This window comes from Panthera uncia, chromosome B1, assembly GCF_023721935.1.
Source record: "Panthera uncia isolate 11264 chromosome B1, Puncia_PCG_1.0, whole genome shotgun sequence".
NCBI lineage: Eukaryota > Metazoa > Chordata > Mammalia > Carnivora > Felidae > Panthera > Panthera uncia.
The window spans coordinates 161,424,806-161,496,894 of record NC_064811.1 but is presented as its reverse complement, the minus strand read 5'-3'; the positions used below and the strand labels follow the sequence as shown (position 1 = coordinate 161,496,894).

Genomic DNA, 72,089 nt, shown 5'->3' with positions numbered 1-72,089 from the left:
CTTATATGAGTGAAATCATACACTATTTGTAACTGGTTTATCTCCCTAAGTATAGTCTTCAAGTTTCATCCATGTTATAGCATGTGTCAGAATTTCTTTGCCTTTAAAAAATAATTAATTTGAATTTAAGTACAGTTGACATTGGCACAAAAACAGACATTCAGATCAATGGAACAGAATAGAGAACCCAGAAATGGACCCACAAACGTATGGCTAACTAATCTTTGACAAAGCAGGAAATGGAATACAGTCTCTTCAGCAAATGGTGCTGGGAAAACTGGACAGCAACATGCAGAAAAATGAACCTGGACCACTTTCTGACACCATACACAAAAGTAAACTCAAAATGGATGAAAGACCTCAATGTAATATAGGAAACCATCAAAATCCTTGAGGAGGAAGCAGGCAACAACCTCTTTGACCTTGGCCGCAGCAACTTCTTACTCAACACGTCTCTGGAGGCAGGGGAAACAAAAGCAAAAATGAACTACTGGGACCTCACCAAAGTAAAAAGCTTCTGCACAGCAAAGGAAACAATCAGCAAAACTAAAAAGCAGCCAACAGAATGGGAGAAGATATTTGCAAACAATATATCAGATGAAGGGTTAGTATCCAAAATCTATAAAGAACTTATCAAACTCCCCACCCAAAAAACAAAGAATCCAGTGAAGAAATGGGCAAAAGACATGAATAGACACTTCTCCAAAGAAGACATCCAGATGGCCAACTGACACATGAAAAAATGCTCAATATCACTCATCATCCGGGAAATACAAATCAAAACCACAATGAGGTACTGCCTCACACCTGTGAGAATGGCTAACATGAACAACTCAGGCAACAGCTGATGTTGGTGAGGATGCAAAGAAAGAGGATCTCTTTGGCACTGCTGTTGGGAATGCAAACTTGTGCAGCCACTCTAGAAAACAGTATGGAGATTCCTCAAAAAATTAAAAATAGAACTACCCTACAACCCAGCAATTGCACTACTAGCTATTTATCCAAGGGATACAGGTATGCTGTTTCAAAGGGGCACATGCACCCCAATGTTTATAACAGCACTATCAACAATAGCCAAAGTATGGAAAGAGCTCAGATGCCCATCTATGGATGAATGGATAAAGAAGACATGGTATATATATACAATGGAGTATTACTCGGCAATCAAAAAGAATGAAATCTTGCCGTTTGCAACTACGTGGATGGAACTGGAGGGTATTATGCTAAGTGAAATTAGTCAGTCAGAGAAAGACAAATATCATATGACTTCACTTATATGAAGACTTTAAGATATGAAACATGAGGGAAGGGAAACAAAAATAATATAAAAACAGGGAGGGGGACAAAACATATGAGACTCTTAAATATGGAGAACAAACAGAAGGTTACTGGAGGGGTTGTGGGAGGGGGGATGGGCTCAATGGGTAAGGGGCATTAAGGAATCTACTCCTGAAATCATTGTTGCAATATATGCTAACTAACTTGGATGTAAATTAAAAAAATAAATTAAATTTTAAAAAATGAAGTAGAGTTGACATAAGAATTTATTTGTGGGGCGCCTGGGTGGCTCAGTTGTCTGGGCATCTGACTTCAGCTCAGGTCATAATCTCCCAGTTGATGAGTTTGAGCCCCGCGTCGAGCTCTGTGCTGACAGCTCAGAGCCTGCAGCCTGCTTTGGATTCTGTGTCTCCCTCTCTCTCTGCCCCTCCCCTGCTCATGCTCTGCTCTCTCTTTTTCTCTCTCAGAAATAAATAAAGATTAAAAAAAATTTAAAAAAGAATTTATCTGCTTTTTGAGGCTGAATAATATTCCATTGTATGTATTTACAACATTTTGTTTACCCACTCATCCATCAGTGGACATTTGAGTTGCTTCTTCTTTTTGGCTGTCATGAATAATGCTGTTATGAACAGGAGCATACAAGAATCTCTGAGTTTCAGTTCTTTGGAGTTTATACCCAGAAGTAGAATTGTTGGGTTATATGGTAGTTCTATGTTTAATTTTTTAAAGAACTGCCATGCTGTTTTTCCACAGTGGCTGCACCATTTCCATCCCTACCATCAGTGTGCAAAGCCTCCATTTTTTCCACATCCTCACTCATCTTTGTGGTTTTGATTTGCATTTCCCTAATCTTTGTGATGTTGAGTATCTTTTCATGTGCTTTTTGACCCTTTATATTTCTTCTTCTTCCCCTTCTTCTTCCCCTCCCTCCTCTCTTCTTCTTCTTCTTTTTCTCCTTCTTCTTCTTCTCTTCCTCCTCCTTCCTCTTCTTTCTCCTCCTCCTCATTTGCATATCTTCTTTGGAGAAATGTGTATTCAAGTCCTTTGCCTCTTTAAACATCTGGTTATTTAGTTTTTATTATTGCATTTGAGTTGTGGAATTTTTTATATATTCTGGATATTAACCTCTTATTAGATATAAACACAAGACTTACAAGAACTGCAAAGCAGGAAGATGGGAGGAAAATGCTCCCAGCCAGGAGCAGGGAAACCCTGATCCTGACTTCTTTACATTTCTTTTATACATGAACATACCTCAGACATATGCAAAAGAAATGAGATAAGCATGTGAATTAGAGGGAAGTCACAGCATTTGTTCAGAAGAACAAGGGAAGCAAGGATTGAAAATTCATAAAGGGTCATGAAGACAGTAAAACATTAAAGAACTCTTTGTTAACTGAGATTTTTGACTTTTAGGATTGAACTGGAATTTTCTTGGTTATGATTTCATTATCAATATCTTTGTGCGTGTGTGTGTGTGTGTGTGTGTTCACACAAGTGCACATGCATGGGAGTGTCTTTGTGTATCTGAACTATTAGATCAGTGACTTTTAGGGATGGAATGGAGCTCATAGGTTATTTAACTCAACTCTTTTTTTTTTTTTTTAATCTCAAGAGGTAGAGTGGCTTGCTCATGATCACACAGCTAACAGGTTCCACATCTCCTGACTCTTAAACGATTTCCCTGACCCCAGTGCAATTCAGTCGCTCTTGTGAGAAGGGAATAGAAAAAGATAGTAACTCACCTGAGGTGGCCCATCTTTTCCCCTCAAAACCCCCAGACTAGCCTTACAAAGCAGAAAGCCTCTCTCACGGACAGTAATCAGAAGGAGGGAGACATGTAATGCAAGTGAAATGGAAATGAGGCTAGAGAGATGAAGCTGCACATACTCTCTTATTTGGGGAAGGTCAGGACTATTAGGGTCAAGCTTTATTTTAATGGCAACAGGGCATATAGGTATGGGCTTGAACTTTGGATTTTTTGAGAAAAGCTGAAAATCCAGCTTTTTATATAAAATCTCCTAGTTTTAAAGTGTGGCAACTAAATGAAGAAAAAAGAATAGTGTCCTCGTGTTAGCCAAACAAGACCCATGTGCTGGGCCTGGAGTTTGTAGCAGGGACATGAGTTTGCAGCTTTGGCTGAACAAACTGGTGCTTGATTCCTTCTGTTGGTTGAGGTCATACCAGAGGAGGCTAAGTCCTGGTGGAGGGAAGTGTGAGAAGTGGGAAGGGAAGGAGTGGACTCAGAAGCATGGAGGTACCACCTGAGGGCCTAGGGAGCATCTACTTGGGATGTCTTCACCTAGCCCCATCCTTCCACAGGGCCCAGGGTATGCCTCTTGTGTGTAGTGAGGGGATAGGCCAACAAGAACAGGGGAACAACGTCTGAGCACCTCTTTTTGCCCATCCCCCCTTTTGACTTAAACTGTCATTTGGACCCTTCAGCAGTATCCAGACATTGTGAACCAGAAATGCTATTGCACCCCATTTACACACACGCACACACACACACACACACACACACACATTCTATTTCCAGTTGGTATTTGGAAATGTCTAAAAGGTCATTTTTGCTTGTTGCAATGACCATTGTCATTTAGGCCTGGGGACTAGGGATGTTAAGTATCCTGCAATGTGTGGAACAGGCCAATGTAGAATTATCAAAATACCCATTAGGCCACCTATGAAAAATCAGAACCCTCTTGAGGGCATTAGTTTGGAGCATATGCTAAGCAGGCTTCTTGAGGGGCAGTCACACACCACACCTGTCACACCCAGGAGAAGAAAGAGTAAAGTTGATTGTTGGCACTCTTTTCTCCTGAGGGTTGACTTTTTGCCCATGAAGAGGACCTTACCTGTGAGCAGAGATGGTGGTAGTGCTTTCCTCAGAGGGCTGTTTAGAAGGTTGCCTGAGTTAATGTTCATAATGTGTATTCTTTTTTTAATATGATTTCCCTTTTTATACTGCATTCTTCTGGCCTGGCTGGATCTCCTTTTGTTGCCCAAAGCTGAGACTACCTTTGAGCTCAGAGGCACATCTAATTGTACAACAGGCCAGGCTGCCATACCCCAATAGTGGTCACTCTGTTTGGAGTGTGATAATATACACCACTGGATGTATTGCTGCTCTTGGCTAGTTTTCCCAAACCTAAGATTGTCCATGAACTAAAGAAGTAATGATACTTTTATTTTTACCATTATTTTATTGACAGAAAGTCTTAATGCAAAGGAAGAATTCATATTAGGTTAAACATAAATGGTAGTCACCATGGTGTTCATGAAATGATTTCACTTTAATATATAATAGTAGGTGTTCTGAGAAAGAATTATGACACAGCCAAAAGGTTCAAGCCAGCGGAAAAATGTTACTTTGTGGAAATTGTAGTGTTCTAATGTAGCTGGTTAGAGACCATCTTTAAGGGGCCCAAGGTCATAGGTAAGAGACTTCATAACCTTGCTGTGTGTTATTGTCATAGGCTATACTACTAAATTTACCACTGGGTGGGTGGAGCAATCAGACTGTCATCATCTGGATCCAGAGATTAGTCTTAACACTAATGATGAGATAGCCAAATAGTATTCTCCTCCCATGGTACAATATGAATTACACAGTATAATCTCTGATGTCTTCTGCCAAAACTATTTAGCCAGAATTATAACATAACTTCCAATTTATAGGAAATATAGGAAACAGAGGAATACATTAAATGACACCAGAGGCAAGCAACCAGACGAACCCCCAAAATGAGACTTTCTTGGAGGAAACTGATCTGGTCCTTTCAACAAGTCAGTGACAAGAAAGAAATTAAAATAGATTTAAGAGGCATAACACTATGGGTTGAATGCTACTTTAGACAAGCCAGCTACAAATTTAGGCTGTTTTTCAGCTAGTTATAAATTTGAGTGTGGAATTATTAATTTTTCAAAGTATAATAATATTTTAGAAATGTTTTAATGTAAGAAAATGTTTCTTTAAGGCACACACTGAAAATTACACACACAAGAGCACACACACACAGCTGGAAATACTGGAAGAGGCTGAGGAAGAGTACAAGTTTGCTCTCATTTTAGGTGCTGGTTTAATTAATGAATGAGACACCTGGGTGGCTCAGTCCGTTAAGCTTCTGACTTCAGCTCATGTCATGATCTCATGGTCTGTGAGTTCAAGCCCTGTGTCAGGCTCTGTGCTGATAGCTCAGAGCCTGGAGCCTGCTTCAGATTCGGTGTCTTCCTCTCTCTCTGCCCCTTCCCCACTTGTGCTCTCTCTCTCTCTCTCTCAAAAATAAATAAACATTAAAAAAAATTAATCAACAGATATTAATTAGACCTTGACCATGTACTCAGCTCTATTAGAGAGACTGTTGGGGTTGTAACAAACGATGTGCTATGATATAACTAAGGAAATAAAATTCACTTGATAAGATACAAAGGGACAATTACATTCTATACTCTCTAGCAGAGCCTGAAAACACCGCAGGCTGTCAGAGACAGGGAGCTTAGTTGGGCCACGTGTTCTTTGAAGGCTTCATGAAGTGGGGTGTGAGCAGAGATGTGAAGGATAAGGACAATTTAGGACAGCTCTCTGTGGGTCTGTGCAGGTGTGTGTCCCACACGCTTGCACTTGTGATGGACAGTTGTACGGGTCTCACAACATCCACTTGTTGGAAGTAGTGAAGGGGGACAACTATCTACCTCCATTTTCACCTCAGTCTGTACTTTCTAACTGATTAAATTCTAACACGTCTCTTAACTCAGGCAAAAGACCTAGCTGCAGGCACAGCATCCGTGATGGAGACTGAAACCCTTGTCCCTCAAACAATAATGGTGACTGCTCTGTGGCCAGCAAGACCCCATGTGACTGACTCCAAGACACTGGTCCACTTGACCTTTACTGGCTACCTGCGTGTACCCATGACGTTCGCCCCACATTTTCCTTATACAAATCTGAAAGTATTTTCAGCACTTTGCAGTCTTTGAGACATCAGTCTGCTGTCTTTCTGGTGTTGGCTTCACGGAAATACATTCCTTTCCGGTTTCGCCACTAGTCTCTCTGCCTTTGGATATTGTCAGCAGTGAGTGACTGACGCTGGTCTGTTTGGGCCCCCCAGAGCCACATGCTCTTGCACCCCTGCTCCCCGGTTGCAAGAGCTGGAAGGTTTTACTCCCATAGATTTTTCTTGTTATACATTTGAAATTAAAATTTCTTTGCTTTGAAGTTATCCTTTGTCATTACTATCTTTGGGTTATTGAGGTGTCTAAATATTTATGCTTTTCCATATTTGAAAAGCTGTGTGTACACATATAAACGTTTGACCTTTGCTGTATTTGTGTCTGGTCAGAAAGAGGCTTGCTGTGGAAAGTGTTTCATGCAGTATTTATCAAACTTTAAAACTGAATTTGAATTTAAATGCATTTTTCTAAGATTAGTATTGTCATTTATCTAGCAAACTAATGAGTTAGATACAGTTAAGTAATGAGTTAAAGTCAACAGTGTTCTCAATAAAGGAAAGAACTGTGATTTGCCCTTTGAATCCACAATCCAGTCAGGGATTTAAAGGAGAGAAGCCTTGATTTTCATCACAATGTATCCCTGCAAATCCTGTTCTAAAGCAGTGTAAAAAGATTACATTTTCCCAAAGAAACAAAGTTCTAATTAGAAGTTGTGTGCTTTAAAAATTGTGAAAATCTCCAAAGTATAGAATTTTAGAGCAGGAGAGAACTATGAGTCTTAACCTTTAATTAATTGACCAGGAAACTAAAACCCCCGAGGGGGCAAGTGACCCACCTAAGGCCCCACAGCCCACAGAGCGAGGTAATAAGTGGTCTAGAGCCCTTTGGGTCCTAGTGTCTCATTTTCCACCTCACCATGTTGTTTCCCTTTTAAAAAACCCAGTAAAATGTACAGAGAAATAATAGATATGTAGACCAAGCAAGGAACCCAATGTTCTACAATGTGTGTGCATAGCACATAAAAATATAATTCTATGGTATAAAATTTGGTATATGTTCAAAAATAAACTGCCCGTGTTAAATATTACTTACACACTTAAAATATATATAAATGTGATTTCTGTTTTGGAATTTATAACTACTTTTGAGGGTGATTAGAATGGCACGAATCTCTGTAATAAAGCATTCCGGGCTATTTGAAAATATTCTATTATTTCGGTTCCCTATGGCCTGTGTTTGTTCTAAAATGAAAGTAGATCTGGGTACTTTTTAGGCCTAGGAAAGGGAGCCTTACAAGACAGCCAGAGTAATTAAAGAAACCATATCCAGGAGGAGAGATCAAGGGCACAAGGGAGGAAGAGATTAGGTCTGAAAAGGACAAGGGCTATTTGGGTATGAAGAGGATGGAGATCTGACTGGAAGCAGGAAAAACAGTTTGGAAACCAGTGCAAATGTCCAGGAGATTATAAACAGCGAGGTGTGAAGAACCCCACTGGAGTGGATATCCTGCCAAATCTAACAACATATGTGGATCACTGACTTCAAGATGTGCTTCACTTTTTTTTTTGGTCAATAATTAGCAATTTTATTCCTAAGAGAATCATCTCTCCAGTCCCTATTGTGTCCAGCATCCACCAGCCTGTAAAGTCAAGATTAATCAGAGTCCTTAAAAGAGATCCACACTCTTCTCATGGCATAGTGTCACCTGTGGTGATTTTTCAGTGTCCTAGTCTCCATATACAATTGGACATATATATTAAGGATTGAGATTTAGAAAAGATCAGTATAAAATGGCTGGCTGGGGGCGTCTGGATGGCTCAGTCAGTTAAGCATCTGACTTCAGCTCAGGTCATGATCTCACAGTTCATGAGTTTGAGCCCCACATTGGGCTCTGTGCTGACAGCTCAGAGCCCAGAGCCTGTGTCTCCCTCTCTCTCTGCTCCTGCCCTGCTCATGCTCTGTCTCTCTGTCTCTCTGTCTCTCTCTCTCAAAAATAAACATTAAAAAAAAAAAAGCTGGTTGATATGTTTCATTTCGTGTGTGTGTGTGTGTGTGTGTGTCCTCCAAATCCTACTGATATATCAAAATAAATGTAAAATGAATACATCCATGACTGCACTGGAAAGTTGCCTGAGGCATCTTCACAGACCAGATTGGTGGAGAATAGCTGAAATATGCAGCACAGATCAGGTTTATGATAAAACCTAACAGAGCAGTGGAATTTTGGTCCCATGAAAGAAAGATGGGACCACCAAAGAAATTATTTGCTTTCTAACAATTCTAAGATTATACACAGGGGAGACTTCAGGTATAATTGTTGAGTAATCAAGTAAAGGACCAAGCACAGCTGCAGCAGTACTCTACTTTTCATAGTGGCTTTCACAGTCTGTCCCATCTGGTGGGCATTCTGACACATGAGAAACCAGAGTGAGCACTGGAGTCAGTGAAATAGTTTAGTTTAGAAATAGTTTAGCCCAAGATTATTTATGGCTGCCATGAAGAAAGGGGTTCCTTGAATGTATTAGATGAGCTACTCACATACTCTAGAAAAATGCTTTCTTGGACATAGACAGTAAAGGAAAGCAACTGGAGCCTGGTATTCTGTCTTTAGAAATGATTTCCACTGTTAGGTAAACAAACTGTCAAAAATCAACAAACATGGGAATAAAACTACCACAAAAAGCATAAAAAGTATCAGTAGAAGAAGTAACCCCTGAGGAAAAATTGTTAATACAGACAACAGAAGACTTTGAAGTAACTGTAATTAGTATCCCTCCAAGTTATTATAGAAGATATGACATCCAAAAATAAGAATTAGAGTTCTTGGAAATCAAATATTCATCTATTAGCAAATATCCATCCATGATTCATCCATTAACAAACAAAACCTCACCTTGGTAGGTGGGCTGCATAGCAGAGAAGACAATGACTATCAAATTAGTTAGGGGTATCATCAAGCTGACAATGTAAACAATTAAACAAGTAAAAAGTAATGAGAGAAGAGTTAATAAATTAATAAACATGGAAGACAGATCCTGGAATACCAAAATCCTTCTATTAGAAATTTCAAAAAGAGAGGAGAGAGAGAATAGAGGATAGGAAATAATAAAAGAGGTTAGAGAAGAAAATTTTCATGAGTTTAATAAAGACATTAGTCATCAAGTGCCAAGATAAAAACAGAGAGGGAGAAAGAGAGAGAATGAGAGAGAGAGAGAGAGAAAGAGAGAGAGAGAGACAGAGACAGAGACAGAGCCCTGTATTTAGATACATACAGCATTCAGGTGACATTTTTTCTTTTTTATTTCAGGTGACATTTCTAAAGTCCAAAGATAGTAAGAAAAGTCCAAGAGTTTCATCAAGGTAAAAATAGGAATCTATAGGAACAAAGGAATAAGAATCAACTTTCATAAGCCATACAGAAAGACAGATACCATATGTTTTCACTCTTATGTGGATCCTGAGAAACTTAACAGAAACCCATGGGGGAGAGGGGAAGGAAAAAAAAAAAAAAAGAGGTTAGAGTGGGAGAGAGCCAAAGCATAAGAGACTCTTAAAAACTGAGAACAAACTGAGGGTTGATGGGGGGGGGGTTGGGAGGGAGGGAAGGGTAGGTGATGGGCATTGAAGAGGGCATCTTTTGGCATGAGCGCTGGGTGTTATATGGAAACCAATTTGACAATAAATTTCATATATTAAAAAAAAAAAGAATCAACTTTCACCATACTTCTCATCTAGAACATGGGATATTGTAGAATAATATCTTCACAATTCTGAGGATGAAAGATTTTGAACTCAAAATTCCATGCTCAACCTATGAGAGCAGAATACATTACAATTTCAGAAGTGCAAGGATTCAGAAAGGTAACCACTCTCAAAAGTTTCTGAAAGAATTGCTTGGAGATGTATTCCTCTGAGATAATGAAATAAATCAGGTAAAGAGGAAAACAGGAGAAAAAAAGTGGCAAACCAAGAAATGAGTAAACCAATTACTTGTTTATAATGTGGTTGTAGACAAAATGTATTGTCAATAAATTATTCAGAGGAAAGAGACACATAACATAAAAAATTAATAACCTGGAATTAGAATTTTGGGTGATTTAACAAAACATAAAAGGTGATAAAAGAAGAGGGGAAGGGAAAGTGCTAAAAGAACTGTTTCATTTCAAGAGTGGTGGCTATGGGCATTAAATCCCAACACCAATTAAAGAAATTTGAATATGTTTATTAATAAATTAATAGAAATGGATGCATAACTTTCAATCCAGTAAAGAGGAAGAAACAGACAAATACAGTCAGAGCTGAAAAGGAACAACAAAAAAAAAAAAGGACAAGAAAACATTACACAGAAAACACAAAACAAAATGGCATGAATAAGACTAACCATCTGGGTGGTAACAATACATGTGAAAAGGTTAAACCCCAAGTCTCAGCTGTAAACTGTTTATGAGAAACATGCCCCAAACCAAATAGTCCAGAATGGATTAAGATTTAAATATTGGAAAAAAGAACAATTACTTCAAGTTAAAATCAGAATTTGGCAGCAACAATTTTGGAGGGCAAAAAGCATCTGAACAGACTCTTCCTGATGAATCTTCGAGAGGGAGTTGGCAAGTTGGGTGACGAGTGCTCCCAGAGGGGCAGGGAGACACATGGAAACAAAGGAGGGCATCTTGGCAATGATTTTTTTTTTAATTCAACACCAAAAGCAAAGGCAACAAAAGCAAAAATAAGCGAGTGGGATTGCATCAAACTAAACTTCTCCACAGCAAAGAAAACCATGAGCAAAATGGAAAGACAGCCTACGAAATAGGAGAAGATATTTGGAAACCATGTATCTGATAAGAGGTTAGTATGAAAACTAACAAACTATACAAAAATTTCATATAACTCAACAGTAAAAAACCAAATGACCCAATTTAAAAATGGGTAAAGGATCTGAATAGACATGCTTCCAAAGAAGACATACAGATGGCCAGCAGGTACATTAAAAGGTGCTCAACATCAGGGAAATGCAAATCAAAACCACAGTGAGATATCACCTCACAGCTGTGTGAATGCCTGCCATAAGAAAGATGTGAAATAACAAATGTTGGCAAGGATGTAGAGAAAAGGAAACCTCTTTTCACTGTTGGTGGGAATTTAAGTTGGTACAGCCACTATAAAAAAAGTTACGGAGGTTTTTCAAGAAATGAAAAATAGAACTCCATGTGATCCATCTACTTCTGGGTGTATGCAAAGGAAACGAAATCATTTTCTCAAAGAAATATCTGCACTCTCATGTTCATTGCAGCATTATCCACAATAGCCAATGTATGAAAACAACCTGTGTCTGTTGATGGATGAGTGGATCAAGAAAATGTGATTACACACACACACACACACACACACACACACAGAGGAATATAATTCAGCCTTAAATTCTGTCATTTGCAACAACATAGATGAACACAGAGGGCATTGTGCTAAGAAGAGAAACATCAGACAGAGAAAGACAAATACTGCATGGTTTCACTTACATGTGGACACTTAGAAAAGTGGTTGTTAGGGACTGATGGGGAGGGAAAATAGGGAGAGATTGGCAACAGGGTATAAACTTCAGTTATAAAATAAATAAGGTCTGGAGATCTTATGTAAAACATGGTGACTAGTTGATAACACTACATTGTATAATTAAAATTTGCTGAGAGTAGAACTTAAATGTTCTGAAGAAGAAGGAGGAGGAGGAGGAAGAAGAGGAGGAGGAGGAGGAGGGAGAGGAGGGAGGAGGGGGCAGAGGGAGGAGGAGGAGGAAGAGAAAGAAAGGAAGAAAAGAAGCAGAATGGAAAGCCTTGAGAGTACTGTTGAAATGGATTAGACTGGCTGTGAGGACATAAAAACCCATTATCAGAGAATGTTCAGTACTTCTATTTTCTAGGAAAAGATAATGCATTTTAATGACTGCACTCTTGGCAACAGATAACAGTGTTTCTATTGTAAGTTATTTTGATATGGCCCTTAGAGCCAGTCACAACTTACAGTAGGTTCTAGTTTCACCATCAGAAAAACTATACAGTGTTATGAATAAGTCACGAATACCACCTGCCTTAAAGGTTACCACATTCAAGAGACTGTTTTTAACAAATACCACATTTGTTGGGGGGAAGGGGAGGGGCTTTAGTTAACAGGCATCTTGGAATCTTCTCGATAACAAGCGATCTGTGCCAGACCTGTTGGACCAGTGTGATTCCCCAGAGGGTTGTTGAGATTTGCTCATACACATTGCGACAAAGGCATGACACACGGCACCAGTTTGCAAACTCAGGCAAAACCACCAAGGACACCAGTAGATTCAGGAGACCCAGGTCTGTGCACACAAACAGCTTGACTCAGAGACTGCCTTGAATTCTTGGTGTGCATCCTTGGTCCTGCTTCCTGGGGGCATTAGTCCTGCAGCCCTAGCATGTCCTGGCTGTGATGTCAGACCTGGACCATATGACTCCATGAACGTCTGGGGAAGCCAAGGCACGGACCTGAGGGGGTTCTGCTTTACTTAAACCCAACTCCCTCCAGTGGCAATCATGAATTTACTGTGGGCAAACCCACATTTACCAGTGTTCAGTTTCCCTGAGGACGGCGCTGACCCTTCCAAAAAGCTCATGCATTTGGGTACTGTATGTACATGCTAGCTGGATGTCAGTTCTAAGGTGTGATTTTGTCTTTATGGTATTTTAGATTGCTCTGGAGATGTGTTCCTAGTGGGAGCTATGTAGCCACATCTTCAAAGCAGGAGTGAAAATCAGAACAGAGCCTGTAACTGACACTATCAGAAAGAGCCACAGAAAGATTCGGTCCAGAACTTGGGCTACGAATTTCCAGTCTTGTACTACCTGCAAAAGAGAAAAAGATGCCTTCCATTCAATATGCAGGGCAACTGTTCTGAATTCATTTCAAGGGATTGAAAAACAGTAATATTTGGATTTACAGCACTTCCTTTTTCAAATTCACCTAACACATCCCCTGCAACGTAGGCTCAGATTGTCCCCCGTGACTTCTGTAATAACAGTGCCCAAAGGAAACAGCCTGTGAACATTTTCATCAACATAGAAGACGTAAAATAGAAACAACTGAATCATTTATGCATTTGTAGAACAATATTGATCCAAATGGGAAAGGGCTGATTTTTCCACAAATAAAAAGTCAGTATCTCTTACTAGGATCTTCCTGACCTCATATATGAAATGAATCATAAGCTTATAAATTAAGAATTTTCATGGCCAAATATTATAAGCCTTCTTTTCTTCCACTCCACATGTGGGTATGGCTGCTATTATCTCTGGAATGCCAGAAAACTGCGTGGAGGAGAAGTGACCATGAGATGACAGGAATCTGCAGGGGAGAGGGAAGATCTAGTCCCTTTGGAGGAAGGGAAGTTGGGGGAGAGTGGGGAATAAGCCTATAAGAGCAAGGTCAAAGCAGCAACAAGTTGAGAGGCCAAGGAGGTCTGAAGGACAGGTGCCAGTTTTCCTCTTTTGAAGGAAAAGAAATGTCACAATTCTACTGTATGGGGTTTTTTGAAGATGGACTAGAACAGGACTTATAGAGAGGGGACATAGGTACTGATGTAGAACCAGAATGCATTCTGCACACATAGAGGTTTAGGAATAAAACCTTGGGGAAAAACACAAAAAAGATGTGTTTAAAGTGTCAATCTTAAGTGGTGGGATTATTAATTATTTTAAATCTGTTTATATTTTTTGTATTTTCCAAATTCCATACCCTGATCATGTGTTACTTTTATCATTTTTAAAAAAGCTAGTTGAGTCTTTGAATTCAAATTTTTAAAAGATGTAGAGAAACAACAATGAACAACCCTTAAGAATAGCTAAAGAGGCACCTGGGTGGCTAGTCGGTTAAGCCTCCAACTCTTGATTTTGGCTCAGGTCATGATCTCATGGTTGTGAGACTGAGCCTTACATCCGGCTCTACTCTGAGCATGGAGCCTACTTAAGCTTCTCTCTCTCCTTCTACCCCTCCCCTGTTTGTGCTCGCTTGCAAGCATGTGCTCTCTCTCTCTAAAAAAAAAAAAAAAAAAAGAATAGCTGAAATGTTAGTTCTATAGCAATGGGTGAAAAACACAACAAATAGTAAGAGAATATGCTAGGTAGTATCTAGATAAAGTATAGACACATGTTTCCTTAAAAAATGTCTTCCATAATTTTGTTTATGGGATCAGGCTCTTAGCACTAATTTGCACTTATTTTAGAGTAAAATAATTGAACCCTACAAATTGTCTTAAAATTTGTTTTAAGCATCAGTAAGATCTGAATCCAGAACTGTTTTGAGTAGGAAATCCACACTCATGCCACACTTTTTTTTTAATGTTAGCCAAATAACCACACCCTTTTCCCTCACCAAAATATGTTGGAACACTGTATATTTACATTAATCCCGAAGTCTAATTCTGTTCTTTTATTTCCAAATACTATGGCTAGAAATAACCACCATTGAACTAAAAATGAGAGGTAAATTACCAGAGACCAGGATAACCAATTTAAAATGTAAAATTAAATTATTTTAAATAGGGGCGCCTGGGTGGCTCTGTCAGCTGAATGTCCGACTTCGGCTCAGGTCATGATCTCACAGTTCATGAGTTCAGGCCCCAAGTTGGGCTCCTTGATATCAGCACAAAGCCCGCTTCAGATCCTTTGTCCCCCTCTCTCTACCCCTCCCCTGCTCACTCTCTCTCTCTCAAAAATAAACATAAAACATTATTTTAAATAGAGTCAAGTCTAATTACAAGGAATGGTGCTTAATCTATACTTGCTTCTTTTTTGCCCATTCTGTTTCTGTGAACTGCTTCCTAAAGACCCATACTAAAATTTTTATTCATGTCAGGGCTTGTTTTACATTTTACACGTGAAATGCAGATAGTTAATAATGTCACATTTTAAAAATGACAGTTTTTTATTGTAAATAGATGTGAGAATATTGGTTCTTGCACATTTCAATGGCAGCAGTGTAATGAATACCAGCGTACTCACCTGGTTGATAAAATGCTCTTTCTTCACATGCCTTGAAATGTATCTAATGGAATTAGCAGCCTTTTCCAAGAAAGCAACAAGAACTTTTTCTCCATCACTAATCTGTCTTTGTTTCCTTTTTTCTAGAACTTTACCTTTCACCACTGGTTGGCTCTCATCTTTGTCTGGGAAAGAGTAGCGATCCATGTGGTCCTTCATACAAAGCAATTTAGGAAGTTTTTGTAGAAAGAGTCTCTTAACCCAGGGGGCCATGGGATGGTAAGTCGAAGAAGATCTGTGGTGAACATTAATCACGAAAACAGTAACAATAATCGACAGGGTAACGAAAATCATTATGAACAGCAGGTACTCCCCAATGAGAGGAATGACTTTTGAGGAAGATGGGATTATTTCCTCAATTACTAGAAGAAAAACTGTCAGGGAAACCAGAACAGAGGTTGATAGCGAAAGCTTTTCTCCTTCATCAGAAGGCAAATAGAACACGAGCACTGTCAGAAAAGACAGCCCCAGGCAGGGGATTATCAGGAAGAGGGTGTAGAACAGGGGTAGGCGGCGCAGAACAAAGGAGTAAGTGATGAACGGATAGGAGTAGGTGCCATCTCTCCTGTTGCCCTTCATCCCTTTGGCATTGAGTATTTCCCATTCTCCATTATCGAAGAAGTCTTTTCTGTCAACATTTTCATTTATCAAAACGAGATCAACCATGGTACCATCATAAGTCCAGGATCCAAACTTCATGGAGCAGTTCTGCCGGTCGAACGGAAAAAACGTGACGTCCATGGTGCATGAACTTTTGTAACTGGCTGGAGGGGTCCAAATGACGGTGCCATTAGATCTCACTATGACTTTGGTCATGAGGGAGCCTTCGAAACGTCCATCTGCACTGTGGTAAAAGCAGTTGGACACTAATGAGTTGGGGTTTTGCCCACCCCTCTACTATTTGTATTTATTACTTTACTACTACGGTGTCAAACAATATTTCAAAAAGAATCAGTTCTCTTCTTACTTAAATCTGTACATTTCTCTTAATCATTTTGCCAGAATCAGGCTTTGCCATCTCTAGTCTTAATCTGACCAGTGTATGTTTCTTCTGGGATACTTACTTTTCAAAGAGAACTATGTCAGGAAGCCAGAGAGATTCTGATGGAACTTTAATTGAACGAATTCCACCATATTCATCAGGGTTCCAACGTAACTTGTGGTCTGTCCACTCCTGCATTAAATAAGCATACCGAAATTTTAGTCTGAAAATTCAGTGTATTAGACTTTGGAATCTTCAAGTTTATGTGAATTTACTAATCCAGTGCTTTATTTAAAACAGGGAAATTCATCCATTTTAGATCTTACGACCTTATCTGTAGCTCAAGATACAGATTGAGCCCAACTGGCCTCTGATCTTGCCCAGGCCCACACAGCCCTCCTACCTGGGATTTCCAAAATTGCCATATCTACTTCCCAATGGAGAGTCTGAGCAACAAACACCATTGATTGGTGATCTATTTTTTCAGGCTATTTTCTCTTAAGAAACAAAAGAAAAACAATGATAGATCTAATTCAGTCTATTCTAGAAGAGTTGGCCCAGGAATATTTTAATCTCATGAAAATGGATACAAACAATTTTTAATATCGCTCGAGTCTTGGACAAACATCCACCCAGTATGTTAATATGAAACATCCAGTATCCACTGATTAGTCTTGATAACATAACTTTATCCCAATGAAAAAATATTTTCCAAGAATTTCCTTTTAAGTTCTAATCTGAATTTATTTTGTGACCACTCAATTACAGTTTTAAATTATATTCCTAATATTGTTAGCCTCCAGATACTTACATATTTTTCCTCACATACTTACATATTTTTCCTCATAATACAATGAAATCATTTAGCATGTTTTACAGGAGCTAATGGACCCAGATTAACAAACCTGACCATTAATTGATTGGCTTATGAAGGTCAAGAGGATGATGTATGGGTGATCCAATTACAACAGAAGTGGACTTTCTTAAAAAGATTTTAGATCCAGAATCTTATGAAATCTGACCTGAAAATTAAATTCTTCTATCCCATTGTCCCTCATGTAGACAGTTGAGTAATGATGTAGGATAATATGAAATGACATTTCAGAAAGTTTCAAGGGTGTGCCTGCCCAGTGTGAGGCTTCCTGGAGCCCAGCGATGCCAATGTTGTCATTAAAAAATCAGGAGACAGCAGATGGGCAACTTCACTAGATGGTAACATATTGAAATATGCATGATGCCTGAAAAAGTATGAGACTGTACACTCCAGGTGAGACATTGTCTATCTGAGACAAAACAAATTTAAAAGGATATGGCTCATTAAAAAGCTACAAGCTAAAGGATAAAAGATTGCGTGACTATTTATGGAAACCCATGTATATGAAGATTGACAGTTTAAGAGCCCAAACTAATAAAGTATTTACCATGTTTACTTGGTACTCACAGGCTTCTCTCTTTTTACTCTTCCTCTGCCCATTTTGAAAAGCAAGTGCATTTTCCTTCCTATGAATAATTTGTCTCCTGCTAAGGAGACTTGTACCACCAGCAGCAGGTCTGAATCTCAGAAATGTTCAAGGGAACCCAGAGTAGCATTTTTTGTTTCCCTCTCACTTGGCTTATTTCTCAAAAATTTACGTACAATAAAATTCACCCTTTTTGTGTATGGTGTTCTATGCAAACAGTTGTATAATCACTGATGCCATCAAGACACAAGAACGGCTCTGTTGCCCAAAAAGTGTTCCTCGTGTTGCTCCTTTGTAATCCACTCTCCCATTCCCAACCTCTGGAAACCACAGATCTAGTTTCTGATCCTATAATGTTGCCTGTGGTCATATAAACGAAATCATACAGGAGACAGCCTTTCAATACAGATTGCTTTTATTGACCATAATGTATTTGGAATTCTTCTATGTTATATTAGTGCTTTGTTCATTTTTTGTGTGTGTGATTTGTTCATTTTTATTAGTGAGTAGTATTCCCTTGTATGAAAATACCACAATTTATTATCCTTCTCCAGGAAGGATATTTGGATTCTTCCAGTTTTTAAAAAAAATTTTTTTTAATGTTTATTTATTTTTGAGAGAGACAGAGACAAAGGGTGAGTGGGGGAGGGGCAGAGGGCGAGAGGGAGACACAGAATCTGAAGCAGGCTCCAGACTCTGAGATGTCAGCACAGAGCCTGACATGAGGCTTGAACTCACAAACTGTGAGATCATGACCTGAGCCAAAGTTGGATGCTTAACCGATTGAGCCACTCAGGAGCCCCTGGATTCTTCCAGTTTTTAATGATTACAAATGAAGTCCCTATAAATATTTTGTGCAGTTTTTTGAGTGAAAAACACTCTTTCTTTCTCTTGGGTAAATACCCAGGAGTGGGATGGTTGGGCCATATAATAAGAGTATCCATTTTTAAAAATATTTATTTATTTTTGAGAGAGAGAAAGTGGGAGAGGGTCAAAGAGAGAGGGGGATAGAGGCTCAGAAGCAAGCTCTGCCCTGACAGCAGAGAGCCTGATGCAGGGCTCAAACCCATGAGCTATGAGATGGTGACCTGAGCCAAAGTTGTATGCTTAACGGACTGAGCCACCCAGGTGTCCTAGTAAGTGTATGTTTAACTTTATATGAAACTGCCAAACTGTGTTTCAGAGTGACTGTATCATTTAACATTCCCACTAGCAATGTATGAGAGTTCTAGTTCTTTAGTCTTCTCCAGTACTTGGTATTGCCTCAGTTTTTATTTTGATTATAATAGTTATGAAATGGTATCTCATTATGGTTCTTAATATGCATTTTCCTAATGACTAATGATGTTGAACATCTCTTCGTGTGCTTATTTGTCACCCATATATCTTATTTGGTGAAGTGGCTGTTAAATCTTTGGCATATTTTTTAATAAAGCTGTTTGTTTTTTTATTACTGAGTTTTTAGACTTCTTTTATATATTCTGGATAAGAGCCCTTCATCAAATATTTGATTTGCAAATATTTTCCCACAGTCTGTGGTTTCTTAATTCTCTAAACAGTGTCTTTCATAAGACAGATATTCTACACTTTGATGAAGCTTATTTTACCAATTTTATTTTTTAGGAATTATGTCATATCTAAGAAATATTTGCCTAACTCAAGTTCTCCTATATTTTCTTCTAGAAATTTTGCAGTTTTTTGGGTTTTACATTTAGATCTAAAATCCTTATTTGGGGTTAATTTTTTTTATTGTGATGTGAATATAGAATGAGGTTTTTGAGTTTTTTCACATATGGATGTCCAATTGCTTCTGCACCTTTTGTTGAAAAGATTAAACATTCTCTATTGAATTACCTTTGCACATTTGTCAAAAATCAATTAACTGTATATGTGCGTGGGTCTATTTATGAGTTCTTTGTTCCATTTCATTAATCTGTGTCTCTCCTTTCCCTGGTACTACACTCTCTTAATCTCCATTGCTTTCTAGTAAGTTTTGAAATCATATAATGTGAGTCCTCCAACTGTATTCTCCTTTTTCAAAATTGTTTTGGCTATTCGAGTTCCTTTGCTTTTCCATATAAATCTTTAAATCAGGGGCACCTGACTGGCTGGCTCAGTCAGTTAAGCAACCAACTCAGGTCAGGTCATAATCTCACAGTTCGTGAGTTCAAGCCCTGCATTGGACTCTCTGCTGTTAGCACGGAGCCCACTTCAGATCCTCTGTCCCCCTCTCTTTCTGCCCCTCCTCCACTCATGCTCTCTCTCTCTTTCTTTCTCTCAAAATAAATAAATAAACTTAAAAAAAATTTAAATCAGTTTGTTGCTATCAACAAGAAAAATCCTTCTGAAATTTTAATTATGATTGACTTGAATCTATAGATTGATTGGGGGAGAACAGACATCATAATATGAGTTTTCTGATCCAGGAGTATCATTTCTCTCTTCATTTATTTGGGTCTTCTTTGATGTTTTTAAATCAGTGTTTTGTAGTTTCAACTTACAGACCCCATACATATTTAGATTTATACCTAAGTATTTCATTTTTTTTTTTGGTTGGTTTTTTTGTTTTCTGTTTTTTAAGAGAGATATATAGCTGATAGCTATAAAGCTTATTGACTCTGTACTCAAGCTAAAACTAGCTTTATTCCATCTTTTCCTCTGGTAAAAAAAGAAAATGAAGACAATAAAAACAGAAAAGTTGGCCTTACTGGTAAAATATCTGACAAAAGGTGGAGGAATTATATAAATAAGCATGTTACACAGTGTTCAAGTTCGGTGACAAACGGGGAGAGAAATTATGGAATGAAGATGAACTGTAATAACAGAAGCCTTTGGCTGACTTCTACTTATGCAAGGCTTTGTTCGAAGAGGAAGTGGCATGTCAAGAGATCTTCACAGAAAGAGGAGAACAATGAACTAAGAAATAAAGTCGATATGTATTGCCTGCTGCCTCCAATTCACCTGCCCTTCTCCCCGTAAGAGCACCCCCCATTTCCTCATGGAGAACCACCTCACTGCACTGTCACCCACCAGCTGGGGGTGGATCTGACTCTTCTTTCTGGCCCAGAAATGGGGCTGTACCTCACACCTGCCCACTGTGATCAGGGACAGCAGGTAACCAAGTTGGAAACAATGACATACCATGCATCCTCTGGAACCACTGGAAAAGAGGCTGGCCTTTCTCTTTCTTGAAAGAGAACTTGAACTTGAACACAGGAAGCACTTTGAGGCTGGAGCTCATATGGCCACCTTGCTGCCATTAGAGGAGGACTGAGATGAGAATGGGGTCAACCCAGAGGACAAGGAGCCCAGAGACACACAGAGGGAACGCTGGGCCCCAGGAATATTGCTTGAGTCCCTGGATCAAGCTGCATGTAAAGCTAGCTTTGTCCCTGGACTTTCCAGGTTGTGAAAGCCAATACGTTCTATTTTTGCTTATGCCAGTTTGGGTTGCGTTCTCTGTCACTTGCAACTAAAAGGTTCTCAGCTGATCCTGGGAGAATCTGAGCAGGTCTCAGGCAGGCAGTGAGTCCCAGGGACAGACACAAAGAGACAGATTGGCTGGGACTGTGCTTTTACGTGCTAGCTCCGTCTTGAGTGGACGATGTTGGTGAGCTCAGCCACCAAGTCCAATCTCACTCTTCCTCCATTTGGAGCATAAAGATTGCTGGGAACAAACTTGCCTGCTTCTTGGATCCAGGTTCCTCTCTCCTCCAGGCACAGCTGTCTTTTCTTATGCCTGCTTCCACTTTGCAGAGAAGGTGGATAGCTACAATTCTGGAGCCCCTGCCTTCATGCAAACCCCACCAAACAAATAACTGGTTTTACAAACCATTCTAAGGGAACTGGGGCATGCCCTAGGGTGAGGGACTTTTCAGTCAGAAGGGTTTGTGTTGCTTAACTGGACCTCCAACCGCAAGATAAACATCTGTGGCCAGAGATAACAGAGTGGTAGTGGTTCATTGGGCTCACAGTTTGCAGGGAATTAATGCATTCCACAAGTACCCAAGGCTGAACACACCGCTGCCATGTGCTCCCGGCCTGGGGCTGCCTCACACAAGAAGGCAGTGCCGTTTGGGTATAATGATAGCGAACCACAGGATGGACAGGGGAGGTAGTTCTGAGCAGACCACCTTTAAAGCTGAGACCGAAAGGGAGGGAGCAGCCGTGAGTGGTGGTGTGGGTTAGGGAGAAGTAGGAGGGTGTGGGCTCCCACCTGGGGCAGGGGTGAACAAACGATGAGTAAGGGATGCGTTGAATCCATGGGGAGCACATAAAGCGATCTACAGTGATTTAGGTTTTGTTTCTGACCAGTAAGGAGAAAGGGACTAGCTGGGACTCTTGGTGAATGCTGCTTACCTTGGAGTATCTGGAAGAGAAAGAGCACTGGACTAGAGTCAGAAGCCCTGAATCCTCCACTTGTACTGTCCTGTACTGGTTGTACCACTTACGGGGTGTCCTTCTGTAACCAGACCTGGGGAATCAGAATGTTCTCCCTGACACATCCATCTGGAGAGGTTCCCTGGATTTCTACAAGATGTGTGTCCATCATGATGCTGACAGTGCCCCATGCCCCAGGAAGAAGAAGACATGTGCTGAGTCAGCAGTGTCAGGGTGAGGATTCAGAGCCCCCCCCCCCCCCCAACCATCCTCTATCTTGCTAGAGAGGTCTGAGGCTTTCTGGTCACTCCCTGCTCTGTCTGAAATCCTGGGGGCAACTGGAGACTAATCTCCTGTCTCTCCCTTCTTATAGTAAGGGCTTAGAAATAATATCCTATGTTCATATAGCACGACCTGGCCAAGATTCTCAAAGCCCTTTACAAACATCAGCTCTACCTTGAAGTAGTCAGTTCCCAGGCTGAGAGCTGTGTCATTGCAGAAAATGGGAGAGCACGGGGTATGTCAGGGCCAAATATCAAAGTTAATCTGTGACTAAGAAAAAAATGGAAAAAAACTTTCTTAATTCTGAACAGTGCAATTTCAAATCCATATCATGTACATTCCCTTGTCCTTTCTTACATACATTACCTGAAATAGCAGTCATAAATATCTAGCTAGTATCCAGCACCAAATTTCATTTAAATGTAAGTCGAAGTCATTTTTTTAATGTTTATTTATTTTTGAGAGAGAGAGAGAGAGAAAGAGAGAGAGAGAGCAGGGGAGGTGCAGAGAGAGAGGGAGACACAGAATCCGAAGCAGGGTCCAGGCTCTGAGCTGTCAGCACAGAGCCCGACACAGGGCTTAAACTCACAGACCACAAGATTGTGACCTGAGCTGAAGTTGGACACTTAACTGACTGACACACCCAGGTGCTCCTAAAGACTTTTTTACTACAGAAATAATCTCCTAGTTATTCTTAGTTTAATACTAAGACCAGGAGGTAGTAAGGAACAAATAATGCCTTGATTTGTAGCCCCTGAGGCATCCCTGGGATCTTCAATTATCTTAAAGTCAGGTGTGAAATTCTTTTTTTTTTAATTTATTTATTTGTTTTGAGAGAAAGAGAGAGACAGACAGACCGACAGACAGCATGAGTGGAGGAGGGGGAGAGAGAGAGAGAGAGAGAGAGAGAGAGAGAGAGAAACCCAAGCAGGCACTGTCAGCGCAGAGCTTGACATGGGGCTTGAACTCACAAACTGTGAAATCATGACCTGAGCCAAAATCAAGAGTCAGATTCTCAACCGACTGAGCCACCCAGGTGTGAAATTCTTAAAACCAAGCTAATGTTGATTCATTTTAACCTTAAAGATAACATGACACATTATGTGTCCCACATTCACATTATATCCATGAGTTGTTAAGGCTAAGAAACAGGATTTGTCATTAAGGATGAAAAAGCCTACAAAGGTGGCAGCAAGAAATGAAATTTACTGAGTCCCTACTACACGCCAGAGAAGGTACCAGTCACATTCACACATATGATCTCATTTAACCTCTTAACCCAGGAACTAGGCATTGCCTCTATTTTACAGATGAAGAGATTGAGGGTCAGAGAGACAAAATGACTTGCCCAAGTTTACAGAGCAGGATTTCTGATTCCTAACTCCTAATTCCTGCTCAGTTCTTACTCAGGGTCCACTTGACCAAGAAGACCAAGCTTGCCTCCTTTGCTAAGGCCAGAGTGAGGCTGTAGAGAAAAAAGGAAAAGAAGATGCTGAGGAAAGAAGGTCAGAGATAAATCCACAGACTTGAAAACATGCCATTGCAAGTTGTGGAAAATGATCAGACTTTGGGAAGATCTCCCTGACCTTTACAGCAAGGCTGTCCCTTCGATAACAGGTTGGTTTCAGATTTCTTCTCAAAGACTAGCTCCAGGGATCTATCCCATAAAGCCTTCATATGTTTGCTGAACTTTTTGTTGATCTAAAACAGGAATCAGCTGTTGGAGAAACAAGGCTAGTTTGAGATGTTGGCCTTGGCAAACATTCAGGTGGTTTTATTTTCCTCGGGAAGACAAAGAGGGTAGAACAGAAAACTCTTCTCAGCTACTCACTCAGAATCTTACTGTCCTATTGGTGCGTACACCCAACAGTGACTAGCCCAGCATGTTACACTGTGCCCAGTGCATAGTAGGTGCTCAGTAAATGCTTCTTGGGTGAGTGAATTTGACATCTGTTGTCATAGTAATTATTCACATGATAATATTTAGGCCAAGGGCTTAACTCTTTATCAGTAAAGAAAGGGTGGTTTCATTTTTCCATTACCTTTAAGGTGCTTGCAGTGCAGTTTTCCTAACCTTGGCACTAAGTACTTTCTTGTGTAGTCTTAGTGAGTTGGTGTTAATAATCTATTTATGATTTATAGGGTTTTGATTACTCTCTGGAAGTAGGAAGGAGGGAGACAAATGAGTTTCCAAAATAAAATCAATAAAATAAAAATAGCTCCCCATAGAGGACTTTCTCAGGATGTCGCTAAATTTGTGCTTGACAAAGGTCTTTGGTTGAGAGGATGGAGGAAAAATGTCTAAATATACCAGAGGAAAGTAACGGAAATAGCGGACAAGACAGAAGAACTGCATTTAAAAAAAAACAAAAACAAAGGAACAAGCATTTCAGTTGTGGAAGCTGCCCTGAGATGTGATTTTCTCCTAAGTAGGTAGAATTTTATTCTCTCTGTGATATGAATCAGGGAGCATCTTTCCATGTCCGAGAGGGACAGGAGAAAAGGAGAGGCTTTCATCACTTTTGTCTTTATTTTGAGCGAGGTATACAGGGTGACTGGAGAGAGTTTCCTGTCAGTTTGCTCTGGTGTGAGATTGGGGTAGTTCTGTGCTTGGGAAGAGCTCATGACTTCTGCACCTTTTTGGCTTGCAGAACTTCTACAGATCCTGTAAGACCTAACTTAAATATCTCCTCCCTTGGAAGCTCTCCCTGATTTTCTCCCTGTCTCACTGTCATTTGTGTAATGACACAGTACTTATGTAGATTTTCCTTATGGTGTTTATCATATTACAGTCATTATTTTTTACACAACTAACACTATGTCCTCTCCTTGAAGACAGGGCTGTATTTTACTCTTCTTCTTCCCCAGGATCTAGCAGCGTGGCTGACATCTGGCAGGTTCTCAATAGACCCTGCGGAATGAATGGCAGATCGAGTGAATCCTTACTTCATTCTCTCCTAAATGCCCTTCTAGACCATCAGATGTCCCAGCAGTTGAGACATGGAAAGCCAAGGACTAGGAACTAGTCTCCACAGGAGCAGCGCTAAGAGAAGAACTGGACATCTTCCATCAGCTCCCTCGTCTGAGGCAAGGGAGGATTTCTCCACGTTAGCCAGACTTCACTTAACAATGCCTAACCTTGGCCAAGTCAGTTCAATTCATCCTAGGACCTACCTCATAGGCGGCTGTGAGAATTACAGGAGTTCATTCCTATGACAACCCAAGCAGAACAACCCAGCACTTAGGAAGTGCTCAATAAATCTTAGGTATGATTATTAGCTACTCTGAAACTGAGATCTGTGTGTAACACCAATAGTAGCTTTTTTTTTAACATCATTTTTATCTTGTTTTTACCATCTCTTTTCTTTTATCCTTTATCTTTCTTTTACCTTTTTAGTTTTAAAGAGCTAGGGGAGCCTGGTTGGCTCAGTCGGTGGAGTGTACAACTCTTGATCTCAAGTTGTGGGTTCGAGCCCCATGTTGGGTATACAGATCACTTAAAAATAAAATCTTAAAAAAAAAAGTGGGGTGCCGGCGTGGTTTAGTTGGCTAAGCATCCAACTATTGATTTCGGTTCAGGTCATCAGACAGGTTCGTGATTTTGGGCCCTGTGTCGGGCTCCTTGTCAGGCTCTGTGCTGACAGAGCAGAGCCTGCTTAGGATTCTCTCTCTCCCTCTCTCTCTGCCCCTCCCCTACTCACACATGTGCACTCGTGCTCTCCCTCTTTCTCTCTCTCAAAATAAATAAACTGTAATAAATAAATAAGAATTTAAAATTTAAAAAATAAAAATGTAGATCACAGCCTGATGGAGTTAAGTGCCTCCTATTCCATGCAGCCTCCCTGCCTGCCACCATGCTGTAGAATTCATCTTTCCTTTTTGCTCCCATAGTGTTTGTGCCATACGTGGCGTGTACGTGACATTGCACTCCCAATCCAATCTGTGTGAGCAGGATAGCTATGATAATATTCTCTGTGGTTCAATGAAATGCACAGAGGTTTCTCATACTTTGGCTTTTCCCATGATTTAGAAGCAGGGCTTAATGTTTAGTGCAGAGGCTGGATATAGCAGAGAAGACCGCAACCGGGGAAACCGAGACTCCAGCCAGATCAATCACTAGAACCTTCTGTCTCTGTAGGCAGGGGTAATGTGATACCTGCCTTGCTAATTCCGAGTGGTTGAGAAATGTAAATGAGAGAAGAGAGATGACAACCTTTTGCAAATCAAATGCAATGAAAGTCCATTATTCTCTGGCTAAAATTAAATAGACAAGAAATAGCAAGTACTGGCGAGGATGTGGAAAAAAGGGAACCCTCATGCACTGTTGGTAGAAATGTAAACTAGTGCAGTCACTGTGGAAAACAGTGTGGAGGTTCCTCAAAAAATTAAAAATAGAAGTATCAGATGATCAGGTATTTACCCAAAGAAAATGAAAACACTAATTTAAAAATATATATGCACCCCTATGTTTATTGCAACATTATTTACAATGGCCAAGATATGGAAACCCAAAGGTCAATCAATAAATGAATAGATAAAGAAGGTGTGGTATATATACACAATGGAATATTACTCAGCCATAAAAAAGAATGAGGTCTTGCTACATGGTGGACTTGAGAGTATAATGCTAAGTGAAATAAATCAGATGGAGAGAGACAAATACCATGTGATTTCACTTATATGTGGAATCTAAAAAACGAACAAACAAAAAAGCTGAAACAGATCCAGATACAGAGAACAAAGTGATGGTTGCCTGAGGGGAGGGGGGTGGGGGAGGGTTAGGCAAAAAGGGTGAAGCAGGGTAGGAGATACAGATTTCCAGTTATGGAATGAATAAGTCACGGGGATAAAAAGTACAGCATGGGGAATATGGTCAATGGTACTGTAATAGCTTTGCATGGTGACAGACGGTAGCTGCATTTGTGAACATAGCATAAGGTATAGGCTTGTCGGATTACGATGCTGTACACCTGAAACTAATGCGACACTGTGTGCCACTATACTTTAATGAGAAAAAGTCTAGTATTATTGTGACTTCTAAAAAATGGAACCTAAGTCAGCAGGCTGGCTTTTGCGAGTGTCAGCTTGCCCCACTCCTACGATTTCTCTTGCTCTGTTTTGGGTATTGGAGATTTTTAGGTTTTGACTCTGTGTTGACCTGGAGGCATTCACCAGGCCACGATGATGCTGGTGGCCTAACTTTGCTGGAAGTCATTTCCAAAGTCGTGGCTAAGGTCAGAGGAGCTGTGACTTCTTGTTGTCTCTCACTGAAATGAGCTCATGTTTTCAAAACCTCAAGAAAAGTGAAAAGTACCAATATTAAAGGCCAAGAGCCCCTGGACCACTGTTTTATGTGAAAGATTAATAAAAGTTTAATCTCAAGGAGCAGTTGGGGAAGGGCATGTGTGTGAAGCAGTGAGAAGTTTTTTTGTTTTATTTCTGTTAACTTCTTAAACCTATTTGCACTTTAAGAGTTTTTATTCTCTACCCTGCAAGCCCGAATACAACACTTCTTACTGATTTTTATTAATTCAAAATACCTGTGAATTCCACAGCCTGTAACTTGCAAACGTGGAATACATCGCTGAGGAAAGAGACAGGTACATAGAAAAAATATGCTTATTTAAATCGTATTTTTATAATGGAAGTCAAAAGAGAGCTGGAGTAGCCATACTTATTTCAAACTAGACTTTAAATTAAAGGCTGTAACAAGAGATAAAGAAGGGCATTATATAATAATTACAGGGTCTATCTATCAAGAAGAACTAACAATTATAAATGTCTATGTGCCGAATATGGGAGCCCCCAAATATATAAAACAATTACTCACAAACATAAGGAACCTTATTGACAAGAATGTGGTAATTGCAGGGGACTTTAATACCCCACTTACAACAATGGATAGATCATCTAGACACATGGTCAATAAAGAAACAAGGGCCCTGAATGATACATTGGATCAGATGGACTTGACAGATATATTTAGAACTCTGCATCCCAAAGCAACAGAATATACTTTCTTCTCGAGTGCACATGGAACATTCTCCAAGATAGATCACATACTGGGTCACAAAACAGCCCTTCATAAATATACAAGAATTGAGATCATACCATGCATACTTTTGGACCACAATGCGATGAAGCTTGAAATCAACCACAGGAAAAAGTCTGGAAAACCTCCAAAAGCATGGAGGTTAAAGAACACCCTACTAAAGAATGAATGGGTCAACCAGGCAATTAGAGAAGAAATTTAAAAATATATGGAAACAAATGAAAATGAAAATACAACAATCCAAACGCTTTGGGATGCAGCGAAGGCAGTCCTGAGAGGAAAATACATTGCAATCCAGGCCTATCTCCAGAAACAAGAAAAATCCCAAATACAATATCTAACAGCACACCTAAAGGAAATAGAAGCAGAGCAGCAAAGACACCCTAAACCCAGCAGAAGAAGAGAAATAATAAAGATCAGAGCAGAAATAAACAATATAGAATCTAAAAAAACTGTAGAGCAGATCAATGAAACCAAGAGTTGTTTTTTTTTTAATTTTTTTTTAACGTTTATTTATTCTTGAGAGAGAGAGAGACAGAGCATGAATGGGGGAGTGGCAGAGAGAGAGGGAGACACAGAATCCGAAGCAGGCTCCAGGCTCTGAGCCATCAACCCAGAGCCTGACGCGGGGCTCTAACTCACAGACTGCAAGATCGTGACCTGAGTTGAAGTCGGACGCTTAACCGACTGAGCCACCCAGGCGCCCCAAGAGTTGGTTTTTTGAAAAAAATAAACAAAATTGATAAACCTCTAGCCAGGCTTCTCAAAAAGAAAAGGGAGATGACCCAAATAGATAAAATCATGAATTAAAATGGAATTATTACAACCAATCCCTCAGAAATACAAGCAATTATCAGGGAATACTATGAAAAATTATATGCCAACAAACTGGACAACCTGGAAGAAATGGACAAATTCCTAAACACCCACACACTTCCAAAACTCAAACAGGAGGAAATAGAAAGCTTGAACAGACCCATAACCAGCGAAGAAATTGAATCAGTTATCAAAAATCTCCCAACAAATAAGAGTCCAGGACCAGATGGCTTCCCAGGGGAATTCTACCAGACATTTAAAGCAGAGATAATACCTATCCTTCTCAAGCTATTCCAAAAAATAGAAAGGGAAGGAAAACTTCCAGACTCATTCTATGAAGCCAGTATTACTTTGATTCCTAAACCAGACAGAGACCCTGTAAAAAAAGAGAACTACAGGCCAATATCCCTGATGAATATGGATACAAAAATTCTCAATAAGATACTAGCAAATCAAATTCAACAGCTTATAAAAAGAATTATTCACCATGATCAAGTGGGATTCATTCCTGGGATGCAGAGGTGGTTCAACATTCGCAAATCAACCAACGCGATACATCACATTAATAAAAGAAAAGATAAGAACCATATGATCCTGTCAATTGATGCAGAAAAAGCATTTGACAAAATTCAGCATCCTTTCTTAATAAAAACCCTCGAGAAAGTCAGGATAGAAGGAACATACTTAAACATCATAAAAGCCATTTATGAAAAGCCCACAGCTAACATCATCCTCAATGGGGAAAAACTGAGAGCTTTCCCCCTGAGATCAGGAACACGACAGGGATGTCCACTCTCACCACTGTTGTTTAACATAGTGTTGGGAGTTCTAGCATCAGCAATCAGACAACAAAAGGAAATCAAAGGCATCAAAATTGGCAAAGATGAAGTCAAGCTTTCACTTTTTGCAGATGACATGATAATATACGTGGAGAACCCGATAGACGCCACCAAAAGTCTGCTAGAACTGATACATGAATTCAGCAAAGTCGCAGGATAGAAAATCAATGTACAGAAATCGGTTGCATTCTTATACACCAATAATGAAGCAACAGAAAGACAAATAAAGAAACTGATCCCATTCACAATTGCACCAAGAAGCATAAAATACCTAGGAATAAATCTAACCAAAGATGTACAAGACCTGTATGCTGAAAACTATAGAAAGCTTATGAAGGAAATTGAAGAAGATATAAAGAAATGGAAAAATATTCCGTGCTCATGGATTGGAAGAATAAATATTGTTAAAATGTCAATACTACCCAAAGCTATCTACACATTCAATGCAGTCCCAATCAAAATTGCACCAGCATTCTTCTCGAAGCTAGAACAAGCCATCCTAATATTCATATGGAACCACAAAAGGCCCCGAATACCCAAAGTAATTTTGAAGAAGAAGACCAAAGCAGGAGGCATCACAATCCCAGACTTTAGCCTCTACTAGAAAGTTGTAATCATCAAGACAGCATGGTATTGGCACAAAAACAGACACATGGACCAATGGAGTAGAATAGAAACCCCAGAACTAGACCCACAAAAGTATAGCCAACTCATCTTTGACAAAGCAGGAAAGAATATCCAATGGAAAAAAGACAGTCTCTTTAACAAATGGTGCTGGGAGAACTGGACAGCAACAAGCAGAAGAATGAAACTAGACCACTTTCTTACACCATTCATAAAAATAAACTCAAAATGGATAAAGGACCTGAATGTGAGACAGGAAACCATCAAAACACTAGAGGAGAAAGCAGGAAAAGACCTCTCTGAGCTCAGCCGTAGCAATTTCTTACTTGACACATCCCCAAAGGCAAGGGAATTAAAAGCAAAAATGAACTATTGGGACCTCATCAAGATAAAAAGCTTCTGCACAGCAAAGGAAACAATCAACAAAGCTAAAAGGCAACCAATGGAATGGGAAAAGATATTTGCAAATGACATATCGGACAAAGGGCTAGTATCCAAAATCTATAAAGAGCTCACCAAACTCCACACCCGAAAAACAAATAACCCAGTGAAGAAATGGGCAGAAAACATGAATAGACACTTCTCTAAAGAAGACATCCAGATGGCCAACAGGCACATGAAAAGGTGCTCAACATCACTCCTCATCAGGGAAGTACAAATCAAAACCACACTCAGATATCACCTCACGCCAGTCAGAGTGGCCAAAATGAACAAATCAGGAGACTATAGAGGATGGAGAGGATGTAGAGAAACAGGAACCCTCTTGCACTGTTGGTGGGAATGCAAATTGATGCAGCCACTCTGGAAAACGGTGTGGAGGTTCCTCAAAAAATTAAAAATAGACCTACCCTATGACCCAGCAATAGCACTGCTAGGAATTTACCCAGGGGATACAGGAGTACTGATGCATAGGGGCACTTGTACCCCAATGTTTATAGCAGCACTCTCAACAATAGCCAAATTGTGGAAAAAGCCTAAATGTCCATCAACTGATGAATGGATAAAGAAATTGTGGTTTATATACACAATGGAATACTATGTGGCAATGAGAAAGAATGAAATATGGCCCTTTGTAGCAACGTGGATGGAACGGGAGAGTGTGATGCTAAGTGAAATAAGCCATACAGAGAAAGACAGATACCATATGGTTTCACTCTTATGTGGATCCTGAGAAACTTGACAGAAACCCATGGGGGAGGGGAAGGAAAAGAAAATGAGGTTAGAGTGGGAGAGAGCCAAATCATAAGAGACTCTTAAAAACTGAGAAAAAACTGAGGGGTGATGGGGGGGTGGGAGGGAGGGAAGGGTAGGTGATGGGCATTGAAGAGGGCATCTTTTGGGATGAGCACTGGGTGTTGTATGGAAACCAATTTGACAATAAATTTCATATATTAAAAAAACCAAATATATATGATTTAGAAAGTTTAAAAAAAATAAGTAAGTAAGTAAATCATATTTTTATATCCACATTACTGGCTTATTATTTTCTCCTGGATTTAAAATTCTTTTTTCATGTTTATTTATTTATTTTGAGAGAGAAAGAGAGAAGCAGAGCACAAGCAGAGGAGGGGCAGAGAGAGAGAGGGAGAGAGAGAAAATCCCAAGCAGGCTCCGAGCTGCCAGCACACAGCCTGACTCAGGGTTCAAACTGATAAACCGTGAGATCATGACCTGAGCCGAAGTCAAGAGCCAGGTGCTTAACCAATTGAACCACCCAGGCGCCCCTCTTCTGGCCATTTTTTATTTGCATGTAAAATAATACGCAGATTCGTTTCATAACTTGCTAACATACCTACCAGTTTAAAAATCGGAAGACTAGAGACTAGTAAAAATGGTAATAATTCTGTAACTCTGACTAAAGTTTTTGTGTGGGAGATATATAATGGCACTAAATGAAGACAAGGGAATCTTCCTACAATCTCCACTCACTGTTCCTATAAACCATTAGCAGAACTGAACAATGTCTCCTGAATTTGAATAGGTAATTAACTTTAATATAAACAAACAAAAAATATTATGTATGTATGTTAACATCAAGTGAGATATTAGGACATCCTCACCAGGAAGATTTGAAGTCTGTGGGAGAATAAGCCATAGCTGGACATTCAGTGAAAAATGAGTAATTGCTAATAACAATAACAACAAAAAAGAACCAATGAAACCAAACTTCTCACCTCCTTTCAGTATTTTGTCCTTTATGTCACATATGCAAAAGTAGGCTTTGAAGGGTAGTTATTCCCTGACAACTTTAGGTCAAGCCCCTCTGAACAGATGCTTAGGAAACAGGCTATAATCAAGCTAAAAGCAGTCATCTAAGCAGAGAGCTAAAAATAATTCAAAATGCCTTTTTTAGGGGTGCCTGGGGGGCTCAGTCGGTTAGGACTCCGACTCTTGATCTCAGCTCAGGTCTTAATCTCATGGTTGTGAGTTCAAGCAGGGGTGAGGGAGTGCCTTGGTGGCTAAGTCTTAAGTGTCTGACTATTTCTGCTTGGGTCATGATCTCGGAGTTGTGAGATTGAGCCTTGCGTCTCCATGCTGGGTGTGGAACCTGCTTTCTCTCTCTCTCTCTCTCTCTCTCTCTCCCCTCCTTGTGTTCCCTCTTTTAAAAACAAATGCCTTTTGGGGCACGTGGGTGGCTCAGTCAGTTAAGCGTCCGACTTCAGCTCAGGTCATGATCTTGTGGTTCATGAGTTCGAGCCCCATGTCAGGCTCTGTGCTGACAGCTCAGAGCCTGAAGCCTGCTTGGGATTCTGTGTCTCCCTCTCTCTCTGCCCTTGCCCCACTCATGCTCTGTCTCTCTCACTCTCAAAAACAAACATTAAAAAATTAAAAAAAACAAACAAATGCCTTTTTAGTTATACCGGGAAAATATGTATTCATTATTTTGTTTCAGGCTTTACTTTGTTCTGAAATTCACTTTGTTCTGTCCTACCTGTTTTCTCTTTCTAGAAAGGGAGCAAGAGGAAACATTAGGGGAAGAGTCATCCTGTGGAGGACCAGTGGGGATGAAAGACAGTTTAAGATCCCTGGTTGCCTGCTCCAGTTGCAGTGCCCTAAACGGAGGGGGGAGGGGTGCAGGAAACGGGGGGGTGGGGGGGTGGGGGAGAACTGCGCTCTGCAATCTTTCCCCACTTACTCCAAGTAGCCAGGGAGCGGGCCCAGGCCTCCGTGTCAGAGTCTGCTTGGGGTATGCCTTTGAGCCTCCAGGACCAGCTCTCCCACTCTTGCAAAAGGAAATGAAAATTAATAGACCCTTCCTAACCATTCCCAGATATCTTACTGAGGAACCCAATATGCTGTGTAAGATAATTATTTTTCAAATATTATTTAGAGTCTTTCTAAATAGAAAAGAATGGAAATAATTAGGTTAGCAGATATCATGCTTGGATTGACAGTTACCTGTTTGAGCCACACATTTGTTGTCATCAGTTGATTCTTTTCATCCTAAGAAAATGGCAATTAGAAAAATGTAAATTCAAATTAAGTGAAGTCTTTGAGATTTATTTTGTCAGAAAGACCTCCCTTTGCTTAAAATAAAAAATAATAATTAAAGCAAATAGCAGCTCATTATGGTGATATTTATCCAAAATCGCATAACCCAGGGGTGCCTATGTGTCTTAGTTGGTTGAGTGTCTGACTCTTGATTTCAACTCAGGTCATGATCCCAGGGTCGTGGGACCAAGTCCTGCATCAGGCTCTGTGCTGTGTGTGGAGTCTGCTTGGGATTCTCTCTTTTTCTCCCTCTGCCCCTCTCCCTGACTTGCTCTCTCTCTCTCAAATAAAAAAATTTTTTTTTTAATTGCATAACCCAGAAAGTATGGTAAGGCCGCAAAGTAAAAATGAATATTAGTTATATCAGAGATCGGTTTTGCATGATTTTCTAGAAGGAATCCTTGGGCATTGAGTCAGCTGAGGTAGGTGAGTGTGCAACTGGTAGGGCAGGAGATTTAGGAAACAGGAGACGATTATTCTGGGACTTTGGGGACCGCACCAGAATGACTTTGCAGAACTGGCTTAACGTTCACTGGTTTCCCAGGAACGCAATCATGTCAGAAGTGGGAGCCCAACAGGAAAATGAGCAGAGAATGTTAAGGTCTAGGTGGTGTCAGGGGAACAGGTGGAGTCCTGAGGGGATTCAGGAGGGTGATGGGTCACCAAGCGCTCACGGGGGTGCTGGCAGCATCTGCCCTCTCTCCCTGTAGACACCCCTGCCAGCCCTCACGCAGTTTGGGTGACACCGAATCAGCCCAGGGGACACTAATGAGCCCTCGGCTCAGTTCTCTCTTCTCTCCATCTCCTCTGTTCTCCCTGGGTGCTCATCCTGGTTCTCAGCAAACCCGCCAGGGACAATGCCTGTCTTAACAACCATATCCATCCCCCAGCAAAGAGGTGCACACTCATAGTGCCGCAATGAAAATTTACTCTCTAGCACTTCTCATTCCTTCCTCGGGTCATTTCACTGGCCTCTTGGGGCAGATTTTCTCTCACAGTAAGTTATTTTTAAAATTGAAATGGTAGACATGGGGAAAGAAAACAAAATAAAGTCTTAGATTCACAAACAGGTTAAGGAATGCATGTTCTTTTTAGCTTAGTGCCAAGGATTACTCACCACATCCACAAGCTGAGATATTTTCAATCCAAAATATACTTTTATGGTGTCATTAGAATTTAATACAGGACGAACCCATTTCTGATAACCTTGGAATAAGCGTCTGAGGAGGGCGTCTTCATTTTCAGCAATTGAACTGAATCCTGCAGCAGCTGTAAGATCACGAGTGAAACCTGAATTAATGGGAAAAGTATAATGGCTGGTTTAGCATCCTGTGGCCTGAACCGTCAGGTGTTCAGCAAAGGCAGCTTTGCATATACAGGGGTTCCCTAACCATTCACCATGCCCACAACACATAGCTGAAAGTAGATTCTATGCTTTACCCAGAGCTTTGCTCTCTCATGGGATTTTCCCACCATGAGGTCAGCACCTTGATCCCCAAACAATCACCCACAGCCACCCCCTTACCCTCAACCTCACATCTCATCTGAGATGCCACCTCCTTACAGACATGGTCTCTGCCCCTGTGCTATCGTCCACTACTGCACCCTATCTGGCTCCATCATGTCCTTACCACAATGTGTTGAATACCTGTCATCATCTGTCCTTCCCTTGAGCTCCATGATGGCAGACATGGTATCCATTTTATTTGATGATGTTTATCCAGCACCTAGACTAGTGCCAGCCCACAGCACATGCTTATTTTATATATATTTAATGAATAATCCAATGACAGGAATATGTCAGGGCCATTTTTCATGCATTTGGCACGTATCCATTGAGCACACATATCCACTGAGCACCTACCACATCCCCTGTGCTGTTCTTTTTCCTTCCTCCTGAGGAAGTCTTCCCTTACAAAGACCTTCCCTGGTCAAGAACCAGGTTCTAACACTCCTCTCCGCCCCTACATGTCCGAGAGCCCAAGAAACACCCCAACTTCAAGCTTTGACCCTCAGGCTGAAGAAATGGTCTAGGAAGGCAGTCTAGAGATACGTTTTGTTTCTTTTCAGTGTTATGCTATCAAACATAAAACATGGCAGCTTTATTGTTGCTGGGTTTTTTTTTTTTTTAAGTTTACTTATTTACTTTGAGAGAGAGAGAATGAGCATGGGAGAAGCAGAGAGCGAGGGAGAGAGAGAATCCCAAGCAGGCGCCATGCTCAGTGTAGAGCCCCACAGGGGGCTCAAACTCATGAACCATGAGATCAAAAGTTGGATGCTTAATGGACTGTGCCACCCAGGTGCTGTTATTATTGCTGTTTTAGATATAGCCCCTTTCTTCATATATCCAGTGCCCTATTAATCTCCTACAACAACTCATTCTGCACTGTATGGCTTACCGTAGGAAACCTTTTCTTCTGCTGAGTGACACATGATGGGCAATGATCATGTACCAGACACCCCGAAGTTTACCCAGTAAAACCCAAAGATTCTTAGCAGGAAGAAGAGCAAACATTCCTAGTATGTACACGAGAACTTCACTTTACTAAGGGAGTAGCAATTCAAAATGCACCCTTTTTAAAAAAAATTGAACCATAAATAGCCTACAGTAGTATATTAATTTCAGGTATACAACATAATGATTCAACAATTATGTACAATACTCAGTGCTCATCATAGTAAGTGCAATTACGATTTGTCACCAAACAATGTTATTACTGTCTTATTGACTGTATTCCCTATGCTGTACTTTTCATCTCTGTGACTTATTTTTTTGTAACTGGAAGTTTGAAACCCACTCATAATGCTCCTAGGGGTAAACAGAGGTGTCAATAAGATGGGTTACATACTCGGGCTGCTCCCACCCCTTTCTCTTATGTTCCAAAAAGTATATGAAGATGCAAATGAATGATGGAGAGAGCTTATGTTTGTGCTTAGTTATCTGAAAAGCTAACTGTTCTCAGGGAGCCTGGGCGGCTCAGTCGGTTAAGCATTGGACTCTTGATTTCGGCTCAGGTCGTGATCTCATGTGATCTTTGTGCACAGCACAAAGCCTCTTTGGGATTCTCTCTCTCCCTCTCTCTCTGCCTCTTCCCCCCTTCCCTCCCCCTCGCTCTCTCAAAATAAATACATAAACTGGAAAAAAAAAAGCTAACTGTTCTCAAACTTTGATACTTCAGTTCTTAACAAGCAGAGCAGCACGAAGGAGCAGGTCAGCTGGGTGGCTGCCAGGACAGCACTCTGCAAAACCTTACTGGAAGTGGAGGGAAGGTAGGAGTTGAAATTCCCCCAAGCCTCCTGAGGGATGGAGTGTTCACCTGCTCAGGCTGAACTTCACGAATTCCCTACCCCACATCTGGTCTTAACTTCCTTCAAAATACATCATAACTCTTATTCTTTCCCACCATCTCCACTGGTACCACCTGAGTCACAAGTTCCATCATCTCTCTTGGATTCTTGTGCTCCTTCTTCCTGCCTTCCACTCTTGCCCCCTTTACAGTTCATTTCCTGCTCAGCAGATGGAACCAGCTCTTAAAGGCAGAAGAGGTTTATGTAAGTTCCTGCCCAAATCCTACAAATGGTTTCCCATCAAATGCAGACAGACATCTCACATCGTTGCCATGGTTTCCCAGGCCCTTGTATGGCCCCTATCCTCTCCCGCTCTGCCCTCCCCCCTCCCCCCCAGAGCTTCAGGTACATCTGCTCTTTCTAGAACATGCCTGTAGGCTTCTGTTTGGGGAAGACTCTTGCCCTGAAGAGGAATCCATGCTCATTCCTTCATTTTGTCCCATCTTTGCTCAAATGTCATCTCCTTGAAAGGTCCTTCTGGGTTACACAATCTAAAATCCCTCCTCACACTTTATCCCCTCAATGATGCTTTATCTTGCATGGGAGCACTGGAACATATTATATGTTTCTTTGTCTATTGTCTGTCTGACCATTGGAAAATGCCAGCTTCATGAAACCTTTCTTACTTCTGTCTCCCAGTTCCATGGGGCCTGGCACATCATGACTGCTGAGTACACCCTTGTGCAGCAACATAGTGAGCTACTTTGCTAAGTGGTGTTTGGAGAATTTGGGCCAGAGCTGAATTTATCTGGAGGGGAGAGAAGCAGGGAGGTCACAGCTGTCCTCCCTCGGCCTCCCCTGGCAGGAGAATATTGTTGGGTGGGCACCATGACAGTGACTGCTGGTTACCTGCTCAACAGCCACTTACCCTTTCTTTTTCAGTAACAGATGCTATGTTTATTCAGAATTGAATGGTGCCAGCTTAAAATGTTCCCTTCTCAGGCCCCTTACAGCTAGGGATGGCCATACGACATATACATGCCACTTAAATCCAAACAGAAGCCACAGGGTGAGGTTTGTAGGAAATACTGTCGAAGAGGATGGACTTGGTCCAATATGCACATTTCACCTTTCATCTTTCACCCTTTGCTCCCTTTTCTTCCTGCCTAGAGCTAGAACATGGCATCTAGGGATCTGGCCACCCAGGTATCTCACAAGCCTGATGAAAGCTACACACATAAGATGGCAGAATAGAAGGGCAGACAGAGCGCGGGACCCTGATAGCACTATAGGACCATCAACCAGCCCAGGACCGCTCGCCTCCAAATTTCTTGGTGTGTGAGAAAAACAATCTTCCCTTTTGGATAGGCTCTTATGACCATTGTTACACGAATCTGAGTGTAGTCCTAGTGGCCAAGAACCCAACGGTACTGCCCTTCCCCAAAAGCCCTTGTGTCCCAGTTCAGCCCAGTGAGAACAATTTACTTAAGACACCACCTCACAATGGATGGAGACACTCCAGGAAGGGTGAGAACAACTGAATAACGTCTGAACCAACACACACACACACACACACACACACACACACACACACGGACTTCTTAGCTTGGACAACTCTAAGCCATTATAATTCTGGACATATGAGAGGGATCCTGAGAACAGAAATGGTACTTTTGAACTCCCTTTCCTGGAAGGAAAATCTTACTGTCAGTTTGCAGGGAGGTAGACTTACACATTATGACCTTGACAATCCCTAGCTCTTGCCACCCTCAAAGCTGTACCCTCTGTGAGAATGATTAGATCCTGCTCTTTGTCGGGATCCAAAGGGAAATAAGCAGATTTGCTCTTTCAGGGACCTTCGTATGTTTTGACCCATGTTGCCAATGTCAGAGGGTGAGCTATTGTCTGAATCAAGGCACAAAAAGCATAAATCTGTACTGGCCGTTATGGACTAAATACTTGTGTGCCTTCAAATTCCTGTGTTGAAGTCCTAACCCCCAATGTGACTATATTTGGAGATAGAGCCTATAAGGAGGTATCTAAGGCTAAATGAAGTCATCAGTGTGGGGCCCTAAATCAATAGGACTGGTGTCCTTATAAGAAGCGGAAGAGACATGAGAGCGCTCTCTCTCCCCATGCAAGCACGAGGAAAAGCCAGGTAAGGACACTGCCAGAAGACAGCTATTTACAAGCCAGGAAGAGAATTCTCACAGAGACCATTTTTGCTGACACCTTGATCATGGACTTCTAGGCTCCAGAACCGTGAGAAAATAAATTGCTCTTCAGCCACACAGTCTTTGGTATTTTGTTATGGCAGACTGAGCTGACTAGACCCAAACAGACCTTACAAAAAAAAAAAAAAAAAAAAAAAAAAAAAAAAGCCAAAGTTTTAATGCTTTCTGCCTAAATCTTCAACCTTCCTGAACTTCCCCAAATAAAAGTTGAGGTCATTGATGTTACTGAAGCAGATGTGGACGATAGCTCTGGAAATTTTCTAGTTTGTCCTTGCAAAATAGAACATTATAACGAAAGGAAATTGTTTCCACTGTTGACTCTTTGAGACTAGCGACTCAAGAAATACTTTGTGATATTTGGGGAAAGAACAAATGAAGGAGTTAATGCACAAAAGCTCCAATGGCACTTTCTGTGCACAGAGGGAGGAGGAGGCAGAGTGACCCCAGCTCACTGATCTAGAGGATGTAGAATCGCAGATGTTCTCAGGATTTCTAGGACAAGTGGTATCTGTTTTAAGGAATATCTGGATCCCTGAAAATCTGTGTGTAAACCAGTTTTGCAAATGGACTTGTATTTTAAATAAATTAGACAAGATCAATATTCTAAGATACATCTCAGCAATGCACTGACAAGTCAACAAACTGCTCTTGGAAGCTGAGTGACTCCCTGAGTGGGTGCTTGCATTTCCCGAAGCCCGCTTTATGAAGGAGGGATGGGAGAACATTTGTATTCATAAATAATACCAGCACTAAATAAGAAGGACAAGTGAAATGATGACGAAGTGAAGACAATGGAGCTAGAAAGGACTTTGAAGATGTTCTAAGTCCCTCTTTTTACAGATGAAGATCCTGGGGTGCCAAGAGGGGCAGTGACTTACTCAGGGTCAACCTAGTTAATGAGTGGCAGATGTGTTCATGTCTTTGAACATAAATTTGTTGTTATTGCTTTTTTTTGTTACTGTGTTGTTGTTAGTATTGTATTTACCAAAATACTTTACTTTAAAGCGATCTATTGCCAGGAAGAATGATATTCTAAAACCAGGTCGCAGATAATATTTGTTTGATGGTAGACAGACACTCAATGTTGGTGATGGTATTCCATAATCCAACTCAATCTCCCTCTACTGCAGTTGGGACCTGGCAGCTGGCTTGGCCCTGGTGTCCCTTGAATGGGCACTGAGGTCACTCTCCTTAGAGATGGACACCCAATGCTTTATAGTGGGAGCAATCCTGCTTCAGACTTGACCATGGTCCCCTCCCTTTCCTTGCATTAAGTCTTGCTTTGCACCCCTTACACACACACACACACACACACACACACACACAGACTCATACTCACACACGCACACTTAGTCTAATGCACATCTTCAGAGGATGTGTGCTGCCTGTTACAGCTTGTCACCATTTCTTTTGGTAAAAAGGAATTTCATTGCTCCCTTAAATCCTGATTCGCCCCCTTTATTCTTCTCCTCTCCCTATTTAATCTTTGTCTCATTTTCTTTGTCAAAATATTTCTCTTGGGACGATGTAAGCAACTCTGCAGGTGGAAGGCAAGAAGAGGGAGAGCACATGCAAGTGATCAGACAGGTGGGGAACTCTCTGCCTGATTCCAGTAATTTCCTCCATGTGGAACTCAGGCTGGGAAAGTGCTCTAGGAGGGCACTCTGCTCTTGGCTCTGGACATGGAGTCTCTTGCCAAACTCGTCACTCGTTAGAACAAGAATCCAACAAATATTTATTTAACATTGAGAGCCACTGGACTCAGATTTAGATATATGAGTTTTGGTCTTGTTTCCAAACCAGGCAATCTTCATTAAGCAAGGCATTTAACTTCTCCCAATAACAATAAAATGGTGGATGATTGGTAAGCCCCTACCAACTCACACATGCTTTATGTCCATGAAACACCCATAAAATATGACCTATTAATGCCCAATATTTACTATTCTGAAGACACAAAAAAGAGCCAATGTTTAAGATGTGCCATTGATTGGAGGACATCGCTCCTGGCTGCCATTTACTGCAACAGAAGAGGCATCTGGGTAAAGATAACTGAAGCTATGAAGGGATTAGACAGGACTCGCTACCCATGAGGAGGTTAGGGCTCTCTCAATCCCTATAAGTGGAATCATGAGAGATTTGGATGAGGTACCCAATTCCAACTTGAGGCAAAGAAATTTTCTTTGAAACTTATAACTTGACCTTCTGGCCTCTTTATTCTTCTCGACCACGTTTCTTTTCCTTTCTTCAGGCTCTCAGACTTTCTGGTCTCTCCTCACCCAGTTATCAAAACCCACATTCTGGGGCATCTGGGTGGCTCAGTCAGTTGAGCGTCCAACTCTTGATTTCAGCTCAGGTCTTGATCTCATGGTTCATGAGATCAAGCCCTGCATCGGGCTCTCTGCTGTCAGTGCTGAGCCCACTTTGGATCCTGTTTCCTTCACTCTCTGCCCCTGCCTCACTCATGCTTTCTCTCTCTCTCTCTCTCAAAAATCAACATTAAAAAAAAAAAACACTTTCTGTAAAGTTTTGACAAGTTCATGCACGCTGAGGTATAAATAACTGATAAGACTTAATCAGTGAAAATTCACATGCTTATTTATGGTTTTATTGAAGACAACATCATTGTTTATCCTTAGCTAAGAGAGTAAAAAAGTTATTAAGACTTTTAAACCTTAGCAAATATGGTTGGGAGAGACACATTTTTTTTGTTTTGACACTTTTTGGTATATTTTGGTTTTGTCCTTCTATTGTCACCAGCCTGTCCAAAAAAATCATACCACAAATAGGCTGGCTTCTGCTGTCAACACATAGAGCTCACCCTCAGGGTGAAATCAAATAATAAATATTGAATGGATTCTTGCTAGCGTGAGAGTTTATTAGAATGATTTTGTTTTTCCCCCTTTCTCATATCCCATGCTGGAATCATTCCTAGGATACAGGACACCCTCAGTAAATATTTATTGAATGAATAAACACATGTCACCATGTGGTAAGAATGATGGGAAGATGAGTAAGAGACAGTCCCCTGTTTCTGGGAGCAGACACAAACCCACAAAGCATGAATTCGCAACAGAAGAGATGTCACATGGCCATACACAATTATTCTTTCCACCAAAGCCAGAAATATAAAAATGAGGGGTTGCCCCTTGTGATTTGGAAAAGGTAGTTTTGTGTAACAAAAAGAAACCTTTTCCTTTGCAATGAATAGTAAAGTTACAAAACTTAAGGAAAGGTGGTACTGATCTGAAAATAGAAATAGATGCCAATGGATCTCGAAATATCCACAAATGTGAGAGTTACTACAGGTTATTACATAGATTGATTATAGATCTGTGACAGACATCCACAGCACAGTATAAATTCCCAAACTCTTGCAGCCTACGCAATGGAGAATGAGTACCAGTCTCCCCTCTAATTCCAATTTTCTTACGTAACCATCATTGTGTGAGGAAGAGGATCATAGATGAACTAAGAGGGTTTATGCCAACTCCCCCCACTTACTAGTGAGTGACTCCCCTAGGGAAAGAATGGTAAGAACCCATTCTTTCACAGTAAATACGATAGCGCATTAAAGCAGAAAAACATCAGACACATGTGTATTAATTGTATGCTAAAACACACAGAAGTTGATGATTATTTTTACGACTGACCAACTGCATTTCAGACTTTGCAGGAACCAAATTTAGTGATATTTGAAAGTGGGTGTGATGCCCTCTGCACTTAAAAACTACTGGTTTTGAGTCCCCAGTATGAGGAAAGGCTACATTTTTAAAGATATGATAATATTCAGGTATGTTCGTGCCTAGATTTGCAATCTAGGATTTATTCAATCTAGGATTTATTTCAGGACTTGGGCAGATCTCAGTGCCTCTGGCTCTCCATCTGAAAATAGCAGTAGTCAAGCATGGCAAAAATACTAGCGAGAAATGAATACAAATTGCTAATGGGGCAACAGTGTGTTCTTGCCATCTGGCTCCTGGCTCTAAATGGTTTCCGCTGCAATGGGAAAAGATTTGTGTTCTGAAGTTACATAAAAAGGGAACTGATTCCCAAACCCAGATAACTGGCAGGTGCAAATGACCATCTCCCCTAAACTTTTCAGTTATTTTCTTCCTCTTTCCATTTCTCTTCTGTCTGTCTCTCCCTCTCTCCTTTTACGTGCTCTCTTCCTTTATTAAGAATTCCCGGGGCGCCTGGGTGGCGCAGTCGGTTAAGCGTCCGACTTCAGCCAGGTCACGATCTCACGGTCCGTGAGTTCGAGCCCCGCGTCAGGCTCTGGGCTGATGGCTCGGAGCCTGGAGCCTGTTTCCGATTCTGTGTCTCCCTCTCTCTCTGCCCCTCCCCCGTTCATGCTATGTCTCTCTCTGTCCCAAAAATAAATTAAAAAAAAAAAAAAAAAAAAACGTTGAAAAAAAAAGAATTCCCCTACTTTCAGGTAGATAGTAGTCACAGAAAACTCACACATGTTCATAGACATTTGATGCATACTTTTGCTTCATTGTGATATACAAACATACTAAATATATCTACACACAAATTAAACTTTGTAGATAGGTCTACAGGATAGATGGGATAAAATATACACACAGATATAGTGATTATTAGTAGATATGATATAAAAATGTTGATGTAGTAAATTGCTGTGCCAAATATTTTAACAATTCTGAGTAGCATTCAGGGCATTGGGTAATATTTTTCCTGCTTTTATAGCTTCCAACCAAGTTCATGATTCAAAAGCAAAAGCACAGTAAATGACAACAGCATAAACATTATGGAATTCATAGGTGTGATGATTTCTTTAGCAATAAAAGATTTCCTAGAATTACTCATTGGAGCCACATTTTAAAAGTTATCTTAAAGATGCCTATACATTACATTTTATCATCCTAACATTATGAATACCGTATTTCCACCTCCCTGGCTTAAATAGTTTTGCGGTGATGAAGTTTTAATTTACTCTAACTTGAGCTTACCTGAGGGAATGACACCAAGGACAATGAGCAGCAGGATGAAGGCTGGCAGCATCATGATGTCAGGCTAGGAAAGATAATTTCTTCCTTTATAACAATATAGCATTTCCATCAGAAAGGGAGGTTTTGAAAAGAAAATGCAGTAGTTCAAAATCCGAAGTGGAACCCGAGGGGGAGACACCTGAAGTGGGAATAAGACCGTCTCACACCATCTCACGTCAGTGCGATGGTTCTTAAACTACACTTCATTGATTTCCAGTGAGCTGTCAGAGCGTGTAAGTCTAAAACGTATCTCTGGGTCCTAACTCCTGACTTATTAATCTGCTCTCTCACAAGGAGATGCAGGGCAAAAGGGAAAGGATGAGGCTGGACCACTTCTGAATGTTCTGTGGTATTTTGCTCACGGTTGGAGATCTGAGCAAAGGAGAAAAACTACGTTTTATCACATGCGTCGCGGAAGTTAGTGAGAAGTTTCTCATACATATTATTCCTCTATTGTCTCTTTATTTTGGACTTGGAGCTTAGGAATAATGACTATGAGGGGGTTAAGAGGTATAAAATTCCAGGTATAAGTCACGGGGAGGTAATGTACAGCATGGTGACTATAGTTTGTAATACTATTGCATATTTGAGAGTTGCTAGAAGAGTAGATCTTAGAAGTTCTCATCACAAGAAAAAAGATTCGTAACTATGTGTGCTGATGGATGGCAACTAGCCTTATTGTGACCATTTGCAATATGTCCAAATATCGACACCTGAAACTGATATAATGTTGGATGTCTATTATACCTCAATTGACAAAAAAGAATAATGAATATATCCTGTGCCTCTCATGACTAATGTGTTCTAACGTCAGAGCATCCTCTGACGTTCCCTTGGGCCCACCAGATCCACCTTATCTTCTACAGGAGAGAGTGTGGTCGGAGCTTGGTCTGGTTGTTTCCCTAATGGGACTTGGAGGCTGATAATGCCACTCTTTCTTTGATTCACCTTCTTCACAGTAGATCAGATTTTCATCTAGTTCAGTGGTGTCCACACCCAGAGGACCCCTCATAAATTCAAATCTAATGAATGGACAACTGTAAGTTAGGGCTGGATACAGGAGATGGCCAGGTGGGAGCAGGTACCGATGGGGACCAGGTGATGGAGTCCCAGGCTCCAGGGCACTGAGGAACTCCACTTGGGCCATACTGAGTCCATCTTTGGCCCTCCATCTTGTTTTTGCCTCTGGGAACAGGTGGCAACATGTTAGATAACTAGTAAACAGCCCTTCTGGGCACAGCTGACACCATCTTAGGTAACTAGTAGAGCGTCCCTCTGGGGCACAGCTGGAGCTATATTAGATAACTATTAGCCTCTGTGGCGGGCTGGTGTGCCACCTTAGATAACTACCCTGTGTCCACACCACCATGCCCCTCACTCCATAAAATCTGGGGATTAAGGTCTGGATGGCTGCACAGAATAGGAGTGGAGATAGCTTCGTAGTGCCCTGGATGGTTGGTCCATTCGCTCTCCTGATTGCCCTTGCCAGTAAGCTACACTGAAGAAAAAACTGTGCAAACGGTATGGCGTGGCTTGCTTCAGTTTTCAGTACGAAAGTGCCTCTCAGTCTGTAGGATACATTACTGACCGTCCTCCACTTTCTAACACTGATTTCATCCAATTAAAAATTTTCTTGATGTTCTCTTATTAAGCCCACACTATGTGCCATCAGCAATTATCAAACCCCAGGCCCTGCTCAGTAATATGTAATCAAAACAGCCCTGGCTGAGGAGGTAGGACTCTGCTCCTCTCTGAGAACCCCTGAGGACGAGGCTCTGTTCTTTTGTTCCTGTATCTCCACTTTCTCTCCAGTGCCTATCACGGGAAATGCTTGAGAGTGTTGCTTGGAAGAAAGGAGGAAGAAGGAAGCAATCAGACATTGATTTCCTTTGCATCTGATTTCCTATGCATTGTGTTCCAGGTCTGCTGTGAATTTACAACTGTCTCGGGTGTAAATTAGCCACTAACCCAGAGGTGCAGGAAGTGTCACCTTTCTTTATTTCAATGAATCAAATGAAATGAAGCTTGCCCTTCCATTGAGCAGGTAGAAGAAATCAGTCTCAGTCATTACAGGAGCTCCCTCCTCTCATCTAGGGTAGTGAAAGAAACGGGAAGGCTTATGTGGTCCCCAAAATACAGGGCGGGCTCTGCAGACTCTAGTCCATCTGGACCACAGCAGGTGGGTCGGTGGCCGGCCCACATGGTCCTCTGGAAGTGGCAGTTGTGCCCCCCTCAGCTTGGTTCTGCCAGAACCGGAGGTCTGGGTGATAGAACGCCCCCTTTCTGAGCCTCCACACAGCCACTGCCACCTGAGGACGGCCGCCTCCATCGGTGCCACCATGGCAGCATGGTCCTGGCTGCTGCAGGGATAGCCAGCCTCTGGCCCCTTCTGCAGTTTTTTGCAAAGTTCTCACCCTTCTCCCCTACAGCTTCCCCTGTACTCATCTTGTCTCCCTCCCACTCTAGAAACCTCAAATAATCTTTTCAGTGAGTTTAGACTTTTAGTGAAAGCAGACATCAAATAAACAGGAAGAGAAGTTGTCTTTATGCAGCTTCTGCTGTGAGTCCATGGAAACATAAGGAGCCCTGGAAAATATAGGAAAGAAACACACAAGGAACAAAACACAAATCCTTATCTCAAAAAATCATCCTGTTTTGAACATGTGTGCATGTTCCCTCACCTGTCCAGTGATAAACCTGTCCAGCAATAAACATGAGCTGACAGCTGCCTGGGCTTTGGTGTTGGGTCTATCAAATCAGAAATAATCAGAGGTCTGGGATGCCTGGGTGGCTCAGTCAGGTAAGCATCTGACTCTAGGTTTCAGCTTAGGTCATGAGTTCACGATTCGTGAGTTCAAGCCCCACATCAGACTCTGCACTGACGGTGTGGAGCCTGCTTGGGATTCTCTCTCTCCCTCTCTCTCTGCTCTTCCCCTGCTTGTGCTCTCTCACTCTAAATAAATAACTTCAAAAAAATTACTTAAAAAAAATAATAATCAGAGGTCTCCATTATCAACAGAGGACAAGTTTACATTCTAGGACCCCAAGCAAAACCTCTGCTCCTCCATCACTGACCCAATGTGCAACCTGTGAAGAGTAAGCTGGCTCATTATGAGGCTCTGGAATGCTCTCCAGACCACTTCCATAGGACATGTACACACGGCAGTCACAAAAACAAAACTAAAGGTGAGAGAAAGCAGATTGCTTTCAACTGAAGATTTGAAAAGTTACAATCAGTATTTATTTATTTATTTATTTAGATTTTTTTTTTTTTTTAAAGATTTTATTTCTTTAGAGGTATCTGGGTGGCTCAGATGGTTAAGCATCAGACTTCGGCTCAGGTCATGATCTCACAGTTCGTGAGTTCGAGCCCCGTGTCCGGCTCTGTGCTGACAGCTCAGAGTCTGAAGCCTGCTTCAGATTCTGTGTCTCCCTCTCTTTCTGTTCCTTCCCTGCTCATGCTCTCTCTCTCTCTCTCTCAAAAATAAGTAAACATTTTTAAAAAATTTAAAAATAGAATATATTTAAAAAAATTTTATTTCTTTAAGTACTCTCTACAACTTGCAACCTTGAGATCAAGCGTTGCATCATGCTTTACCAACTGAGCCAGCCAAGCACCACTGATCAGCATTTTTAAAAGCTTATTTATTTATTATTTATTTATTGAGAGAGAGAGAGAGAATTCTTTGGGTTTGAAACGTATTAACTCAAAAGGCCTGGAGAGAGAGCACTTTAATACAAAAGGGTTGACCGCTTTCCTTCCACTGCTCTCTTGTGTGTGACGTCCTCCCAATAGGCATCGCTCTCAGAGATTTGAAGTTCATGGCTTTTAAATACATGTTAAATTATTTCCTGAGATCCAGCCTTGAGCCAAGGGGCTCCTGGAAAGGCTTTGCATTTCTCCAGCATTGGTGTTAACAGCGAATAGGACCCAGAGAAAGGACTTGCGACGATGGACATGCGGTACAGGACTTGGGGGCCCCCTGGTGGACTGTAGATCATACTGCAGTCTTAGGTCAACAGTCTCCGTTTTTAAAGGTTGTATGCTTTAGAGACTATTCGTTCCTTAAATTTTAAATTAAAAAAATAAACTAAAATAAACACAGGCTGCCCAAATCCAAAACTACGCATCAGAACGCAATGGGTGTTGGTCTAACAGCTCCACGCATCCTCAGCTCCCAGCAAGTTGGGGCAAGCCCCCTGCAGTAGCCGCAGACTCCAGGCCTGGAAGGAGTTGATGCCCGCCACTGCGCGGGAACCAGGCTTGGGAAAGCTGGGAGCGCCCACCGCCGGGAACGTTGGCGGTCACTGTGGGAAGGACGGCTTGCATGGAGAAACCACAGCTACGCTTACCACACACGGCAGGGGTTCCCAAATCTGTCTGTGCTTTCCCAATCATTTGGGGGAACTTCTGAGAAACACACATTCCTGGATGCTTTCCCCAGGAATTCTGGATCCGTGGGTCTAGAATGCGGCCCACATAGTTTTGAAGAGAAGCCAGGTTTACTGCCACAGACCACGGACTGGCATTGTCCTCCAAGTTAAGCCGCCACAAGGACCAGGAGGAAACACTTGATGACAGTGGGACAAACCACAAGAAACCATCAGGCAAGGAGGAGGGCTGAGGGGGGGTGCCCAGCTCCAGGAGACCCCAGGGTCCCGTATCCCCGGGAGGACTGCCACCTGTAGTGAGGGAGGGGGACTGCTCCTGTTCTGTTGCAAAGAGGATTAGAGAAGACAGTATGGGCGACACAAACTTCCACACTTTACCAAGTGGTCAGAACAAAAGGCAGGAAGTCTTTACAGGGTAAAGAAAGAAGACCAAGGAGGAGACAAAAGGAAATATCTTGTTTGGGGTAAGGGGGCGGGCAGGGCTGACTGGGTCAAGCAGAGGATTTGCAGGGACCCCAAAGTCATCTAGGTCTCCTCTTGGGGCTGTGGCTCCCTGGCGGGAGCGGCTCCATCTTGAACCTAGAAACTTACTTCAACACTTGTAATTTCATTCTCCACTCGTTCCTTTTCTGAGACTTTACTGTGTCCTGTTGGCAAGATGCCATTTTCCTTCACCATAGTCATGTCACCACCACCTTTTTTTCAGCACTTTTTCCTGGTCAGGGGAACCGTCCAGCCGTTCCTGGTCAGACTGGCCAGGCCTGAGGCTTGGGTTTCTGACCCTAACCTTTGAGAGGCATTTTATTTCATCCTGAACTCATCTTCAGCAGGGGCGCTGGTTTCGTGCTAGACAGCAAGTAGTCAGGCGGCCTGGCTTTCCCGGCCTAGGAGGGTTTGCATCACAGCCTGCTGTGGCTCTAGCTTGTTCTACAAAAGAAGTTCTGTAATTAAGGGAGCTCTGCGTTAGCCTCTCCTTGTGGGACGCTGGTCAGGCAGGCCGCTGCCAGGCTGGGCTTCTGCTTCCAGGTGAGCGATCCTGTGTGCCCACCACATCTGCCGGAAGCGGAAGTGAGAGCGTGCTGTGGTCAAATGGTTGAGGCCAAATCTGTAAACAGGAGGAACGGGGATCCCCGGGGAAGGAATCCGGGCTGAATTTGAATCCCTCAGGAGTCAGAGGGACTTAGGAACAGAGCAGGTGGTAGAGAAGACAGTTGGAAGGGAGCAGGAAAAGAGTCTTGTATTTCAACCGTGAGTGCGCCCAGCTGGAAGCTCAAAGGTCTGTTTTATTGAGGGCCAGACAGGTGGTATGTGTGTTGTCCTAATTAGCATGGTTGGGCAGGGGCTTGGTTGCAAGTAATTAATCTTTAATTATCTATAAAAGGATGGTGGTGTGTGGGAAGAACACTAGCCTCAGAGTCAGGAACCCTGAGTTTCGCCCCTAATTAATTGAGTGACCTTGGATAAATAACTTTTACTGGCGTTAGATTCCTCATCTGGCCAGTAAAAAAGCTGGATTAGATCAGTCCTCATTGTTCCCTTCGGGAACTTTTAAAAAATATTGATGCCTGGGTATTGCACCCAGAGATACTGATTTTATTTCTTAAATTATTTATTCATTTATTTATTTATTTAAAAAATTTTTAAATGTTTTAATTTATTTTTGAGAGTGCGAGCGTCAGCAGGGCAGGGACAGAGAGAGAGGGGAGTGGAAGATCTGAAGTGGGCTCTGCACTGAAAGCAGAAAGCCCGATGTGGGGCTTGAACTCACAAACTGTGAGATCATGACCTGAGCCAATGTCGGTTGCTCAACCAACTGAGCCACCCAGATGCCCCAAAGATTTTATTTTTTAAGGATTCTCTACACCCAACGTGGGCTTGAACTCACAACCCCTAGATGGAGAGTCTCATGCTCCACTGAGCCATCCAGACACCCTTGAGATGCTGATTTTAATTGGTCTATCGTGAAGCCCAGCAATCATATATATTTTTAAGCTCTCCAGGTAATTCCACTCTGTAGCCAGAGTGTCAAACTCTGAATCCTTTATTTATTTATTTATTTATTTATTTATTAAAAAAAATTTTTTTAATGCTTATTTATTCTTGAGACAGAGAGTGTGAACAGGGGAGGGGCAGAGAGAGAGGGAGTCACAGAATCCGAAACAGGCTCCAGGCTCTGAGCTGTCAGCACAGAGCCCGACACAGGGCTCGAACCCATGAACTGTGAGATCATGACCTGAGCCGAAGTCGGATGCCCAACCGACTGAGCCACCCAGGTGCCCCAAACTCTAAATCCTTTAAATTTGAAAAATCTATGAGTCTGTGTTATAACTAGGGTGACCAACCATCTGATTTGCCCAGGACTGTCCCAGCTTTAAAACTGAAAGTCTCCTGTCCCAGAATATCCCTCAGGGTTGAGCCATGTTCCACATCATTCCCCCCCTGACATCAGTACAAAAAGGAAGTAGAAGGGTATGCTTGCGACTCTCTGTGTGTGTGTGTGTGTGTGTGTGTTGTGTGTGTGTCTTTACCAGGCCAGCTGGTAAGCTTTATGACTCTACCATTCACCTGCTACATAATTGCCATGTGTACAGTTAAGTACACATTTGGGTAAAACCTACCTTGCGTGGATTTCTAAAGATTATAGGTCAACCATTCTGGCCTATTTCCTGTTCTCCAACCCAATGCTTTAAGAAAGCATGCTTTTATTTTTTCTTTCTCACTCTAGTAAAACAAAATAAAATTAAGAGCAGAACAGTTTGTTTTTTTTTTAATATTTATTTTTGAGAGAGAGACAGAGAGACAGAGACAAAGAAATAGATTGGGCAGAGAGAGGGAGACACAGAATCCAAAGCAGGATCCAGGCTCTGAGCTGTCAGCCCAGAGCCCAGAGCCCAATGTGGGGCTTGAACTCACCAACCACCAGATCATGACCTGAGGCCAAAATCAGAAACTTAACTGACTGAGCCACCCAGGAGCCCCAAGAGCAGAACAGTTTTAAGAAAACATCCATTCATCCAACAGGTATCCATTCAACCTTTACCTACTGATACCTCTCTCTCTCCACTCTGTATCCAATCCCCCACAAAGTCATATTTTCTCTGTCTTTAAAACATATCTCTTCTGTCTCCACGTCAATTACCTTAGTGCAGTGGTTTTTAGACTTGAGGGGCATTTGAATAACCTGGTAGGATTGATAAAACTGTAATTCCAGAGCCCAGAGTTTCTGATTCAGGAGGTCTGAGGTGGGACCGAATGTACACATTTCCAACAAGGTCCCAGGTTACCCACCGCATTCCACGGCGATGCATGGAGATCAGCAGGGTGGGATGTTGGACTCCAGGAGAAAAATGTGACTCTTGGGCTATGGGCTTTTTTTTTTAATGTTTATTTTTATTATTTTTGAGAGACAGTGAGAGAGAGAGAGAGAGAGAGAGCATGAGCAGGGAAGGACCAGAGACACCGAATCTGAAGCAGGCTCCAGTCTCCGAGCTGTCAGCACAGAGCCCAATATGGGGCTTGAACTCACGAACCATGAGATTATGACCTGAGCTGAAGTTGGATGCTTAACCAACTGAGCCACACAGCACCCCCCCCCCCATATATGGTCCCCCATGTATGTACCAAGCATACAGTTTGGTAGTGTTAAGTACATTGACATTGTTATGCAACCATCGCCACCATCCATCCCCAGAACTCTTTTAATCTTGCAAAACTGAAATTCTATACCCATTAAACAATAACCCCCATTGTCCCCTCCTCCCAGCCCCTGGCAACCAAGCATTCTACTTTCTGTCTCTGAATCTGATTATTCTAGGGACTTTACATAGGTGGAAGCATACTCCTATATTTGTATTTGTCTTCATGACTAGCTTATTTCACTTAACACAGTGTTCTCAGGGCTCATCTATGTTGTAACATGTGTCAGAATTTCCTTCCTTTTTAAGGCTGTGTGATATTCCAGTGTGGTGTGTGTGTGTGTGTGTGTGTGTGTGTGTCATTTTGTTTACCCATTCATCTATTGATGGCCACTTGAGTTGCTTCCACCTTTTGTGAATAATGTTGCTGTGAACATGGGTGTACAAATATCTCTTTGAATCTCAGCTTTCAATTATTTTGGGCATATACCCAGAAGTGGAAATCCTGGATCATATGGTAATTCTACTTTTTATTTTTTATTTTTTTGAAGAAACATCATGCTGTTTTCCATAGTTGTTGTGCCATTTTACATTCCCACTTGCAGTGCACAAAGGTTCTACTTTCTCTGCATCCTCACCATTTGTTATTTTCTGTTTGTTTGGGTCTTGATAGTAGCCATGCTGGGCTGTGGAGCTTCTAAACTTCATGATTATGAAAATTTATGAGATTGCAGTTTTTAAAACTCTTTAATGGGAACTTTATGGAGGAGAGAAGATGAATATTTCTTTGAAGCAGAAATCTTCTGTGTTTTGATGATATTTCATCTACTCCCTTTACCTTCACTCTTCTTTCTTATTTTTTTTTTCTTTTATTCTCCTTCTGTCTCTATGCATTCTTCATTGGCTCTTATCCAATCCCCCATCTTATGGAACAGTCATCTTATCCACGTGGCAAGCTGTTTCCCTCTCAAAACTACAGGAATCTCTTTTTGAGCCAAAAGTCAGAATGAACTAAATTCTCAATCAGGTTTTTTTTTTTTAAGTTTATTGATTTTTTATTTTGAGAGAGAGAGAGACAGGGAGCAATGGAGGGGCAGAGAGAAAGAGATAAGCATGGAACCTGAAACAGGGTTCCATCCCATGAACTGTGAGATCGTGACCCGAGTTGAAATCAAGAGTTGGACACTTAACTGAGGCACCCAGGTGCCCCTTGATCAGGTTTTAAACAGTAGAAGTTTGGGTGAGTTCTTGGGTGCTTCTTAAAACACACCCATCTTTTTCCAAATGACAGCAATTGTACTTTGGTTTATTAAAGGAGTAAAAAGGCATGATAATATGGGCACTCAAGGTGTTACTTTTTTTCCTTGCAGCTGTTGACAACAATTTATCATTTGATTCTAGTTCAGAGACACAGACATTAGAATTGCTTGCCCTTTGCATTGAGCAAGAAGAAAGTAAGACGTGCATGTCAGAAAAACAAAGATGGCAGCTCACAGAAGCAAAAACTGTGGTTGTTCTTCCTCCTCATGATTAATATATTTTTTATTTTTTGTGAGTTGTGGATTTTGGAAATATGCAGAGGACCCAACTGACCACTGAGAATGAGACTGAGAACATTGAGATGTTTGTCCCTACAGATCTAGAAGTAGAGCTTACAACACTGGAGGAAAGGGTCTGCCTGGAGGAGCCACATCAGTAGGCTTTCAAGAGATGAGGAGATCAGACCAGAGAGGCCTCCTCCCACAATTCCCATATTTGTTGACCCCCAGGAGTGATATAACAAACATTCAAATAATTGGAATTTGAGGGTCATGGAATGAATTCTCAATTTCCATATGCCATCTACTGACATAATTATATATATGTTTATATATATATTATATATACATAATAATATTAAATATATATTTATGCACTGCTGATTAAATACCAATATAGGTGTTAAAAAGATAATACTATCCATTGAATATAGGCTCTAGCAAGTTGCTCTAGACAAATATAACCATGATAGAACAATCAATCTTCCATGCTTAGAAGATTATCCTCTTAGACTAAACAGCCTCATAAGTGACACTCATGAAGGAGGAAAGACACCATGTCCCAGGGATACCAGCCAAATCACCTTGGAGATGAGTGGGGAATCATGTCACAGACAGGTCGTCCTTAAATGTGAACATTGTTTATGTCAGCACAGTCCCTCTCAGTCATGACAAAGGCATGTAGGTTTACAGAGAGTAAAGCAGGAAAATGTCTGGCTTATCCAGCAATGTGAAGACCCTATTTAAGCATTGCTGCTATTCAGACTTCAGTATTCAGAATGAATCAAAAAGAATCTTGAAAACTGGTTTTGGGGTCATCATTTGTGTGTAATACACAAAAATGGTAAGATAGAGTCCTGTCTTTGATGAAGATTACAGTCTGTTATTGCCAGCACTTTCTTGTTACAATGGACAAAGCTCCAAATCACATTTGCTTAGAATAAAAAGCTAGAGGGGCACTTAATGGAGTCATTCTAGGGGAGTTTATACAGTCAAATGAGGATGTAAATGTACAGGCTCAGGAAGGCTGGGAACCAGGACTCTGAGCACCATGAAGACCAGAACTAGGGACTCAAAGTCACCAGGGATTCCTTCCTCTGGGTAGTGTTTTAGTATGTCCTGGTGTAGATGGGTTTCTCCACATGGCACCTGGTACATCCAGCAGCACATAAGCCTTTCACCTAGTCCCTGACCACAGAGGTAAGGGAGCTTTTCTCTCAACTTTGAAAATGTCAAAAAAGCTCTTTCCTCCCTTTTTCTATGTTGCCATAATGGGGCTCATGAATGGTGGATGCTCTCAAGAGCATTGACAGTGCTGAAGAAAGGCAAATGCCAGGTTGTTATTGGGCCATACTCCAAGGTCATCGTCAAGTTTCTAGCTGTGATGATGAAACATGGTTACATTGGCAAATTTGAAATCATTGATGATCGCAGGGCAAGGGAAGTCATTGGGGATGATCGCAGGGCTAGGGAATCTCACACACAGGTTAAACAGGTATGGAGTGGTGGCCCCAGATTTGATATATGGCTCAAAGATCTAGCGAGGTGGCAGAGTGATCTGCTCCCATCCCACTGGTTTGGTTTCATTGTGCTAGTGGCCTTAGAAGGGATCATGGACCGTCGGGAGGTGAGACAAGAATGCACAGGAGGGAAAATCCTGGGATTCTTTTTTCTAGGGATGTGGTACATATGTGAAAATAAAATGCCTCAATGGAAAAAAAAATAAAAGGTGGGAATGCAAGTTGGTGCAGCCACTCTGGAAAACAATATGGAGGTTCCTCAGAAAACTAAAAATAGAACTACCCTACGACCCAGCAATTGCACTACTAGGTGTTTATCCACGGGATACAGGTGTGTTGTTCCAAAGGGACACATGCACCCCAATGTTTATAGCAGCACTATCAACAATAGCCAAAGTATGGAAAGAGTCCAAATGTCTATCGATGGATGAATGGATAAAGAAGATGTGGTGTGTGTGTGTATACATATATATATACACACACACACACATATACATACAATGGAGTATTACTTGGCAATCAAAAAGAATGAAATCTTGTCATTTGCAACCACGTGGATGGAACTGGTTGGTATTATGCTAAGTGAAATTAGTCAGAGAAAGACAAAAATCATATGACTTCATTCATATGAAGTCTTTAAGAGACAAAACAGGTGAATATAAGGGAAAGGAAACAAAAATAATATAAAAACAGTGAGGGGGACAAAACATAAGAGACTCTTAAATATGGAGAACAAACTGAGGGTTACTGGAAGGGTGGTAGGAGGGGGGATGGGCTAAATGGGTAAGGGGCACTAAGGAATCTACTCCTGAAATCATTGTTGCCCTATATGCTAACTAATTTGGATGTAAATTAAAAAAAAAATTTTTTTTTAAAGAGACAAAAGAAATCCAATCAATAAAAAATTCATGCAATGACTAAAAAAAAAAATCTCAAAAAAGAATTTTGGTCACTGGTCACTGTGGCCAGAGATGAAGTATTCTGATGGACTCAACGTGGATTCTGTGTTCCCTCTGTAGCTAAGGAACTTAGGTAGGATCCTTTGTGAGAAGAGAAAGGATATGGTGTCAGACAAAATCAAGTCACCACGCAGGCAGTGTGGCAAGATGAGACTCACAGACGAAAAGCAGTAGTGAAAGTATGTCATAATGGGCCAAAGAAGTGTGCAATCAATATAGGACTAGGGACCATCTTCCAGCCCGCATGTGCCTTGCTCACTGCTACCACACCCCACTATGGTTCTTTGGCTGTGCAGGCACTGCAGAAACACCGGGTAGTCTTTGAGATCCAAGAATTGAATCACAGAAAACATTTAACTAGGGAACTTCCAGGTTCCTCTTTCTATAAAACAGTAACCACAAAGGAGATGTTACAACTCTTTGATTTGATTCAGAAGGTTTTGTTAAACATACTCCTTGATCTCACCAACTCTGCAATCCTTTGTGAGTTCTCTGTGGCCTGCCTCCAGGCAGAAGATGTCCTGGACACCAAAATATTAGCATAAAATTTGCATTTTGTTACCTTCCTTTCTTATATCTGATAGCTTCTACACACACTGCACCCAGCGGTTATCATAGAGTCATGGAGTTAATATATTACTGTTCCCTTCTCAGCTGCTTATCAGTAGGGGAGTGTTGGAGGTTGTATGGGGTAGAGACAAGTGGGAGCTGGGTCCTTGGGTTTTGAGTACTGACTGTCATATCTGATTAGTTTAATTCAGTGGTTCTTAACCAGGGGACATTCTGTCTTCCATTGGACATTTGGCAGTGTTTGAAGACATTTTGGTTGTCACACTGGGAAGAGGGGTGCTCCTGACATTCAATGGGTGGAGGTCAGGGATGCTACTAAATACCCTACTGAACACAGGAGAGCCCTGCAACAAAGAATTCTCCTGCTCCAAATGTCCATGTGCTGCGGTTAAGTTCTGGGTCTAATCCAACATACAGTAGGAGTCCAGTTCTCTGGAGAATTAAGGATGGGCGTAGGAGAAAGTGAAAAGAATGTATTAGATGTTCTAAAAAGTGGCAACGAGAAGGCACCCATGGATCTTCTTTCTTCCTCAGCCTGTAGCCTAAGGACATCAGCAGCATTTAAGTGGAAACAGAAGGGTGTCTTCATAAACACTCCTGTTCTACCAAACTCTAGAGACACAGCAGTAGCCTTGGGCCAAACAATTCCTTTCTACAGCCCCAGGTGAGCCTCACCAATCTAGAAAGAAATCCCAGTTATTCCACACCCCTTCTCTGGGTGGAGGGGCCTTGACTTGCCCTTGTCCCAGGCTGGCAGGGCTGGCTTTTAATGAGAAAGTTACTTTTCTCTGGTGGAAGTGCTTAACAGTTTGATTTTTACATTAAGCCTTTGGTGAGAAATCCCAGTATTCACATATTTTGTGTATTTTAAACTAACTTGACTCTAATTGTTAATGTTGCCAATTCCCATGGAAAGAAAATGTAAGATTATATGCCAGCTCTTATCACTGGAAATTTCACCATGGGACACAAATCATGAGAACAGGATGTATTTCAACAAGGAAGAACACTGAGAAAAATACCAGTTAGATATAATTATATTTCATCAAAGACACAATAGAATTGAAGGGGAAGAGATGAAGGAGGCTTGTTATAATCATGTAGCCTTGAGGAGGACTTACCACAAAGAAAACATGCATTTAGGAATGATAATTAAACTGTTGTACCGAGGATATAAGGTTCCATCCATCCATCCATTTAATTTATTCTGATCTTCTGCTCTGTTCAGTAAAAGGCACAGTACTAAAGGCTCAAAGGACAAGACAATGGAGAGGGTAACGATCCCCCACCCTCAAGGAATTTACAATGGCCTCTAAAGCAAGCTCTGTGCTTGCAATGAGGACTTCTACTGTCCTGTATGGGAGTTCCAACCTCACTTTATCATGTTCCTGATTCATAAATTGAGCCAGGTTTCACTCACTCATATGGTGATTGGAGAAAATGGGAAATCAAAGGCTGAGAAATTCCATTTTGAGTGGAATGTAAACTGTGCATCTATTTTGTGCTCCAGGGAGCACCAATTACATAGCATACACTTGGGTCTGTGACTCCTGGTAGTGTGCAAGAACATGGTTTTTCTTGTACCGGATATTTGAGGACCAAGGGATTTTAGAGAAGTCTGCTATCTTTGGGGATATGGGAGGGGAGTTTCTCTAAGATTTATTATTTTTTTATTAAAGTATAACCTACATCAAGGAAAGGATATAAATGTTAAATATACAACTCAGTGAAATTTTGCATAGCTATACACTCAGATAACCACCACCCAGATGTAGATATAGACATCTCCAACCTCCCTCTACTCCCAAAGTTTTCACTTCCCAGAGCCACTTCCCAGACTATACTCCCTCTCAGAACGATTATTCCAATTTTATCATCATAAGTTCATTTTACTAGTCTTGAACTTCATATATACAGACTATATAATGAACTATGAACTATGTAATATGTACTCTTGTTATGTTGTCTGCTCCTTTGCCCCTATGCTCACATCTGTAAGTCCTCCATATTGATGCATTCAGCAGTAGTCCGATCTCTTTATTGCTGTGTAACGTTCTATTGAAGGAAAACCCTCCCAATTGATTTGTGCGTTCTCTTGCTGATGGACATTTGGGTTGTTTGCACTTTGGAGTTCTGGCTAAAGCTGCTATGAACATTCTTATACATGTCTTTTGGTGGATAAGTGTGCTTATTACTCTTTCTATACATCTAAGAGTGGAATCTGATAGTATTTTTAGATTCTAAAAATGTTCCTTGATAAAACACACTAATTTTTAATCTGAATGTGTGTACAGATATTTATTAAAGGGAGATCTATCCACAGCCCACAGAAAATGGATTTTTAATTGTGACTGGCCCCAGTCTGGAGACTTGTTTTAAAATCATACAAGGGGGGTGCCTGGGTGGCTCAGTCGGTTAAGCGGCCGACTTTGGCTCAGGTCATGATCTCACAGTCCGTGAGTTCGAGCCCCGCGTCGGGCTCTGTGCTGACAGCTCAGAGCCTGGAGCCTGTTTCGGATTCTGTCTCCCTCTCTCTGCCCCTCCCCCGTTCATGCTCTGTCTCTCTCTGTCTCAAAAATAAATAAACGTTAAAAAAATTTTTTTTTTAAATCATACAAGGAACAACATCAACATTTATGCTGCTTAGTGAACATGATAGGAGTTTGGTGTACTTTGTTCGTTAAAGTTGGTTAGAAGAACACATGTATGTGTATACATGGAGTTGCCCTGGAAAGAATGTGTTTCTTTTGAAAATTACATCTGGGTGCCAGTGGGACAACATGTTGAAGAGCCTTGAGGTCCTGCTGATCTATTATCCTGGAAAATATTTGTGAAACTTTGTGAAGGCAGAAACTATAGGTCTTGGTGGCCAATCGGTTGGGGAGTGTGAGGAGAGGCACACAGATCAGCCTGAGGTGTCCATCCAGATGTGAATGATTATGCTGGTGAGAGAACCAAGAAGGGACACCATTTCAACTCAGGGCATGATCCCAGGGTCATGGGATTGAGCCTTGTGTCAGGTTCCTCACAGAGCATGAAGCCTGCTTAAGATTCTCTCTCTCTGCCCTTCCCTCCTCCCTAAAGTTAAAAAAAAAAAGAGAGAGAAATAAGAAAGTCAAGAGAAAGAAGAGCAGCATCACCCTCCTGAGCAGCATATGTATCACAAGCCTGTGCTGATATGTAAACAAAACATATCTTCGTTATTTCTCCATAACCAATTTGAATTTTCACTTGAGACATTGCCTTCTGGGTAACAGGAAAGTATGCCTGCGCTTTAAGATTGCCAAAGAATAGCATGTCAGTCCCTTGTGGATGATTTGATTTCTTGAGCAAATGCTCCGTTTCCACCTTCCACTCCCTACTGCCTTGTCTCCAAGAGGCATCTAAGATACAGGATGATGGAATTGGCTGGATTGTCAGAGGTCATGATGATCTCATGGAAGTAAAGTTGATTATAAAGTGTATCATCATATAAATTATAGAAAGAATGGTTTTTTTACTTAAAAGAACAAAAAATGCAAGGATAGCCAGGAAGCCCCTGAAAAAGAACAATGGGGGGTGGGGAAAACAGGAAAATGCTATAAAATCCCCATAAATAAATCAGTGTGGTATTGGGAAATAAATAGACACACAGACCAAGGAACAGACTAGAAAATCTAGAGAAAGATCCAATTGCATATGGAAACTTAGCATCTAATAAAGGAACATTTCAAATCAGTGGGGGAAAGACAGGCATTTTAATAGGTGGTTTTAGGATAAGGATAGCCATGTGGAAAAAGATAAAATAAGATTCATTCTTCACATGGTACATATGAATTCCAAGTGGATCAGAGACTTCAGTGTGAAAAATTGAACTCTACCACTGCTAGAAGAAAACATAGGCGAATTCTTGTGTAATGTGTGCAGACTTCCCTAAGGCTTTAAGTCCAGAAGCAATGAGAAAAGAGATTAACAAATGTGACTACCAAAAAAAAAAAAAAAGTTTGCATGGCAAAAAATACCATAAGCAAAGTATAACAGCCTGGGGAAAAATTACAGACAAAAGAATTTTTTCTTAATATATAAATAGTTTCTAAATTAAAGAAGAAAAAGACCACAAATCTATAGAAACACAGACTAGAGAAATGAATAGACAAGTCACAGAAAATGAAATCCAAATGGCCTTTAATCGTCTTCTCAACCTCGCCTGCGATTAAAACTCATCGGGATACCACGTCTCTCACACAGCAGATTGACAAAAGCCAAAATGTCTGACAACATATTTTTTTATTAAAAAATTTTTTTAACCTTTATTCATTTTTGAGAGACAGAGAGAGTGTGTGAGTGGGGGAGAGGCAGAGAGAGGGAGACACAGAGTCGGAAGCAGGCTTCAGGCTCTGAGCTGTCAGCACAGAGCCTGTTGTGGGGCTAGAACCAATGAACAGCGAGATCATGACCTGAGTCAAAGTCCAACGCTTAACTGACTGAGCTACCCAGGCACCCCTCTGACAATATATCCTATTGGCCAAGCTGTGGGAAAATGGGAATTCTTATACACTGCTAGTGGGAGTGCAAAATGGCATAATTCCTATGGAGGGAAATTTGGCAATATCTAGCATAATTACATATGCATTTATGCACTGACCTGAATTTCCCACTTTTAGGTGTCTATCCCAAAGACAGTGTAGCAAAAATAGGAAAAGATACATGCACAAGGGAGGCTGCTCTTGCACCACCGATTAACAAGAGATTGGCAACAAACCAACTGTCCATCAATAGGGGTCTGGTTGAATTACTCACATTTTCAAAATGGAGAGGTATTTCACGGAAAGTGAAAGGAACAGTAAATATTTCCATACACTAGTACTGCATTGTTATTTTTGGATTATATTGATCAGTGGAAAGTATAAGTGAAGAACTGTTAATATACCATTTCGGTGATAAAGGGGAGGAATATGAATATATATACATGCATACACATATATAGGTATATATAAACTTTTATTATTAAAAATGGAAAAATAAACCATAGAGAAGGGGGAGAAATGTTACCCATAGGGAAAAAAAGGGTAGCATAGGGTTGAGAAAATAGGTATAGAAGGCGAGACTTCTCAGACTGTACCTTGTCTGGTAGATTTGATTTTGAAACAAGTTAACTATTTTGTACAATTATAAAAAAGTTAAATTTACAAAGGAAAAAAATTCCTAAAAATTGAAAGCAGCTAAACAAATGGATCTAACAGTGTGTTGAGTTGGCCCCATAATGCACAGAAGTCAGGTATTTCAAGGGGCTTTAATTCAGAGTAATTTGATTGTGCATCCATAGTGAGACCGAGAGAAGTACCCCACCCCCAACCAAAACCACAAAAAACACAAACACAACCTGTTTTCAGTAATCATATTGTTGACAATGGTGTTGGTATTATTTTGAGATTGTTATATGTGGATTACAAGATGAAGCAAACCAGTAATTATAGTGGTATCATTGGGGGGAGGGGAGGAAAGAGATACAGATGTAAGAATACAAAACAATGTTAAGTAAAAAAAAAATGTGCTGCTGAATATTTTTTAATTTTTTTTTAAGTTTACTTATTCATTTTGAGAGAGAGGGAGAGTGAGTGAAGGAGGAGCAGAGAGAGGGGGAGACAGAGAGTCCCAAGCAGTCTCCATGCTGTCAGTGCAGAGCCCGATGTGGGGCTCAAACTCATGAACCATGAGATCATGACCTGAGCTAGAGTCAGACACTTAACCAAATAAGCCACCCAGGCTCCCCAGTGCGCTCCTGAATTTAATTTTACAGTATAAATATGAATTCGTTGTATGTTTTATCTTTTTAGAATCTATTTCTTTTTTTTTAAGTTTATGTATTTTGAGAGAGTGAGAGTGGGGGAGGGGCAGAGAGAGAGGGAGAAGGAGAGAATCCCAAGCAGGTTCTGCACTGTCATCACAAAGCCTGATGTGAGGCTTGAACTCACAAAACCTTGAGATCATGACCTGAGCCAAAGTCAGTCACTTAACCGACAGGGCCACCCAGGCATCCCTTTGTAGAATCTATTTCTTAATTCTGTCCACTGAAAAGATCTAGAAACAATGATCATTCCATGAAAAGCAGGTACACCTTGCACCCATATTGTGACATTGGAATAAAATGTCCTGCTAAAAGGAACCAGGAGAGAGTTCATTTATCCAGCCTTTCCTAATCAAGTTTTACCTAATGATAAGCAAATAATTGATGAGGGGACATTTTTCTTTAAAGAAGTAATGTAGCTAATAAATGAAGAAGGAGTACAAGAATGTCATAATTTTGCAACACCTAATTAATTGCTCTAGGTGGTGATCACCAACACCTGCTCACATCACTAACAGAGTATGCCTCTTTGCCAGAAAGTCCAGTCTGAATCTGAATAAGCCCCAAATTTAACCACAAGCTTGGAGGAATACAGAAGACCCAGGAGCATGTTAAATCACCCCTTCAAGGTATGACCAGTAAAACCAGAGACTTTAGGTTTCTTCAACAAATAAACTACAAGGGGAAAAAATGTGAGGAGAGGGAACCAATAGATTTTTTTTTTTAATGGGAAACTTATGAACAAATTGCAATATGTGGATCTTAATTGGATCATCAGCCAAACTGTAAAACAATTAAGGGCAATCAGGACAATTTGAATACTGGTTGGATATTTAATGATTTGGGGGGCTGTAGGTGGGATATAGTTGAAACATGATTGATCTTGGGTTGATAACTGTTGATACTGAGTGATGAGTACACAAAGAATCATTATACTCTTCTGCTTACTTTTGCAGATGTTTGGAATTTTCCATAATAAACAATTGTTTTTGAAAGCCCACTCTGGACGGGGAAAATGGAATATTATCTTCCTCTTTACATTCCTGCTACAACAATCCTAACCTCCCCGGAGGCAAACAGATGCTCAGAAACTGCACACAGGATTGTAATAGAGAAAAGCAACTGACATATTTCCAAAAATATTATCCCCATTTCAGAAAATTTATTTTTGGTGGAAAATGCCAAGTTCCATCTTATGTGGTTGACATTGAGATTCCCAGTCCCAGCAGGAGTTGAAAATGCAAGACTCCTATCAGGGCTGACACTGTGGCTGACATCACCAGTAGAAAAAGTCTGGGCAGAAAAGGAAAAGACCAGGACTTGGGTAGAGTTTTTCTTCCTTCCTTCCTTCTTTCCTTCCTTCCTTCCTTCCTTCCTTCCTTCCTTCCCTCCTTCATTGAAAAATATATGAGATAAGTACGTATGAGGTATTGGAACCTGGGGGTGGAAAGTGAGGTTTATTGAAGAAGAAAGGCACTTCAACAAAGATGTGAAAGCATTAAGTTCTGTAATCAAGGTACACAAAAGATGTAGTGGATACACAGAAGACCTTTTCAGTTTGTCTGAAGGACAAGTGGTCATGTTTCAGAAACCAGAGCAAAAAGTGAAGCTGAGACCAGTAGCCATGTCTTAGTTCTGGATAATTAAGATGTTTTTCTTCCTGGTGAAAGGAACGTTCTTTTTCTGCTAACTTCCTTCCTTGCTGCCTCCTGCTTTTGAATACAGTATGAGAGGATTATATTCGGAGCAACTGCAGCTATCTTGTGACTAGTAGCAAACAAGCATGAGAACAAAATATCAATATATTGAAGAGGCTTGAAAGTGCCTGGGTCCTTGATGACATTGCTGAACTGCTAAGCAAACCCTAAACAGTCTACCTCTGGACTTGTTGAGTAGATAATAAATGTCATTATAGTGAAGACACTGTTCAATTGAATACTCTATGACTTGCAATGATGTGAACTCCCAACCAATGCAGTGTCTCTTCCCTACCAAACCATGAATTACTTGGAGAAGCAGTGCAGCATAATGGTTCCAATGAGCCTGTGGTGATGTTTATGAGACTACTAATGACACCAATGAAAGATTGGTGTGGGCAGAGGTCAGACTCTAAAGGAGTGAGTGGGTGGTAAATGTTACCTTGTAGGATGCCCTCCACACGCTGAGGAAGAGTATAAAAAGAGGTCAGGGTCAAAGCCAAAGATGGGTGGAGTGAGAAGGTAGGGGGTAAATGAATGTCCTTGCCCTCTGGGTGTTCCCTCTCTGGGCTCCTTTTGCCAGGTCCCTTCTCCCACCACACAGATGATGTCTCAGACTGGGCTGCCTCCTGCCTTTATAGCAGCTACAGACACTTTCCTGTCACGAAAAGAGAAAAAGCAATGGCGTCTTGAGAGAGGAGCAGAATCAAGGAAAGAGTTTTGTGTTTTGTTTTGTTTTGTTTTGTTTTTTTAGGGTGGGAAGATTTGAGCATGTTTGTGGACCGGAGGGAGGGAGAAACTGAAGGTAGAGAGAAAAGGGGGTAATTCAATGGAGCAAGATTGAGGAGGTATAAAGAATCAAGAGACATAGAGAAGAGGAGGATTTTTTCTTGTGGGGAAAAAAAAAGGCAAATTGAAGAGAACCTACAGAGAAATGTTGAGGGGAAGGAAATTCAGAGACTGTTCCTAACCCACTCAGCCTCAGAAAGTGAGTAGTTTTGGTGAGATGAAAGTGAGATTAAACAGAACTTGGTCTCTGGTGGCCTAATGAGTGCTGTTTCCCTGTGGGATCCCCAGGGTCAAGGGCTCAGACTTCGGCCCTCTGTTTTAGAAATGAATTCTGTCCATGTGAGCAGACTTGCTTAGGTTGTGAGCACTTGTCCTATACTAACCTAGTTAGTCACTCCTGGACTTGAGACTTGAACTCTGTTGGCAAGACCCTCAGCATTATAAGTTTCACTGTCGCTATTTTCAGAATGATTTGGAAAGTAATACTTATGTCAAATTGCTGCTGTTATAATCAAACCTGGTCATTCGTGTGTGTTACCTTTGAACACAGTGCTCAGGAAAATGTTAACTGTTATTATTTTTTTAACATTTATTTATTTTTGAGGGAGTGAGAGAGAGCATGAATGGGGGAGATGGAGACAGAGGGAGACAGAGGATCCGACGCAGACTCTACACTGTGAGCACAGAGCCCAATGCAGGGCTCGAGCCCACGAACTGCGAGATTATATCCTGAGCTGAAATCAAGAGTCAGCCGCTTAACCGACTGAGCCACCCAAATCTTAACTATTATATCTTATTTATTCCACAAAGTCATTGAGCAACTACTGTGTACCCAGCGCTGAGCTGGGTGCTAGGATACATGTCATACTTGTCTTCAAGATGCTCTTGTTAATGCCACCAGGGGAATAAACATATGCAGTGGGTAAAAGTTTCCATTTGAGAAACTCCAGAGAATCTGGAGTAAAATGCATCTAGGGAATAAAGCCAGAATGGTACTTAATTTTTGTTTCAGGAAACATAACTACCAAGTGGTGGACCCATGCGGTCAGCTCTAGAAAATAAAATCAGAACGTTGGTCTGTGAATGTAGAATCAGGGCAAATAAATTCCTGTCCACCCAAAACCTCAGGACATGACCTTGTTGGGAAAAGGAGTCTTTCCAGATGTGATTAGTTAAGTTAAAATGAGGTCATACTGGATTAGAATAGGCCCTAAATTCAAAGTTTGTGTCTTTTTGTTTTTAAGTTTATTTATTTATTTTTGAGAGAGAGAGAGAGAGAGAGAGAGAGAGCATGCACACACACGCACACACACGCACACACACAAGTGGGGGAAGGGCAGAGAGAGACAGGGAGACACACAATCTGAAGCAGGCTCCAGGCTCTGAGCTGTTGGGACCCAACATGGGGCTCGAACCCACAAACTGAGATCATGACCTGAGCCTAAGTTGGCTGCTTAACTGACTGAGCCACCTAAGCGCCCCCTAAAGTTTGTGTCTTGATAAGAAGAGGAGAGGTCACACAGAGAGACGGAGAAGAATCAGACACAGATGGGAAGGACGCAGCTACAAGCCAGGGAATACCTAAAACCACCAGAAAGGGGAAGAGAAAGGCAGGAGCCTCCCCTGGGGGGAAAACAGCCCTGCTAACACTTGGATTTCTGACTTGTAGCCTCTACAGCTGTGCCAGAATGCGAGAAGGCGTTGTTAAGCCACCTAGTTTGTGGCCATTTGTTATGGCAGCCACAGGAAACTAATATAAAAGGCCTGTGGTTTCTGTCCTGGAAGCCAACTGGTGAGCTTTATTATGCGGTTCTACCTGCCAAAACCACCACACTCCTCCTGTTGGCTGATTAAGGCACCTTCTCCCTGCACAGAGCTGGCGCTTTACCCTCCTTTTTGAGGACTTCAGGCTGACCCATCCCTCCAGCTCTTTCTTTTTTTCTTACAGAGTGCAATACAACAGATGCACTTTCATATAAATCGCCAGTCAGGCATTTCCAGAACAGAACGTCTGGGGTTCTCAGATAGGAACTTTTATAATTGCCTTTAGATTCTTTTTGAATTCACTCAGAATTCTGGGGATGTCCTACTCACATCCTCTTGTGTTGGTCATGGGGCATCAGCGTAAGAGGGATGCCTTCAGAAGGGAGGGGTTCTGGAAAGAGTGGCTGGGTGGGGTCAGGCCAAGATAACTGGAGAATAAGCCTCTTTCTGGCTTCTACTGGATGAATATTGGTTAAGAGACTTGGCCACATTCTTGTAGGAAGACAGTGACTCCATCGGTTTCAATTCTTCCCCTTGTGATTCCTCCCCACATTCTGTGTCATTTGGATTTAAAAATAAATTGTGTCCCAATAAATAGCTGAAAGAAGCATGAGCCCTTTCCCTGGCTGCACTCCACGCCCTGTCAGAGTGCAAACTTGCTGCCAGCGCTTTCCTCAGCAGCAGGTGTGTCCCCTGATGGACAGCTGTCGGGGTCAAGCCGGTGTCAGAGCTATTCCTGTCTGTGGTGGTCTTCTTTCCTTGGGGTGCCAGCCCCGAAGGTCACAGATTACATGATAGAAATACTTGGAGTTCCAGGATAGCGCTTTGCCCACAGCAAGCCAGGGCTCGAACTTATGAAACTGCGAGATCATGACCTGAACCGAAACCAAGAGTCAGACCCTTAACCAACTGAGCCACCCCGGTGCCCTGAGAACTACTTTTTAATGTACTTATTTTTAGTATTTAGCTCTTAACACCATTATATTGAAACCTTTTGTTTACTGCTGACACATGGGATGTGCTCAGAAAAACTTGGTTTTCTCTCCCATTGTCCTTTTAAATGTATTCTTTTAGGGGAAATTGTCCTTGGCCTTGGAGGGGAAATTGGGCAGACCCCTGACTTCTCTGCTGACTCTTAAATAAAAGACAGCTCTCTGGTCACTCTAGGTGCTCAGAAATGAGAATGCTCAGCCGAACGTGTTGGTCACGTGCTTCAGCCTTCACTCAAGGTGAAGGCTGCCCTGTGTACTCCCACCCCCAGCACTAAAGTGGATAGGGAGCCTGCTCTTCGGGAAGGGTCTGTGATTTCATACCGGTCAGGGAAGAGAAGGAGGGAGGAGGAGAGGTAAAGGGATAGGGCTGTCCTCACTTGGCCAGCCGGTGCTGGCTTAGCTGGGTGCAGGGCTGTGCTCCGCTCCAGGGGAGGCTTGGACGTTGGAGGGAAGAGCCAGAGCCGCTGACTGCTGAGACCCGTCTGGCCCCAAGAAGGAAGCCCTGTGCCTTGCAGCACATAATTAGTGCTGAAATCAAAGTGCTAGCGCCACTGGGCTCAGCCCCAAAAGCAGAGCAGATGGAGGTAGAGAAGAGCAGCAGGAAGGGACTCTTTTCATCCTCTCCTGTGTTCAGCAAGCCCTGCACAGAGCACAGCCATTGTGCATGCTCGCTAAGGGCTGGGCAGCAGGGTGAGGAGAGCAAGGCACTCACCCCAGACACAAACTCTAAGGGGCCCCCAAGAACTCAGCAGGCAAGATAAAGAACCTCTTAATGCAATTAGTTAAAAAATCAAAATTAGTGGAATTAATTTATTACCAGCCTGTTTCAGATTCTGTGTCTCCCTCTCTCTGACCCTCCCCTGTTCATGCTCTGTCTCTCTCTGTCTCAAAAATAAATAAGCGTTAAAAAAAATTTTTTTTTAATTAAAAATTTAAATATGAATTATTTGTATAAACTATTTTTTTGGCACTCAGCTCAATGTTGTGCCTAAGACAGGTGCCTTGCCTGCCTCCTCTTGTCCTGGCCCTGCTTGCTCTGCCATAACCACTGCTCTCAGAATGATGGGGAACATCAATGAAGAATCTCATCTCAGTAAATTTACCAAAGCTTCATGTTTCCTTTTGGGCTGGCCATATGGCCTGTGGCCCACGAACACACCCACTTGCCCTAGACTCCCCTAATTCTGTCTGGACGGCACTCTCCTCCCCTGTGTGTGCCTTTGTCTCTCAGTGAGCATCCTATGCGCAAGGTGCAGTCATGAGCAACCATGGGGTAAGCTTTTCTTTTTTGTTCTTGGAGCAGTCCAGTCCAGTGTCAGTAAAGATTCCCCATGGTATAAGCAAATAATTTCCTGACCCATCTCAATTTAGTTATGTTAGGGTCTATTGTTAAAACTTTAGTGTCATCTTGACACTTGATGTGGAAGCCCAAGTAGAGAAGGATGCTCGATGCCAGTTCTTGACTTTGAGTGACTGTTAGAATCTTCTAATCAGCATCATCTGCGAAAATTATTGCAATGTCAATTCTCAGGGCCCACCCTGGACCTACGAATCAGAGACCCTGGGAGTGGCCCAGCAACCTGTGTTTTTGTTTTTTTCATGTTTATTTATTTTTTAGAAAGAGAGTGTGAACAGGGGAAAGGCAGAGAGAGAGGAGACACAGAATCCAAAGCAGGCTCCAGTCTCTGAGCTGTCAGCACAGAGCCCCACGCAGGGCTCGAACTCACGAACCATGAGATCATGACCTGAGCCCAAGTCGGATGCTTAACTGACTGAGCCACCCAGGTAACCCCCATGTTTGAAAAGCCCTATAGATGATTTTGGCACATGCTGGAGTTGGAGAACCACTGATGTTAAAAATATATAGACTGTTGGACTCACCCAGAGATTCTGATTTTACTGGTCTGAGCTAAAGTCCTGATACTCTGAGTAAAGTTCCTCGGGTAATTCCAGTGAATACTGGGGTGGAAGGTGGAGAGCTGCCGCGGTGTCCTTCCAGGTCTGATTAGTTGCATCTCTGTTCCTGGTTCTCCGGCAGTGTTTTTCTCGGGGGGGGGGGGGGGGGTGTTCAGAGAAACCAAAGATCTTCCCTAACTGTAGTCTCCTGAGTGAAGAGGAAATAAAATGCTTCATGACTAAGTACCTTAGCCTCCTGGGAGGCTCCTTGGATTTTAGTTCCCATATTCTTTTTCTTTTTCCTCCCAACTCCCACAGGGCATCTAAAGCCTCACGAATGTAAAGGAACAATTGTTCTCAACCTGGTCTGGAAGAGGGATAGTCCATATTGATAGAATTCACATCTCCTGGGGATATCATTTATTCCTGACAAAATGCTTAAGAAGTTGTCTCATTAAATTCAGAAAAGATGAAGTCATGTTCTGAGAAACCAGTCACCCGCTCAGCTGAGAGTCACATGTCTAGTGATGTTTAACCAAACTCTGACCTTTCCGAATCTGGCCTAATATAATCATCAACATTTTCTCACCCCGAAGTGTAACCCTACCACATGCGAACTACGGTGCCAAACAGCTGCCCTCTTATTAACAGCATCAAAAGAAAACCTTTACGTGTGCTTCTTACTTGCTCTGAAAAGCTTACTAATACAAACTGTGAAAACATGACAGTCACTCAACACAATTTTATGCAATGCAAACAATACAGGAAGTATAAATAGGAATGATAGTGCTCCGCAGAACTCCATTTCCTAACCAAACAATTCTAGTGCGGAGTGTGTCCTTCCAGCCATTTCCTATTGTTTAAAAACAAAACTCAACCAAGTACATGTGAAGATTTAATTGGCTTTTTCCAGTGATTCACGAATCGGGTGCATCCCATCTAGCAAGCAGAGGGGAGCTCCCAAGGCGTTGTACAAAATAGAAGGTTTTTATGGGAAAGAAGGTGGGGCAAAGTGTTAATAGCAAAATAAAAGAAAGGATTGTTTCAGGCAAAGTCATCTTCCCCTAAGGGAAGGGAAGAGGGGGGGTCTTAGGTAGCATACCTCATTTTCCTTTGGGGGTGATGAAAGGAGCCCACGTGACAGATTACCTCATTGGTACTGACCAGAAACATTCCAGATTGATTGGTTTAAAATTCCATTCCTGGAGAAGCTGAAGTTGACAGTGTGGTTAAGTCTTGGTTTGCTGTCCTGGGGGCAAGTGACTCCATCTTGTCCTGTAGTCTTTGTTTTTTCAACACTATTCACTCATTCATTCATGAATATCCAATCACCTATACTGTCTCAGGCTGAGTGCAGGGGATACAACTGTGAATGAGACCAACATGATTTTTTACCTCATGGATCTGTTAGAAAGAAGATCACAGGCCCCAGATGGTATAACCAGGACCCAACGGTGCAAGAACACCTGGCTCGGGGAGGGGGGGGGGGATGGTCCCAAACAGAAGATTCAGCCACTCACTCACCAAAGTCAAAGAGACAATTGGTGGTGAAGCCAGAAGGGAATGTATTTCCATGAGCCCAACACTGGAAAGACAGTGGACTAGCGTCTCAAAGACTGTCTCCCAAGTGCTGAAAATACTTCCAGGTTTATATAAGGAAAATGTGGGGCAAATGTCGGTGGGTACGTGCAGGTGGGCAGTGAAGATCATGTCTGTTGATCCTTGTCTTGGGGTCAATCACGTGGGGTCTTGCTGG

At 41.6% G+C, this 72,089-nt stretch overlaps 1 protein-coding gene across 2 annotated transcripts; it reads right to left on the bottom strand.

The window, feature by feature from the left end:
* Positions 1–12,962: 12,962 nt before the first annotated feature.
* Positions 12,963–44,770, bottom strand: CHRNB3 (cholinergic receptor nicotinic beta 3 subunit). 2 transcript variants are annotated; one of them, XM_049632479.1, is made up of 6 exons: positions 44,716–44,767; positions 35,335–35,486; positions 34,125–34,169; positions 16,355–16,464; positions 15,252–16,134; positions 12,963–13,097 (listed from the first exon to the last, which is right to left on the bottom strand). In XM_049632479.1, exons 1-6 carry the CDS (start codon positions 44,765–44,767, stop codon positions 12,963–12,965), a joined length of 1,377 nt encoding a protein of 458 aa, XP_049488436.1. The 2 variants fall into 2 exon arrangements, with proteins under 2 accessions (XP_049488436.1, XP_049488435.1); XM_049632478.1 differs by lacking the exon at positions 12,963–13,097 and having other exon boundaries at positions 15,114–16,134; positions 35,335–35,507; positions 44,716–44,770.
* Between the last annotated feature and the right edge of the window lie 27,319 nt (positions 44,771–72,089).

What these genes read in the sequence shown, in the direction of transcription:
- CHRNB3 (XM_049632478.1), bottom strand. Translation starts at nt 44,770, where the DNA reads ATGATGCTGCCAGCCTTCATCCTGCTGCTCATTGTCCTTGGTGTCATT. An exon ending in TATCTCAGCTTGTGGATGTG is followed by an intron (nt 34,170 to 35,334) that starts GTGAGTAATCCT and finishes CCATTTTCTTAG; the next exon opens with GATGAAAAGAATCAACTGAT. An exon ending in CAAATGTGTGGCTCAAACAG is followed by an intron (nt 16,465 to 34,124) that starts GTAACTGTCAAT and finishes TATTTAATGCAG; the next exon opens with GAGTGGACAGACCACAAGTT.